Source organism: Equus asinus, chromosome 1 (genome assembly GCF_041296235.1).
Source record: "Equus asinus isolate D_3611 breed Donkey chromosome 1, EquAss-T2T_v2, whole genome shotgun sequence".
Taxonomy (NCBI): Eukaryota; Metazoa; Chordata; class Mammalia; order Perissodactyla; family Equidae; genus Equus; species Equus asinus.
This window is the reverse complement of record NC_091790.1, coordinates 195,964,191-196,027,731: the sequence shown is the minus strand read 5'-3', so window position 1 is coordinate 196,027,731 and position 63,541 is coordinate 195,964,191. Positions and strand designations below refer to the sequence as shown.

Sequence of the window (63,541 nt, the reverse complement as noted above, 5' to 3'; positions counted from 1 at the left end):
CCCGCAGTAATGTTAGAGACCCAGGTTAGGTCCTTTCTATGCATGGAAAGGGACTCCCTCCCTGTCTCCAGGGCATCACTGAGAGTCAATAGCCAATCAGGGAAATTTACACTTTAATACATCCCTTAATTTACCATCTATTAAATACATTCTCTACTTGCAGTCCTAAGCAATAGGCTTTGAATTCTTTGTCTGGAGTTTGAGACGTGTTTGAAAATTATGAAGGTTTCACATATTTGGCATTTTGATTCCTGTAAACAAATAGGAACTAGAGTTGGAAAACCTCGGGCTCAAATCCCAGCTGTACATTTATTAACTCTATGATTCGGGATTGAGATCTTTAACATCCTGAGGTTCAGTTTGTATCACCTGTGATATGGAGATGGTAGCTTTCACGGCTTTGTTGTGACATAAGAACCAGTGCATGGCGGGCCTCGCTGAATAAGGCCTGCCCAGTCAGCACCCCTTATCCACAATTCTGTAATCAAAATGCTTTGACACTAAAAATTCTTTTCTAATTTTGTGTCGGACTAACCAGGCAGTTAAACCTGATCTGAACTTAGCACAATGAGCCTATTTATAGCCTTTATTTATTCCATTTAGTGTGAATATTTATGCATTATGTTGCAGAAATAGTATTGTACTGGTCGCAGGGTGCTGCCCAGACCTTTCTGGGATTGGATTCTGAAACACATCTGGTCTTATCTTATCTTTCTGACAGGAAATTGTCATGGCATTATTTCCACATTACCTTCCATTAAAGCCCACAATGCACACATACAGATAATCTTTAAAGAAAATGTTATTTTCCATTTGGCAAAACTTCTTCTCAGGACTAGGAATGAAAACCCAATTGATGTACTCCTTTATTCACTTAACTAAAATTTACTAAGTCCTTATACTGTGTGAGACATGTTGCTAGGTATCGTGAGGGTTATAAAGATGAAAAGAGAGTCCTACCACTAAGAAAACAGAAATCTAGTGTTGAGGATAAGCTTGGCAGAAGGATAATTATGATGAAAGGCAGAACATGCTAATTTCCGTGGTTCGTAATTCCAGGTAGGATGAGTTCACATCTGGATAGAGGATGCAGCTTCATAAAGAAGGGACACTTGAGACAGTCACTGAAGGGTGGGTAAGAGCTTGCCAGGCAAAGATGGCAGGAGAGGGTATTTCAGGCATAAAGAACAGCAAGGAAAAGGATGTGAAAGCAGGGCAGAATTAACAGATTTGTTGACTAGCGAGTGGTCCAGTTTGGTGGTAACACAAAGGATGTGGTAGGAAGGAGGCGAGAGTAAGGCTAGAGGGATAGATAGGCAAAGCTGTGGAAGGCTGGGATTGCCAAGGCAACTTGGTGTTTGATTCAGCGGACAAGGGAAGGAATAGCTGCTGTTGTTTCAATTTTGTTTTTTTCTGATCGCTAAAATAATACATGTTCAAATGCAAAGAATTTAGAAAACAAAGAAGACATATATATAGGAAAACATTAACATGCCTATAACCTACACCCAGAGATAGCCATTGTTAATACTTTTAAATACATCCTGGTAGTGATTTTCTGTATGAAGATAGCTAGCTAGTTTGATTGATTTTAAGAGTAATGTATAAATTAAATCACATTGCCTCAGATTATTAAAAAAAACAGCTGAAGGACATAATATTTTAGAAAAATAAGTGTAACAGCATATGTGGATAGGCTGGATATAGAGAAATGTAAGAATAAGAAAACCATTAAGAATGCTATTGCAGGGCTGGCCCAGTGGCGCAGCGGTTAAGTGCGCACGTTCCGCTTCTTGGCAGCCCAGGGTTGGCCGGTTCGGATCCCGGGTGCGGACATGGCACTGCTTGGCAAAAGCCATGCTGTGGTAGGCGTCCCACGTATAAAAGTAGAGGAAGATGGGCATGGATCTTAGCTCAGGGCCAATCTTCCTCAGCAAAAAGAGAAGGATTGGCAGTAGTTAGCTCAGGGCTAATCTTCCTAAAGAAAAAAGAAAAGAATGCTATTGCAGTGATCAAGAGGAAATAAATCCTTGAAACTGGGTTGTGGCTGTGGAAAAAGACAGCGGAATTAGACGAAGAAAAATTCTAAGGATAGCAATTCAAGTGGTTTAGAAGAGAGATAGAAAACTCAGAGATATCTTCCAGAGTTCAAGTCTGGATGACTCAGGGTGAGTCATGAACATGATATTGGCTTTGGGGGAATGGAGGATTATGTGTATTTTTACACATATTGAGTATGTGGTGGTGGTCATCAGGCAGTTAGAGAAATGTGCTGGGAACAAAAATGCAGTTCGAGGTGCATTTACATTTTTAAGAATGCTCTGGTTAAGGGAGATAGTGAGATTTCTGAAGGCGAGAATAGAGAGAAAAAAGAAGAATGAGAAGAGAAATGTGAGGACATCCAGATTTAGAAAGACCCAGAGCCAGATGAGAAAATCAGAATTGTCAGTGAACTAAGAGTAGACTGTCCTTGCAGTCAAGGGTGGAAGTGGTTTTAAAAATGTGTTTTCAACACAAATGCATAAAGATACATGCACCCCAATGTTCACCGCAGCATTATTCACAATAGCCAAGACTTGGAAGCAACCTAGGTGCCCAGCAAGGGACGAATGGATAAAGAAGGTGTGGCATATATACACAGTGGAATACTACTCAGAAATAAGGAAGGGTGAAATGCAGCCATTTGTGACAACATGGATAGACCTTGAGGGAATTACGCTAAGTGAAATAAGTCAGAGGGAGAAAGTCAAATACCGTATGATCTCATAAGAAGAAAATAAAAACAATGACAAACAAAGACATAGCAACAGAGATTGGATTGATGGTTACCAGAGAGGAAGGGGGCAGGGAGAGGGGGGAAAGGGGCGACTAGGCACACATATGTGATGATGGATTATAATTAGTTTTCCGGTGGTGAACATGATGTGGTCTACACAGAATTCGAAATATATTATGATGTACATCTGAAAGTTATAATCTAATGTTACTGCAATAAAAACAAACAGTAAAATTAAAATAAAAATGTGTTTCGTAGCTGCAGTGTCACAGAGAGGATGAGGATTGAGCACACAAGATGAAAAGAAGTATTGTATAAGGTACCTGGCCCAGTTCCTGGGACATGGAAAGAGCTCAGCTAATAGCAGGTGTTACTATGATTAAAAGACTCTTAAACTAGGCAGTTAGGAAGTGTTTATGGGACATAGTACAGAGTTGAGGCTTAACAAATGTGTTGAATGAAATAATGAATGAGTAGAAGACAAAAGGGGAAGAGTCTAGGAGTAGTGACAATGTGGGAGTGGCAACTCCTAATCTGTTCATCAGAACCAGTCGTCTCCTTGCCTCTTGGGAACTTCTGCCCTGTAGGAATGTGTCTCCTGGCCATTGAGATTAACCATGCCTAGAGGCTGGTGTGCTTGGGGAGCCAGCGCAGCCATCAGAGAGCAAGATCAAGAGAGAGGTTGATGCCCATTTCCGACTAAGAATTCCTGGTTTCTCACAGGTAGTACAGAGAACTGGTGTCAAGTGCAATGGGTAACTTCAGTGTCATCAGGGAATTTGTGCTCCTGGGATTTTCTCATCTCCATGAATTTCAGATCCTCCTGTTTGCTTTGATCCTATTGATATATGTGCTGACAGTGCTGGGGAACCTGGCCATTATCACCCTCACATGCCTCAACTCCCGTCTCCACTCACCCATGTGCTTTTTCCTCTGCAACTTCTCCCTCATGGAGATGTTGGTCACCTGCACTGTGGTTCCTAGGATGCTGGCAGACCTACTGACCACTCACAAGACCATGTCCCTGGCAGAATGCCTGACCCAGTCTTTCTTTTACTTTTCCCTGGGCTCTACCAACTTCCTGATCCTCACAGTAATGGCCTTTGATCGCTACATGGCCATCTGCCACCCTCTGCACTACCCAACCATCATGAATGGTCCAGTCTGTGTGAAGCTGGTGGTGGTCTGCTGGGTGGTCGGGTTCCTCTCCATCATCTCCCCCACCCTGCAGAAAACCCAGCTCTGGTTCTGTGGCCCTAATGTCATTGACCACTACTTCTGTGACTCTGCCCCACTTCTCAAGCTTTCCTGCTCTGACACTCGCCACATTGAGCACATGGACTTCTTCCTGTCCTTGGTCTTTGTGCTGGCCACCATGCTGCTCATTGTGGTCTCCTACATCCTCATCGTGGCTGCAGTGCTGCACATTCCCTCCTCCTCTGGGCGCCAGAAAGCCTTTTCTACTTGTGCTTCCCACCTCACTGTGGTGGTACTGGGTTATGGCAGTGCCATCTTCATCTACGTGAGGCCAGGCAAAGGCCACTCCACACACTTGAAGAAGTCAGTGGCCCTGTTGACTGCAGTGGTGACCCCATTCCTCAACCCCTTCATCTTCACCTTCCGGAATGAGAAGGTCAAGGAGGTCATTGAGGATATGACCAAAAGGATCCTCCTCAGAGACCCAGCAGCTCACAGATGAGAAGGCCAGAGAGCATCTGTGAAGTGTGAAGGAGGAAACACCTTTTGCTGCAGGTGGACACCCAGGTGCCCATGCTAGAGCTCCTCAGTCTCCTTCTTCTTCGTCTCCCCTGCGCCCTCACCCCATGGAAGTCTCCGCTCACTCACTACAGAGAGCTAATGAGCTCACAGGCAGGTGTCTGTGTGCCTGAGATAGGGAACAGATGGATGATTTTGGGGGAGCTGTGGAGGGAAAACAGTGTGATAATATCAATTAAAAGAGATAACCCAAGTAAAAACCTTAGTGCCGGATCTGGTACATAGTAAGAGCTCAGGAAATGTGGATATTATTTTATTTACATTATTATTTTTTAATTATATAATAATATTTAACTAAATATTATTATAAATATTATAATAAAAGCGTGCTATTAAAATCGTTCCTCTTTAGTCTGGCGCTATGGTTTTGTTTGCATTCCTGTATGCTTCTTTGTGTGCAACAATTTTTTAGCTATGTTCCTTTCCAAGGAACTGGCTTGGATGGGGTTCTGAAAGTGAGAGGTTCTTTGAGAAGGGCAGAGAAGCCTAGTACCCCCCCAAACAGAAGCAACTATTGGCCTCCCATTCTGACCCCCTTCTGGGACTGCTCCTGGAATAGAAAAACTCCTCACACCCAAGCTGCCCACTTCTCCCTTCTGGGCCCCCAAACGTCTTGCCTTTAAACAGAAATAACTCTGGAGGCCACTTTCCCAGCCCTGTTACACAGAAAGTTCATGAGGGCCACATGCCTAGACATGGTTCTTTTCATGCACACAAGAAATAACAGAAAGTTGGATCACTGCTCCTGATCAGGATTATTTTGGGCTGGTTACTTTTAAAAGCTGCAGACAGGAGGGAAACTCTGAAAAGTAGAATTTGCTTGCCCTTTGTTAAGAGACAGTTACATTTGTAAAGGAAATCTCCATCTGTGAGGGTGTCTCCCTCTCTGCACCAGGAAGAAGGAGGAATGACCTTATCTCTACAAACTCTTAATGGGGAAGGCAAGGACTTAAGTCTGCATAATAATCTTGCTCTTGTTTGCTGTACTTGTCTGGTAACCTCATGTAACTGACCGCCACCCCCCCCCCCAACATCCTCCTTTGTCTTTAGCTGATGATGATATTTAAGGTGTTGGCTTCAGCTTAAATTTAGCCCTACCCTCAACCCATGTTTGCAGCTCTTACTGCCCATGGGTCCTGTCCCTATGCCCACAGCTCTTTACTGCCTATGGGTCCTGTACCCATGCTATTCCATACTATTCTCTGAATAAGAGAGCACTACTGCCAGACCTTGAGAGTCCAAGAAATCTTTCTTTCAACACCTTGACTCACTGAGCCCACATCACTCTCAGACTTGCTGCCTTTTCTTCACATGGGCTAGTAGTTCCATTTTCACAGAACCTTAGATACATGTCCTAGGGAGAAGGCCCTCTGAGATTGGATTCATGGAAGCAGCTGGGCCTGGACATTCCTGGGGGTCCCGGATAGTAAAGGAAAGTTGGTAGAAGTCAGATGAGAAGGAGGAAATGAAGTGGGACTTGTGTTATGGGTAATGAGGTGGGAGGGTGCATGAGGGAAGGCATTCCTTGGAAATCTGGGAATAGTTTAGAAAGTCATGGGAAGATAGTGGGAGTAGGAATAGCTTTAGTGTGTGATTTCTTGTACTAGACTGAATCTGGCCTGAGTGGGATTAGCAAGCCAGGACAAGGATTAGATGCAAACTTCCTCCTTTTTCTGAAGCTAGCTCCATTCACACGATTTCTGGAGGAGAGGCCATGGTCCTAATTTGCAGTGTGGATATTGATGCGGGCTCAGTGAGCTGAGGAGTTGAGAGAAAGACTGCTTGGACTCTCAATGTCTGGAAATAGTGCTCTTTTATCCAGAGAATAGCATGGGACAGTACCCATGGGCCGTGAAGAGTTGCAATGGGTTGAGGGTAGGGCTAAATTTATAAGGCATAGGTGTATGAGTTATTTCTTTACAAGACAAAGGAAAGATCATGTAAAAAATTGTTAAAATGGTATCAGTGCAGGTGGGGTTTGGTTATCAGGTGCTCATATAACTTTTGATACGAATCAGGTCAGGAAGGTGTATATTTCCCTGAGGATGATATAGATCGGTATGTAGGCCAGGACACCTTGGCTTCTCTCCCTGTGGCAACCAAGATTCACATCACATATCACAGTATAGGGGCCACCTAGTAAAGTCACAGCAGTGAAAGACAGGTGGTGGCAGGAGGGGAGAGCGTCCAGGGTATGCACCTAGGGGCATGAGTCTCTTATTACCAGGTAGCTTGATCTCCAACTAAGATTTTTTTTTAAAACTACTGCAGGAGATGTTCCTGTTTGTGGGCCTCTTCAAAAAAGTGGGCAGATCCTTTTGATTTTGCAGTAAGAGCCAGCTGGGAAAACATTTGTCTGTCTGAGAACTTTCCTTCCTCTACGCCTCAAGGGACTAATTACTTACCCTCCTTGCAAACTTTATGAAAAACTGAAGAACTAAATGGGAAGCAATTATCTCCTTCTGATATGCAAACACTTTCCTTCAGCTCATCCTGAAATAATCAGCACACAGATCCACTCAGTTTTTCCTCTGGAGAGACTCCCTTCCGCCACTCTCCCATCTCTGCACACATTTGCTTTTAAAACAACTAAAAATAATCAACAGCCTACAGCAGTCTATTGCCTGATTTCACAGTGTTCTCTTAGGAGTGGAATCTCTGTCTGGTCAGTTTGGGGAAGGTATAGCTTGCTCGGGCCTCCACAATAATCAGCCTTCAGCCAGCATCACAAAGATGTGACATTCTCAACAAACTTGCCTGTGGTCCCTTACTACTCAAAGGGTGATCCTTGGAACACCACTGGCATCTCCTGAAAGCTTGTTAGAAATTCAGAATCTCAGACTCCACCCCAGACCTACTGAATCAGAGTCTTTAACAGGAATCACCCTGGGTGATTCACATGCACATTAATATCTGAGGAGCCCTGATCTGGGCAATCTGCTGCTGGAAGTTTCAGTCAGGAAATTGTGTAAGAAAGTGCTTGTCCCAGTTTCAACAATGTGAAGGGAACTAGAAGAGGGAATTTGAGGATGTGTTTGCGATTATTGGAGCCATCCTTTCTTAATCACTTTCATCCCTGGTCCTATTTCTAAGGACAGTAACCAGAATTTAGGCCCCCCAGATTTTCATCCTAGTTTGACTTTAAGCTTTTTGAGTGACTTTGATCAAATGGTGCACTTCAGACTTACTGTTAGAATCCTGTGTGGGCATGACCTAGAGATGTTTTGGTTCCATGCATTTTTCTTGATGTGACAGAGACCCTCGGTGTGCAGAATGTCAAATGAGGCTCCTGCTTAGACATAACCTAGAAAATAATTTTAGCATACTTTTTCTCCTTGCCAGAAGGAAACTGGGGATTCCAATTCTAAGACAGAGTTGCTGTATAAAAGAGTCCCCACGTTTAGAGTCATGATGTCACTAAATTAGAGCCTCATGGAATCGGAAGGGAGTGTGTAGCTCACCCAGATGCACCTCCTCTGAAGGCAGGCACCCCCACTGCAACACACGCCCTTCTCAGGTGAGCGTGGAGGCCCTGCCTGCACCAAGTCTAGGGGATGCAGCACTCACAGCTGGGAGGCAGTCCCCTTCTTTGCTGCAGTGTTCTAAATTTTAAGATGAAATCCTTGTGTCTCTCCTCACTGTGGTCTCTCTAACATTCACCCACCGTGCAATTTTGAGTTACACAGGCAGACTCGCAAATAAGCGAGGGTGGCTACATATTCCCCTACAAAATATTCAGATTTACAAGTGGGATGTTGCCGTTGAACAATTTCTAGACCTCTCACCATCCACATTGCTTCTTCTTGTCCCTGTTGTTATGTGGATCTTGGAACTGGTTGTGCTACTAGTTTAGTCAACTAACTAGATAGAGTGCAGTGGGATAACTTCTTCCCATGGTTTCTTTACCACACTTCTACTACTGTCACCTAAGATGACATTCTGTGTTTTAGTTTATAGTGTTTACTCATGTTCCAGATTCATCTACAAACCTCGTCACTAAAGATAGCTGGGGTTTATTGAATATCTACTGTGTTCTAGGCAGAGGAGATACAAAGGCACATAAGGTATACTGCCTAACTTGGGTAGCTGAGAATTTAGTGTGGTTAGAAACTGTGTGTTAGTTTTCCTAATATGCAAAGCACTGTGAGAATACAGGGAGGAAATAGCTTATTCTCTTTAGTTAAATTGAAGGTCTTTCCAAACACACCATCATTTGAGGTGAGTTTTGAAGTCTGAATATCTTGGCCTGACTTCACAGGCCAAGAAGGTGAAAAGTGAATTCCAGGGAGAGGCAATTGCATGCATAAAATAATGTTGATATCAACATGGCATATTATGTAGGCAGTGAAAGCCTGGGGAGATGCAATTAATGAATGCTCTCTGGAGAGTGGTCATGGATATCTTCACTAGTCAGATCCAAGTCTCTTGGGGGATTTCTAGGTGTCCTCTGAAAGATGTCCCACTCACTGAAATCACGGGTCATATCTGATTCCAAACAAACTTCATAGTGGTTACAGAGGGCATTAGTGTGGAAAACTTTGCATGCTAGGGCAATTATATTGCATTCACAAAGGGTACTATTTACCTTGCATGTTGGAATTTCATTGTCTTAAATTTTGAAAATGACCTAAGTAAGTTTGGCAAGAGCCTAGGAATAGTTCTGTTAAAGGGCAATTCCATGAGGTTTGCTTCCATAGGTCTTGACACATATCTAACTCAAGGGAAGGAGAATGACAAAGATGCTGGGTTGAATGGGGAGCAGGATTTAAGGGAAAATCCAGAGGCAGAATGCTTTGGAGAGACGCTCTGGAGGCCTCTTGAGAGCTGATTGTTAAATTTTCAGGAATTAAACATAGCCATTACTAAAAATTAAATAATGGAAATTTACAACCAAATAGATTATGTTAAAAACAAAGGTAATGAAAACTTAAGACTCCTAATTATTTTGTTACATTTTACTTTTATCTATATCATTGAAGTTGTTTGTGTCACTTGTATCTCTTTGGTGAAAATACCGTATACTGGTGGGCTGCTAAGCATGTCTTCCCATCTCTAAGTTCAGTGATGTCATGCTGATAGTTTGAAGTTGTGTATGATGGGAGTGAAACTCACACCATGAAAACTGTCAAATGCTAGAAGGCAGCAAATGCTGCAACTAGACAGCCAGCAGTTAAATATTTACCAGCAGATCACTAGAGCACTATCACTTTTCTTCAGTATCTGTCAGGCATTGTTGCAAGGACCATATTTACATCAGGAAATTCAAAGCTTAAAGAATTGATGAACTAGATTGATATGAACACGGTGCTATATAGGCAACAATAAAATTTTGCAACTTATCCTTGGAGGGTTTTTCACCTCACCAAACTCTTAAAATCTTATGTACACAGGGCCTTCATGGTACTACTGGTCGCTACAGGACCCAGGCCTGACTTTTATTTGAAAAATGGTTATATTCTTCTATCTTCTGTCATCAAGACTTCCATACCTTAAATTTCTTTCTCCTTAGTCCTCCCAACAGGAAGGAATAAACCTACTTTTCAGATTCTTGCTGAGATTTACATGGGTGGCATTAGATTCTTGTGTTAGCCATTCAGAAACTTGGTATTTCTAATGGTTTATTACCAGAACACGGTATTTCTGGGGCTAGAATACCAGATCAATGGAGGGTGGGTGGATAAGATGGGGCAAACATTTTAGATTCAAGAACTCTCTCAATTGATTCTACCTATATTTAAATTCGTTCTCGTGTTACAAAGCATCTCATTGCACTCCCCTGCAGTTATGCTCCAGTGTAAGCTAGTTCTGTGGAGAGACAAGGCTGTTGCCTTCTGTCAAATAACCTTATATCAAATGACCTTATGTAGACCAACAATCAGATCAAGTGTTTCCATCTCCTGGGAAATATGGTATTTTGACAATGGGAGTGTGGATCCACCATGCACTTAACATTGTGTATGGACCGAATAAAAATATTTCTCATATGTATGTGTTATTTGTTATCTTTCAAATGTTCGTGAGTACTATTGTGATTAGCAAAAGGCAAATCTTTAAAAGTGACACTGAATCGTTAGTTTTTTTCTGACAGTATGTGTTCCTTTCAAGGGAGGATATTAAACATAAAATTACTGTTATGAAGAGGTTCCTAGAATTATTGAAATTACAATTTTATAAACTTGATGGGAACGTAATGGATACACACTAAATAAGGAGCTGGATGAGTCTATATTGAGTGGTTTCAGATCCTGGAGATTCCCACTTTTAATTAATCTAACTTTGATCCAGATGGAAGAATTATTTCCAAAGATAGAGAAATGGAAAGGAAATTTCACGAATCAGATTCTACTTTCAGTTCTGCCATTGCTTTGACCAACTCGTTTTTCCTCACAACCATGGTTCCCTTAACCGTTAGTTCGGTCAGAAACTGCTTGGCTGCAGCCCAAGAACCAACATTTTCCTTTTGGACTCTCAGGTACTCATTAAACATAGGAAAACCCCCTATCAAAATGTGTTAGAATTAATTGTACTTTTTCCTCTCTCCCACAGATGGAGAAACCTTTGAGGTTAGAATCTGTATTTCTTTGACCTTTAACAGCCAGTGCAGAGAAGACTACATTGCTCATGGTGGGTGATCAGTGAATCTTTAATTAATTGAATTACTATGAGGGAAAAACCAAATGTAAAACATATGTAAAAGTGGTTTGTAAAGTGTGAATATATATAGATGTGTGTATATATATACACACACATACCTATACAAAAGTAAGGTATGATCAGTGGAATTATGTTTAATTTCTTCATCATCCTTTCATTTATTCTACAAATATTTACCCTTTGAAGTTGTAAGCAGAAGATAATTAGAGAAAATAAATCAATTTTTGCAATAGCCACAGCAAACACCGACTCATTGCTCTGATGTGTAATTTAGGAGACAAGACTTTTGACCAGAAGCTGAAACTAGGAACCTAAAGACACTCTCTGATTTGGGTGAGGAGCATCTCAACAAGAAAGAAGCGAGCTTTTCAGAAAGTCAGAGAAAGGGGCACTTCAGTAAGGAAGGGGTCAGCCTGGGATGACACTGGAAGTACGAAATGAGAACCGATGGACCACTAGTGAGCCATGTCCCCAAAGCTAGATACTCTGTATTCACCAAATGAGCCTACAATTCCCTGCCTTGTTCACTTCCACATAGTAGGTCTTTAAAAAGCTTGACACTTGCAGTAAATTAGTAGTTTTCATTGACTTAAAGTAAGTGGAGCTAAGAGTACATTTTTGATGAGTGAAGTCACCCCAGCTTACTGGGAAATGTACTTCAGTAAATTAAGGTGTATTTGCAGAAATAGTTTGGCAGAATATTTAAATTGGGGCTGTTTTCAGGATAGGTGAAAGCTGAGAAAGCATGATAATTCTGAGGACAAAGTAACTGGATGGTTTTTTAAATTTAAGATTATAGTTGGGGTAGGGATGTTTAATTCCAAAGGGAACATGGGACCTAATAGACTTTCTGAAATATTACACACACACACACACACACACACACACACACACACACACACACAGGCCAAGGCTGGATTACATCTCTCTCTCTCTTTTTTTTAGGAATATTAAGTTAACTAAGTTAACTACTGCCACTCCTCCTTTTTTTGCTGAGGAAGACAGGCCCTGAGCTAACATCCATGCCCATCTTCCTCTACTTTATATTTGGGGCGCCTACCACAGCATGACTTGCCAAGTGATGCCATGTCCGCACCTGGGATCTGAACTGGCAAACCCCAGGCCGCCAAAGCGGAACATGTGCCCTTAACCACTGCACCACTGGGACGGCCCCATATATCTCTTGATCAGAGAATTCTTCCTTCCTGCTGTTCCTTGAATGGAAAGCCCATCTAGTTCCTTTTATTGAAAGCGCACTTCTGGCTCCCAGGTTCTGGGCTACTTTCAGAGTTCTTGTAGCTGTCAGTGGGTATAGGAGCACTTCCATGGTGGCCTTTCAGAGCTTTGGGCCAGACAGGGTAGCACTGAGGACTTTGTGTGGTTATTCCTCAGAGGTAGAGAGGAAAAAAACCTAAGTAAACTCGACAGTGGTCATCTCACCCAGCCTGATACTCTACCTCCTCAAAGAACCACTTGACTGAGCCTGGTCAGGTCACTCAGGCTCATCATAGGGCCTTGTGGAGGCCTTTCAACCTCTGTATCTGCCCCCATATCACTGCCTTGACTGCATCATTGCGGAGAGTAAAGATAAGGGGACTGAGAACGGGGGTGAAGACTGATGTCACCAAGGCTACAGTCTTGTTGACTTCCACAGAGTGTGCTTTGCCAGGCCTGACATACAGGAAGATAGTGCTGCTGTAGCCAAGGAAGACCAGAGTGAGGTGAGACCCACACGTGGAGAAAGCCTTCTGGCGGCCTCTGGCAGAGGTGATCCGCAGCACAGAGGTCACGATGTAGCCATAGGAGATGAGGGTCACCAGGAAGGAGCTGAGGACAAAGGCTAAGGCCATCAGGAAGTCCCAGAATTCTAGCAGGCTGGTGTCTGAGCAGGACAGCTGCAGCAGAGGTGCATTGTCACAGAAGAAGTGATTAATGGTGTTGCCATGGCAATAATTGAGATGAGCCCGGGAGAGAACAGTGGGCACCATGGCTAGGAAAGGAGCTGCCCAGGCAGCCCCTGCCAGCCGGGCACACACAGCCCAGCTCATCAGAGTGCCATAGCGCAGAGGGTGGCAGATGGCCACAAAGCGGTCAAGGGCCATGTCGGACAGGATGAGGAAGGAGGTGGAACCCAGGGAAAAGTAGAAGTAGAACTGAACCATACAGCCAGTGAAGGAAATGACTTTGTGGGGGACCAGCAGGCCTGAGAGCATCCTGGGCACTGTAGTCACGGTCACCAAGATCTCCAACAGGGAAAAGTTGCCCAGGAAGAAGTACATGGGAGTATGTAGGTGGCTGTCGGCTATGATCATGACTATGATGACAGTGTTTCCCATGAAGGCGAGAAGATAAAGCAGGAGGAAGGGCCCATACAGCAGAACCTGCAGCTCACCGAAAGAGGAGAAGCCCAAGAGGACAAATTCAGAAGGGTGGCTCAGATTTGCCATGATCCAGGGGCTAGGTGTCTATACATGGAAAGGCAACAAGAGACAGAGTTGGAGAGGCAGAGATAGTGACACAGAGCTAGAGGGAGAGAGAGAACCAGTGGCCATGAAACCAAGATAGAGACAGAGAAAGAGAACAGGGAGAGAAAGACAAATAGGTGGTCAGTGATAAACAGAAGGACAGAGAGAGAGATACAGAGTGATAACAACATGGGGATATGAGAATCATAGAGAAACAGAGTTAGGGAGTCATAGAAGTAAAAGCATAGAAAGCCATTGATAAGGAGAGAGAAAAACAGAGAGGAGCAGATTAAGGGAGACAACACAGCCATAGACATTAATATTTAGGGAGAGGGCAAGAAACAAAAGAGAAATGGAGAGGCAAGAGAAGGAGACCAAATCTGTGAGAGGGAGAAACAGAGAAAGATAGGGAGGGGAGGGAACATGGAAAGAAAGGGTGAGAATTAGAGTAAGTCACCCAGAAGCCCTCGAGTGTTGGTGCTGGGGGGTCTATGTCGTGACCCAGAGGCTGTGCACCAAAATCCCTTTTAAAGGGTCTGTTCAGGTCTTTCTGGGCTGTCCCTCTGTTGAGAACCCTCCCTCTTTCACATTTCTCCAGTTCTGATCATAAAACTAACGGAAAGTCATAGCTTTGAGTCAATAAATGAGCTTCCTTTAGGGAGGCCCTCTGGTATGTGTTTGCAAAGACAGAGAGCAGAAAGGACACAGAAGGTCATGGAGATAAGCCTGAGAACCAGGTGGCTGCCCTGCCAGCTACTAGAGGGCACTAGTGGTCTACCTAATGGCCCTGCTCTGCCTCCACAGGCCTCCCCTGCACCTCCCCGACTCTCCTCGCTCGCACCGAAGCCTGGGCCTGAGCTATGGACCTAGGTTTGAATTCTGGTCTGACAATTGCTTATGGAACACACATGTACTCCTCCCTTAACTTAGCATTTCTGAACCTCAGTTTACTCAGCTCTAAAATGAAGATAACAAGAGAACCAGCTTCAAGGGCTGTTACAAAGATTAAAGAGTAAAAAATTTAGTATAGGGAGCAGCACAAAATCTTGTGCTCAACAAACAGCTGTGGTCATTGTCGTCACTGTTTTTATATGGCCACCACCGACCTCAAAGTTTTTTGGCCCATCACCTCTCCACCTTCTTTAGGGCCAACATGTTTGTGAAGGGTGTGTGTGTGTGTGTGTGTGTGTGTGTGAATCTTTCTACTCTTTATGCTTTTCCTTAGGATTTAAGGTCACTAAAAGGATACTTTAAAAAACTTCCCATTTTTGTTAAAAAAAATAAAAATTATAATACAAACTATCAGGAAAGAGCAAAGGTGCATATAGATATACTCTGCTCCTCTCTGGCCCTATAAAAGCTTCATCTGAAGCTGTGTTTTGGCCGTCAGCAAAGGCATTCCAATTGAAGGAAGAGGGTTTGTCCCTCCATCTACTTTGTACCCATCCTACTGAAAAACCTTAACAGTAGGGCTAAACCTACACCCAGTGCTGAGAAATTCAACCTCATTCCTTATGCCTGTGCTTCACAAAGGCCTGACCCATGTACAAACCTAAGCCACTCACCTTAGCCTCTTAGCACAGTGCCTTCTCGAGCTGTTCACATTAAGAAATTCATATCTAGAGATTCCTGCCTATTGGGTCCACTCTGTGACATGAATGAAAAGAGATAGGTGGTCCATTGCCCCTGGTTGTATGTTCCAGCAGTGGAGGACAGGGGCTTCGGCACAGCTAAAATAGGGTGGCACTGCTTAGTGGCTTCACAAACTACAACATCTCCAATCCTTATGCCAATTTCCTAATTAAAGGCTCACCTTGTGTCACCACAAAGCGTGGCAACATTGATGTGGGGCCGGAACACGGGAAAGAAGTCCTTCTGGAGACCAGAGGGGAAAGGTGCTGTTTGTGTCTCTTCTCTCCCAAAGATGAGCATTCGTGGTTCTCTCTATTCGCCCTGTCTCCAAGCCCTTGGTTTCTTGAAGTGGTTTAGAGCTGAGCTTCTACTGGATGGAAAACTTAACTCCTGCAGAGCGTTCTCTCTGGGAATAATGGGAAAGCAAGGAGCCTTCTGGGGATTATGAGGCACCGGCGTTACTCCCTAGAATAACATGTCTTATGGTCTGAGGAAGTAACATTTGAGAAAAAGATCTGAATGAAGAAAAAGGTAGAGACTAGATACACCTAAGCAGCTGATTATTTCCATGTCATTTCCTGCCTCCTGGCCCTTTCTTTCTTCCTACAATTGTTGAAGAAAAATGAGATAATTGAAAAAGCACAAAAGAACTTCTCAGCTGGACTAAGGTTGTGCCAGTATGGGTCCACTGCAGAAAACGGGGGATAGAAACAGTAAGCTTCAGAGGAGATATATTCCTCTCAGAGACAAAGCCCCTGAGAGATGCATCTTGGGAGCTGTCCAGACTGAAGGGCTTTTCTCTGACTCCCGTGAGAAGATACACACCTTGGGGATGAAGGTGAAGGCAATATAGCAGAAGATCCAGGTCCCCAGTAAATTCTGAGTCACAGTCCTTCATCTCAGAGTTCAGACTTTATGGATGCCACTCAATTAGCCCCACCCATAGATAGAAATAGTTACAAAAAAGCTTTCCAATGAGGATAGTGTAAATGGGTCCTAATTTTAAGAACCACAAGGGCTGGAAGGGGTTGGCCAAGCAATCTTTCCGTAGGACCTGAATCTGAAGCTTTTCTGTTTTCAAGACAGAACCATTGATAGTAAAGAAGATTTTAGGTCATTCTGGACAGAAATGGGGAATAATGGTAGAAAGGAGCATATTGCTACTAGGGACCGCAGGCAGGCAGACAGGATGGCTGATCAAAGCAGAGTTGGAGACAGAACATCTTGAGAATTGAGAGGCAACCTGTAGGCTGGGGTCATGTGGGCCTTCATGACTGGATTAGTTTTCTATCACTTTTGTAGCAAATTACCACAAATTTGGTGGCTTTAAGAATACAAATGTATCATCTTACAAACTCTGTAGGTCAGAAATATGACACAAGCCTAACTGGACTAAAATCAAGGTGTCATCAGGGCTGTGCTCCCTATGGAGGATCCCTGCTTTTTCTAGCTTCTGGAGGCTTCCTACATTCCTTGATTCACGGTTCCTTTCCTCCGTCTTCTCAGCCAGCAACACTGCATCTCTCTGACCATTCTTCCACACATCATATCTCCCTCTGACTCTGACCTCAGATGGGAAAGGTTTCCCCTTTTACAGGTCTTTAGGATTAGATTCAGCCACCTAGATCATCCAGGATGATCCACTGTTCAGTCATATCTAGAGATATGACTCCAACTGGGAGTGGCGTGAGAGTTAATGGTTGGGAGGGGCATGGAAGGAGAGAATGAAAATGTTTGGTGGTAGGGACAGAAGTACCTGTGGGCAAATTTTAGGGAATTGCTTAACTCACCTCCCATTTATGCTGTTGGTGATGGAAGGAGGCAAGGAAAGATTAAATGAGCAACTCTGGGTGCCAGATTATTTTTTTTTAAATACTGCAGGACTCCTCTGTTTTCATAATGCCTTCTGGCTCCCAAAGCTCCATATTATTCTCTGATCCCCTGTACCCTCTTGTTTCCCTGACCAATTCAATTGTCTCTTAATACAGCCCTATAGATTTTCAAAGCTATCAGAGGCTAAAGAATGGGACGTTACCTCCTCAACTCTGACTTACCAAGAAGTATGAGGACTGGCTGGCTGCCTGCTAATACTTAGGAATATGTAGCTGCTGGATTTCCAAATTGCAAGAAGACATTCTGTGACAACACCTGCAGGCTGTAGGATGGAAATGGGCAAGAAATGGTACTTTCCTGAGGGTTGATGTGGGTCACCTGGAGAACCAAAGAGTCTAACAAGAGGGGACTTGCCTGGTGATGGATCGGGGTGGGGCTTAGTACAGTTGTGTGGTTTGTTGATTGTAAAAAGATGCTGACTGAGGGAATGCATGGGGGCTGAAAGCCTGCTGTGACTCCCTAGCCCAACTGTGGGCTCTAATTAGGAGCTGCATCCACTTAATGGAAGGGCAAATATTTTATGCAGAAGTATATACTTTATTTGTCAAGCCTTACTCTTCCCAACTACATCAGCTCAGAGGGGAGCATTTTCCTAATTCACCAAAGGCCTCTTGCTGCAGGAGATCATAGCAGCATTCTTGCTAGGCTTTGAGCCTAGGAAAAATAAATCCCAAATGGGTGACTGGGAGATATGTGATCTGCTGACTCTCATAATTATTATACCAGATTGCTTGTGCTTTGGAATCTCAGGCCAGAGGGGAATATGTTATGGGGCATGAAGGCAAGGGGCTTAGGAACGCTGGGCCCTTGCAGGAACGGACTGCTGCCTGCATACCTTGCTGATTGTTCTTAAGATACTCCCAAGGGAATGACCTGGGATAGGGCTGGTGTGCTTCGGGGGGATGAAGACTAGAACCTTTGGACTTTGGCTTGCGTGTCCCTGTAGGCATGAGTTCCTGCTATTGTGCATACTTGTGATTCCTTACCCGCAAATAAATATGTGGTGATCCGAGGGACCTCACCTCAGTCCTTGAGGCTGATGGTCCCCTGTCCCATTGAATAATATAGATTGTGTCCTGTCTCATAATTCCGTCCACCCCTTCGGTTGGCTGCCTACCTGGTCTTGGCAGCAGCCTCTGATGTGGAAGGTGCTGCCCTAGGCTGGTGAGGGAGAGCTGAGAGATCAGAGGAAGAGGCTGAGTGGAATCTTGGCCTGGGTTCCTTCTATGCACTTTCTTCACATTCCCTATCCAGTCCTCCACGTCTCCTGCACATTCTCCGTTCCACTTTGGCTCTGTTTTATCTTCTTGCTGATCACTTCCTTTTATGTTTCTACATTATAACTCCTCCTCCCCCAATTATTGTGGGGGCATTATTATGCTCATTTTTAAGATAAGAATATAGAATCCCGCAGAGCTTAAGGAACTTCCACATGTCTCTAGGTCATCACATGTTGAGGACCAAGAATAAAATTTGACACAGGCCTAGATGGTTTCTGATTTCATGGACTTCACAGACTAGGATTTTCCTCTATATCACACCAAGAATAGTAATGAAATGACTGTTTTCAAATATCTTATTCTGTAGCTTGGCAATGATAGAAACTACCTAAGTAAAATCAAATGATTTGACAAGCTAAACCTAAAATTCATGAAAGAGAAAAAGTCCAAATTAAAAAAAAAAACACCTATAATGTACAATTTTTATTTACTCTTATTAGCTGTCCTTCCTGGAGCTGGCTCTCTCAGTGGGAATACTATATAATTTTGCTTAATTGAACTCAGGAGTGGCCAGGTGGCTTACTTGGGCAGTGAGAGGTGGGTGCAGGAAACATGAATCACTTCTTAGCAGAAGCCTTAAGAGCCAGCATTTGATTCACCAAACTCTCTTTGCCTCTTACATGATCATAAAAGAATATATTAAAATGGAGCTTCTATTGGTCAGGGCACCTGAGGGAAAATAATGAGCAAGGTCTACTTCCTGGCCAAGGATGGGCTGGTAGCATGAGTGAGAAATAAACCCAGCTGTTATAAGTGATTGAAATATATAGCTGTGAGGAAGTTGCAAGAGAGGCTTCAATCCCACAGGGAACCGATCCCAAAGGGAGCTCTGGAGCTAGGATGGCTCTTGAGAGGTGTCCTGAATTGTGCCCCTAAGTAAAACACAGGGGCTGGGCATTTGCACTTCTGCATCACAGGCTATTGGGTACAGGCTGCCTTAGGGGGAGGACTTTAATCTTGGAGAGTCATTTCTCTTTGACTGAGAGCGGTTTCTGGGGATAGCCTCAGCTGTGGGCTGGGGATTGCATACCTGGGTCCTGAAGGGAGGGTCTGGGCAAGGCACACAGCTTCTATTACAAGGGTGTTTGCAGTACACCTGGCAGGGAACCTGAACAGGTCTAAAGAGGTTGGGGAAAGCCTCTACAAGACAGTGGTCATCAACTGATATCTGGCATTAACTAGGTGAAGCTGGGTGAGAAATGGAAGGAGCACTCTAAGAGATGGAGCAGCATGTGCTAAAGCCTCTGAAAGAACTTGAAGAATGTCAGCATTTCTGGACAGCATGGGGTGAAGGATGAGTAACACAAGATGACATTAGAGAAGAGCATTTGTAGAAATCATGAAGGGCCTTACAGGACTTGGGGCTTTGACCAAAGGGCAGTGAGAAGGTTTTACTCAGGCAGAAAGAAGAAGGTAGAAAGAGGGAAGTAAGGGCAGACATGAAGGTGTTAGGAGGCTTTGGTGCAAACAGGTAAGGATTATCCCTTCTCGTTCCCTCTTGTGTGGATAGGGCCTCAACCCTTGGGGCAATAACCGTGTCTATTCGACTAGGTCATCAAAATGACTTTTTCTTTCTCTGGGCCTTCGTGACTTCTCTTCTTGCTTGTGTCTCCATGTGCTTATGGGGGAAAGTCAGATATAGGCATGAAATGGCCTTCAGCTTTGGCCAAGTTGGAGTTTGGACATTCACTGGTTTTACCCACCTGTAAAATTCAGTAGTCTAGGCTAAGTTTAGCTCCTGGGTCCGATGTGGCCTATAACTGCATCTGATGTTACTTGGAAAAGGTGAGTGTGACAAAAGGTTAGCTTTGCAGGTTTCCATGACAAAAACTCTTGAGAGGAGAGCCTCAATGGGAGGCTGAGAGGCTCAGTGCACCTTTAACAAAGTTCTAAGACCAGCTCCATTTCTGCTCCTTGCTCCTTCACTTTGGGCCAAATAGAGATAAGAGAAAAAATTAGACATCATGTACATCATTTCAGATATTTCAGATGAGAAAACCAAAGCCTGAGAGATGAATGATCACACTGATTACAACACAGCTAGTAGGTATGAAAAGGACTTAGCATTCAAGTTTCTGCTTCCAATTTCAATGGTTTATTCATGATCTTAAACTATCTTGAGCTCCTTTCACTTTCACCAAAGATGTATGCTTTAATATTGTGTTCTCAATGTTTTAAGATCCACTTGTAGTAGACATCTGTGTTCCTTTTTACAGAGAAAAGTTTCTATTCCCTTAAGAGGTGTTTGCAGAATGTTGCTCAAGAGCCTTTTGATAGTACTTGGCCAAAGAGAAATCTGTTTGTGAAAGGCCTTGGAGTCACTTGTCACACTGTGACATCCATAGGGTTACTTAAACCCTCTCCTTCTCGTATGTTGTTTTTAGCTCCCCCAACCCAACAGCCACATCATACTTACCTACTTATTCTAATAGCCGTCTGATTTACCCCAGTGTCATCTTTAGCCTTCACTTGACCTTGTCTCATTCCTCTCCCCATCAAGTCACCAATGGTCAGCTATATCCTTGTTATATATTTTGAATTTATCTTTAAAAATATTTTCAACTTTATTAAAATTAGTTTTTATAAAATAAATGCATCATTTTAAGTATAAGTTTCAATGAGTTTTAGCAAATTGAAACACTCATCTAATCACCACCACAACCAAATCATAAAACATGTTCATCACCCAAGCGGTTTCTTTGTACCCCTTTCAAGTCAACGTCCACCCCAACCCCAGCCTCAGGCTGCTTTCCATTACTATAGAATAGATTTATCATTTCTTTTCTTTTTTTTTTTTTTTTTTTTTTTATTTTTTCCTTTTTCTCCCCAAAGCCCCCCAGTACATAGTTGTATATTCTTCGTTGTGGGTCCTTCCAGTTGTGGCATGTGGGACGCCGCCTCAGCGTGGTCTGATGAGCAGTGCCATGTCCGCGCCCAGGATTCGAACCAACGAAACACTGGGCCGCCTGCAGCGGAGCGCGCGAACTTAACCACTCGGCCACAGGGCCAGCCCCATTTCTTTTCTTTTTTTAAAGATTTTATTTTTTTCCTTTTTATCCCCAAAGCCCCCCAGTACATAGTTGTATACTCTTCATTGTGGGTCCTTCTAGTTGTGGCATGTGGGATGCTGCCTCAGCGTGGTTTGATGAGCAGTGCCATGTCCGCGCCCAGGATTCGAACCAACGAAACACTGGGCCACTTGCAGAGGAGCATGTGAACTTAACCACTCAGCCACCGGGCCAGCCCCTAGATTTATCGTTTCTTGAGTTTCTAATATAATAATAAAGTATTGACTTTCTTTCTGGATTCTTTTGCATAACATAACGTTGTAGAGACTTATCCATGATGATGCATCTATCAACAGTTCATTTCTTTTTATTGCTGAGTAACATTTTGCTGTATGGATGTACCACTACTTATTTATCCATTCACTTATTAATTGTCATTTAGGTCGTTTGTCATTTAGTATGAATAAAACTGTTATCAACATTCAAACAATTCTGGTGAATATATGCTTTCATTTACCTTGAGAAAATATCTAAGGTGGAATTGCAGGTCTGTAGGGTAAGTGTATACTTAACTGTTGTTGTTTATGCCATTGTTCATTCCCACCAGCAATGTATGTGAATTCCAGATGCTCCACTTCTTCACTGGCACTTTGTGTGGTTAAAATCAATCAAAGATATTTGTGTCTGTGTCTGAATTCTCTATTCTATTTTATTGGTCTAGTGTCCATGGATCTACATGACAGTATGTCAATAACACACTGTCTTGATTCCCATAGCTTTGTAGCAAGTCTTTAAATAAGGTATTGTAGGCACCCCAGCTTTATTGTTTTCAAAATTATTTTAATTATTCTTGGTCCTTCACATTTGCATATAAATCTTAAAATCAGCTTTTCAATGTTAAAAAAATGCCTCCTGAGATTTTGATTGAAATTGTATTGAATCTATAGACTAATTTGGAGAGAACTGGCATTTAACAAAATTGAGTGTTCTGATTCCTGAAAATAGAATAGTTCTTCATCTATTTAGATATTCTTTAATTTGTCTCATCAATGTTTTGTAGTTTTACGTGTATAGGTCTCGCACATGGTTTGTTCAATATATCTCTTTTTTGTCATGTTTTGAGACCTTATTGTAAATTACATTTTTATTTCGATTTCCAATGTTCATTGCTAGTGTGTAGCAATACAATAGATTTTTGTATATTGATCTTTTCCTGTGACCTTGATAATCATTCATTAGTTCTAGTAGCTTTTTTCTGGACTTCTTATGGTTTCCTACATATAAGATTATGTCATCTATGAATAAATCATTTTATTTCTTTATTTTATAATAATATACATTTAATTTCATTTTCTTGGTTTATTGCACTGGCTGGACTTTCAGTACAATGTTGAATAGAATGACAAGAACAGATATCCTTGCCTTGTTCCCTATCTTAGAGTGAAATATTTGCATCTCTCATCATTAAGTTTCATGTTAGCACTAAATTTTTTATTAGATGCTATTTATCAGTTTGAGGCAGAGCCTTTTCATTTCTAGTTTGCTCAGTTTTTAAACACTGAATGTTGATTTTTGCCAATGTCTTTTCTGCTCCTATTAAAATGATCATGTGGTTTTTCTCTTTAATTCTGTTAACATGGTGAATTATATTAACTAATCTCCTAATGTTCACCTAAACTTGTATTTCTGAAACAAAATCACCACTTTGTTACAGTGTGTTTTTCTCTTTAGATATTGCTGGATTTGATTTTTCTAATATTTTGCTAGGGATTTTTGCATCACTATCCATGAGTGATATTGGTTTCTAGATATGTTTTCTTGTGATGTCTTGGTATCAAGATAATTCTGGCCTTGTAAGATGAATCAGGCTCTGTTCTCTTCTCCTCAATTTTCCAGAAGATTTTGCATAGATTTAGTAATATTTCTTCCTTAAATATTTGATAAACTATAATGGTAAAGTTAACTGGACCTATAGTTTTCTGTGTGGAAAGAATTTTAATTATGAACTCAATTTATTTAACATACTTAGAAATATTCATTTGTTCAATTTCTTTTTCAGTCAGTTTTGGGGATTTTTATCTTTCAAAAGATTTTCCATTTCATCAGGTTTTTCAATTGATTTCTCTTTTAAGATATCTTATTTTTGGTCTCTTCTAATTTAAAATCAAAATAAAATTTTGGTTACACTGTTGGCTGGCAGTGGATCAGGAAGTCAACTCTCATTTCATACACCCAGGGGCTGCGTAATTATTTTTCAGTCAATGACAGACCACATATAGGATGATGATCCCATAATATTATAATGGAGTTGAAAAGTCCCTATCATCTAGTGAAGTCATCACCGTCATAGCACAAAGAATTGCTCAAGTGTTTGTGGCGATGCTGGTATAAACAAACTTCCCGTGCTGCCAGCTGTGTAAAAGTATAGCACATACAATATGTACAGTACGTAATTGTGATAATGATAAGAAATGACTGCAGATTGTTAGATATGTAAGTCATTATATATGAACTTTATGGTAATCACAAACCGGAAACCCGTAGTAAATATGCTAAAAAATTAAGAGAAAGAAACACAAACATAATACTAAAGAAAACCACAGGGGAAGAGAGCAAGAGAAGAAGAAAGGAACAGAGAAGAACTACTAAAACACCCAGAAAAAAAGTACCAAAATGGCAATAAATATCATCTTATCAATAGCTACTTTGAATGTTAATGGACTAAATGTTCCAATCAAAAGGCATAGGTGGCTAATTGAATCAAAAAATATGACCCATATATATGCTGCATACAAGAGACAACATTTCAAACCTAAAGACACTTACAAACTGAAAGTGAAGGGGTGGAAAAAGATACTCCATGAAAATGACAATGAAAAGAAAGCTGAAGTAGCAATGCTTATATCAGACAAAATAGACTTTAAAACAACAACTGTAACAAACAAAGAAGGACAATTCATAATGATAAAGGGAACAATCCAACAAGTAAATATCTATGCACCCAACATAGGCGCACCTAAATATATAAATCACTTATTAACAAACACAAAAGGAGAAATAGACAGCAACACAATAATAGTAGAGGACATTAAAACTCCACTTAGACTAATGGATAGACCAACCAAACGGAAGATCAATAACAAAATATTGGCATTAAATGACACATTAAAGCAGATGGACTTATTAGATATACACAGAACATTCTATCCAAAACCCATAGAACACACATTCTTTTCAAATGCACATGGAACATTCTCCACGATAGATCCCATATTAGGCCACAAAACAAGTTTCAATAAATTTAAGGAGATTGAAATAATACGAAGCATCTTTTCTGACCACAACAGTGTGAAACTGGAAATCAACTATAGGAAGAAAATCAGAAAAGGCACAAATATGTGGAGATTAAACAAAATGCTGCTGAATGATGGGGTCAATGAAGAAATCAAAAAATACCTAGATGAATGAAAATGAAAATATGACAGGCCAAAATTTATGTGCTACAGCAAATATGGTTCTAAGAGGGAAGTTTATAGCAATACAGGCCTACCTCAACAAACAAGAAAAATCACAAATAAACAACACAACAGTGCACCTAAAGGAACTGGAGAAAGAACAAACAAAGCCCAATATCAGTAAAGATGAAGAAATAATAAAAATTAGAGCAGAAATAAATGAAACAGAGACTAAAAAACAGCAGAAAAAAATCAATGAAACCGAGCGCTGGTTCTTTGAAAAGATAAACAAAATTGGTAAACCTTTAGCTAGATTTACTAAGAAAAAAATTGAGAGGGTTCAAATAAATAAAATCAGAAATGAAAAAGGAGAAATTACATTGGACACCTCAATAATACAAGAGATTCTAAGAGAATACTATGAAAAGTTATATGCCAACAAATTGGATAATCTAGAAGAAATGAATAAATTCTCACAATCATACATCTTTCCAAAACTGAATCAATAAGAAATAGAGAATTTGAATAGACCAATCACCAGTAAGGGGATCAAAACAGTAATCAAAAACTTCCCCCAAAATAAAAGTCCAGGACCAGACAGCTTCCCAGGTGAATTCTACCGAACAATCAAAGAAGACTTCATATCTATCCTTCTCAAAGTCATCCAAAAAATTGAAGAGCAGGGACAGCTTCCTAACTCATTCTACAAAGCCAACATTTCTCTGATACTGAAACCAAATAAGGACAATGCAAAAAAGGAAAATTACAGGCCAATATTATTGATAAACATCAACACAAAAATCCTCAACAAAATACCAGCAAATTGAATACAACAGTACATTAAAAAGATCATACACCATGATCGAGGGGAATTCATTCCAGGGATGCAAGGATGGTTCAATATCTGCAAATCAATCAATGTGACTCACCACATTAACAAAGTGAAGAATAAAAATCACATGATCATCTCAATAGAGGCGAAGAAAGCATTTGACAAGATACAGCATCCATTTATGATAAAAACTCTGAATAAAATGGGCATAGAAAAAAGTACCTCTACATAATAAAGGCCATATATGATAAACCCAAAGCCAATATTATGCTCAGTGGAGGAAAACTGAAAGCTATTCGTCTAAGAAGAGGAATCAGACAAGGATGCCTACGTTTGACACTCTTGTTCAAGATAGTATTGGAAGTCCTAGATAGAGCAATAAGGCTAGAAAAATAAATAAAAGTGATCCAAATTGGAAAGGAGGAAGTGAAAGAAGTGAACTGTCACTATTTGTATATAAAAAACCCTAAAGAATCCACCAAAAACTTTTAAAAATAACGAATACGGTAAAGTTGCAGGGCACAAAATCAACATTCAAAAATCAGCTGCATTTCTATACACTAACAACAAAGTAGCAGAAAGAGAAATTAAGAATAGAACCCCATTTGCAATTGCAACAAAAAGGATAAAATACCTGAGTAAATTTAAGCAAAGAAGTGAAAGAACTTTACACTGCAAACTATAAAACATTGTTGAAAAAAATTGAAGAAGACACAAAAAAATGGAAAGGTATTCCGTGCTCTTGGACTGGAAGAATAAACATGATTAAAACATCCATACTTCTTCAAGTAACCTATAGATTCATTGCAATCCCTATCAAAGTCCCAATGATATTTTTCATAGAAATAGCACAAAGAATCCTAAAATTTATATGGAACAACAAAAGACCCAAATAGCCAAAGCTTTGAGGAGAAAAAAAGAACAAAGATGGAGGTATCACACTCCTTGAATTCAAAATATACTACAAAGCTATAGTAATCAAAACAGCATGGTACTGGCACAAAAAGAGACACACAGATCAATGGGACAGATTCAAGAGCCCAGAAATAAACCCACACATCTATGGACAGTTAATTTCCAACAAGGGAGCCAAGAACATGCAATGGAGAAACTAAAGTCTCTTCAATAAGGGATGTTGGGAAAACTGGACAGCCACATGCAAAAGAATGAAAATAGACCATTTTCTTACACTATGCACAAAAGTTCACTCAAAATGGATTAAAGACTTGAATGCAAGACCTGAAATCATAAAACTTGTAGAAGAAAACATAAGCAGTATTCTCTTCAACATCGGTCTTAGCAGCATATTTTCAAGTACCGTGTCTGACCAGGCAAGGGAAACAATAGAAAAAATAAACAAATGGGACTACAACAAACTAAAAACCTTCTGCACAGCCAGGAATCCATCAACAAAATGAAAAGACAGCCTAAAAATAGGCAGAAGATATTTGCAAACCATACGTCTGATAATCAATTCATATCCAAAATATATAAAGAACCCATACAACTCAACGACAAAAAAAACTAACAACCCAGTTAACAAATGGGCAAAGGATCTGAACAGACATTTTTCTAAATAAGATATACAGATGGCCAACAGGCACATGAAAAGATCACTAATCTGTTTGGGAAATGCAAATCAAAAGTACAATGAGATATCACCTCATGCCCCGTCAGAATGATTATAATTAACAAGACAAGAAATAACAAGTGTTGGAGAGGATGTGGAGAAAAGGGAACTCTCATACACTGCTGGTGAGAGTGCAAACTGGTGCAGCCACTATGGAAAGCAGCACAGAGATTCCTCAAAAAATTAAGAATAGATCTACCATATGATCCAGCTATTCCACTGCTAGGTATTTATCCAAGAACATGAAAACATGAATGCATAAAGATACATGCACCCCTATGTTCATTGCAGCATTATTCACAATAGCCAAGACTTGGAAGCAACCTAGGTGCCCAGCAAGGGACGAATAAAGAAGATGTGGTATATATACATAATGGATCACTACTCAGCCATAAAAAATGATGAAATCTTGCCATTTGTGACAAAATGGGTGGACCTTGAGGGTATTCTGCTAAGTGAATTAAGTCAGAGGGACAAAGTCAAATATCACAGGATCTCACTCATAAATAGAAGATAAAAACAATGACAAACTTATAGAGACAGACGCTGGATTGGTGGTTATCAGAGGGACAGGAGGGAGGGAGGAGGGTGCAGGGTGATTAGGCACAGGTGTGCGGTCACGGATGCATGGTCGGTCTCTGGGTGCTGAACATGATGTGCTCTACACAGAAATCGAAATATGATCATGTCCACCTGAAATTTGTTAATGTTACAAGCCAATGTTACCTCAATAAAAATATAAATAAAAACAAAATAAAATTAAAAAATTAGAAGCTATAAATTTGAATGTGCTCATCCGCAGTAAAAGAAATTTTTAGTCCTTTAAGAGATAATTAACTCTAGCCTTATTTTTATTATCAGTAACCGTTTTGAGTTATAAAGGTAATAAAGTTTCATTATAGGTAATTTAAAATATATGGAAATTTGAAAGGAGCAAAGTAAAGGCACCAATAATGCCAACACCAAGAGTAAATCACTGTCAATGTTTTCTTAGTTTCCCCTGATTATTTTTACAACAGTAATAATTCATTGTCTCATTTAATTCTCACAATAACTTTATAGTCAGGTACTATAGCTATTATGTCAATTTTACAGAAGACAAACAGAAGCTTAGGTAATTAAGTAGTTTGTAGAATCTCATGTCAATATAACCAATAGCTAAATGGTGTAGCCAATATTCAAACCTAGTCCATTTGACTCAGACTCTGTACTCTCAGACGCTAATTAGTTTCCATGTTTTACAAAATTGGAACAATGATAGTATACTATTTTATATTATGCTTTTTAAAAGCATTAATATCTTATGATGAAGTTTTTGTGTAAATAAATCATTCAAAACATGATTTTTACAAGATCTATAATATTCTATCATGACGTATTTAATCATTTCCTTTGATTTCAACTTTTTATTATTGTAAGTAAATCTTTGCATATGATTTTTTGAGCAGAAAAAAAGAAAATTAGCGATGGTTATTGCTTGCCAGCCAGGCATGTCCCATTCTATAATCTTGAAAAACCAGAATGAAGTAGTGAAAGTTGTTAAAGGATCTGCCTCATTGAAGGCAATGAGACAAAAATTTGAAAAGGGCCCATATCAAACATGGAGAAACTTCTAATGACCTGGATTGAAGCCCAGGCATGGAAGTGTATCCCTCTCAACAACGTGGTGATCACAGACAAAGCAAAAACTTTGTTTGTGATGGTGAAAGACAATACTGGACCCGACTGTGATGCTGAATTTACTGCTAGCTCTGGGTGGTTTAAACAATTCAAGAATCGTTATTCATTACATAATGTGAAAGGGAGCGGTGGGTCAGTGAGTGTTGATGCAAAGGCAGCTGAAGAATTTTTGAAAACTCTAGATTAGCTGAATGTGGAGGAAAATTACCTGCCAGGGTAAATATTCAATATTGATAAAACCTCTCTATTCAGGAAAAGGATACCAGGGATAAAGCGGAAAAGGAATAATCTGCTTAGAATTTGAGACGTCTTCTGGAAAGCTAGACTTGGAGCCTGTGGAGAAGGCAGCCTTGGGATTGAAAAGCTACTGATTTGTGAGATTTCAGGTTTTTCAAATTAAACAAAAACTTTAAAAAGTTTTGAAAGTTAATTGACCCAAAAAAGAGTAACTAAAAGTTTGTTCTCGTCTCCCCAGGCTGATTGCTTAGGGAAACTCTGAACCTGGGCTAATTAAGAACAGGTACCTCAGTGATTGAGTCCCCTTGGGAAAAAGGGAAGCAGGATGGAAGGAGAGAGAGAGAGAGAGACCCTTAGTACCCACAACACTGTTATTTCTACACTGTTTCCTAAGCATCCCCCTGAGAACAGTTTCCTTCTTCACCGTGAGTGGAGACAGGTGCAAGTAGCTCTGGCCGGTGTACAGATAGGAGTTATCCTTGGCTGAGCCCTGGAGAGCATTAGAAGTGGCAGCGAAGCCTCTCCATAAGGTGAGTGTCTTCTCAGCATTCTCTTCTACAAAGGACAGAGTAGGAGAGGATCAGGATGGGAAGGTTTGGGCTTCGTGCCTTCTAGAACAAGGACCCTTAGAGCCTGAAGAGTGTGCTATGGGAGCAGCAGAGCAGATGGGCTCAGCTCCAAATGCCACACACACAGCAGAGAGCAAATAGAGTTCTTCTCTGACCCAATGCTAGGGATAGACCCAGCTCCCTGGCATCGGTCAAGAGCCTCTCTCTCATTTTCTTCATCTATTGCTGTTTATGCAGAATTTGTGGAAAGTAGGCCACTGAACTCTCCCAACACTTCTGTCCTTGCAGCCTGTTTGCCCATCGGGAAAAGAGCCATGGAGATTGAGAAGTTTGCACCAGAAAGAAAAAGGAGGAAGGGAAAATGGTACCATGAAGCAGAAAGGGAAACCAAGAAGAGTAAGATTGAGGGCAATATGGCCTAACTAGCCTGGCTAGGACCAAGTACTATGTTATCACATAGCATGCATCCACACATCTATCATTTAACAAAAATTTCCAGCTCTAATTTTTGGGCTCAAGAATATTATAGATCTGGGTATATATACACACACACACACGCAAACACACACACACACACACATACACAGAAAAAATATATGTACAATCCATATCTTTGCCCTCATGAATTTTCTGTTTTAATGACATAGATGAACAATGAATAAACAGAACTAAATTTCCTTTCCCTCTTCCTTGCTTTCTTTTTCCTATCTCATAATTAGTGAACTCACATACTATATATTTTACTTATTAGTCTTCTGTACTGTTCATGGGGATGTTTGTTTCATGTTAAGTGAAGGAGTGAAATAAACAATCATCTATCAGGCAATATAATAGTATCAGGCAATATAAGTTTTGGGAAGAAAACTAAAGTCCAAGAATGATCATGTCTTTCTTGTTTTGGGTTGGGTGATTGGAAAGAGTCCTCTGAGGAGATGAAATTTGAGTAACAGGATAGAGGAAGTGACGGGAAGAGACCCAGGCATTTAATGTAGCTGACAGCCTTGGACCCGACCTTGTCAGTTCCAGGTGCCATCTTTCCTTCCTCCCAAGACTTTGACAGAAAATGGAGTCAGAGAAGAATGAATCTGCTCTGGGAAATTGTCTCAAGCTCCAGGGTTCCCCATTGGATATCTTGCTGCTTTAAATATGGAGGTTTTAAAACCTGCATAAAACAGGGATTTTGGTGTTGACTCCCTGACTAATTTCTGCTGGTGCCATTGTGGGACTATATAGTCCCAGTATGAGTGAGGGCTGGGGTTCAAAGTTCCATGCTTTGAACATCATCTGGAATATCATGATGTCATCTGGTACAGTGAACCTAAGAATAAGTGGGACAATGCTAGGACTGGAGAGGCTGATGGACCCAGCTTCAAAACTGGCCATTTCAAGAGATCTTAGCCTCTGTCCCCTGTGAGAAGTCACATCCAGTGGGGAACAAAAGACAAGGAAGCTTTTCTTCACACTGATAGATAAGAAGGTGTTATCACTCATCCCCAGCAGCTAGCCTTGAGCTATATTTCAGCTGAGAACATTTATGTGTGACTTTGTGCATAGCACGTACTAGGGGCATCTCACTAGATCATCAGGTTGAAAATATTTCCTCATCCTAATCTGTCTTCCTTCTCTCTTGAGAGCAGGACCATGCAGAGAAGTCTTACCTCTCTTTTCATCTCTAGGTTTCACAAGGAGCAGAAAGAAGCACTAAATGATGGGCAATCGCTCTAGTGCCACTGAATTCTGCCTCCTAGGCTTCCCTGGGTCCCAAGAGCTACATCACCTCCTTTTTGCTATATTCTTTTTCTTCTACTCAGTGACATTAATGGGAAACACCATCATCATCGTTATTGTCTGTGTTGATAAACGTCTGAAGTCCCCCATGTATTTCTTCCTTGGTCACCTCTCTGCCTTGGAGATCCTGGTGACATCCATTATCGTCCCCGTGATGCTTTGGGGGTTGCTGCTCCCTGGGATGCAGACACTATCTCTGACTGAATGTGTTGCCCAGCTCTTCCTGTACCTTGCTGTGGGGACCACAGAGTTTGCACTACTGGGAGCGATGGCTGTGGACCGTTATGTGGCAGTCTGCAACCCTCTGAGGTACAACATCATTATGAACAGCCGCACCTGCATCTGGGTGGTAATTGTGTCATGGGTGTTTGGGTTTCTTTCTGAAATTTGGCCAGTCTATGCCACATTCCAGTTTACCTTCTGTAAATCAAATCTGTTAGACCATTATTACTGTGACCGAGGACAACTTCTCAAACTGTCCTGTGATGACAGTCTTTTCACAGAGTTTGTTCTGTGTTGAATGGCTGTGGTCATTATCATTGGTTCTCTGGCCCCGACGGTTGTCTCCTACACCTACGTCATCTCCTTCATCCTCAAGATCCCCTCAGCCTCTGGCCGGAGGAAAGCCTTCTCTACATGTGCCTCCCACTGCACCTTTGTCGTGATCGGCTACGGCAGCTGCCTGTTCCTCTATGTGAAACCCAAGCAAACGCAGGCAGCTGAGTATAACAAGATAGCTTCCCTGCTGATTTCTGTGTTGACCCCTTTCCTGAACCCTTTTATCTTCACTCTCCGGAATGACAAAGTCAAAGAGGCCCTTCGGGATAGTATGAAACGTTGCTGTCAACTACTCAAGGAATAACTCTTCTCACAGTCAGTTTTAGGTCGTATGTACCTCATTGTTGGTCATTCAGCAACCTAGAAAACCCTAACTCCTCTCTTACTATGATCATCAATTGTGTGTCCCGCTTCTGACCAGGCCATGGAAGTAGACAAGGCAGGTAAAAAGTGAAACCCATTCTCTGCCCTCTAGAACTTCATAGCCTCAGTTTCTGCTTGCTCCTACTGTTGAAATCAAAGAAGCATATCCTTGTGATGCCAGAGAAACTAGAAGAACCAAATACATTTTTGTAAAACCTCTCTTAGCTCAATTTGCTTGTAATCCATTTCTGAAAATGCATTCTGTGGAGGAGGAAGGAAGTAAGGAGGGTGGTGAGGTGAGATAGATGGCATAATCAGAGTACAAAGGAGAGATGCTCAGTTTGTGTCTTCATCAACTGTTGCTAGATCTTTTCCTATATTTTTGTGCAATTTCTTCACAAGATGGACATATGCATTTTAAATATCTTATGGTTCTCTTTTTCTCTAATTGCCTATCATGTCATCCTGGCCCCATTTCTACTGCAAATGAAATTTAGTGTATATATACATTTCACCACAGAATGAACCTAGAGTCATGATATAGGATTGGAATGCTTCTCACTTGGCAAATCTTTGTCATATAAAGCAGTTTAAATTTTTGAGAATAAGAATGACAAAAGATTTTTGCTTAACTTTAGAGTATTGCTGAAACCTCCTCTCTTTGTTGCATATATTGGATAGAGACAAATAAGAACTAGAAAGAGCACGCCATGTGTTACAAGAGCTTAAAGCAACAATTTCTGTTCAGATTGCTCCCAGACCCAGACTTCAGGCCTCATAGTGCCTGTTCCATCTTTGTCTTCCAAATCCAAGTGTCTCAGCACTTTTCCATAGATATTCTCCCTGGGCAGGTATGAAAATGAGAGGTTACCCTCCTGACTTCAAGTCCTCAGCAATTCCAGGCCATTGCTGTATGACAATGGCATTGTAGGAATTTCACAATGTTGGAGAAAGGGCTTGAAGGAAGGAGTTTTTTTAAATGATAACACTCTGCACATCCTGCCAGCCCTGAAGTGAGTTGGGAAATTGAGCTGCCCAGCACTGGGTTGATGGGATTACTTAGAGTTCAAAGGGTACTGTGCAAGGATGCCTTTCTGCCTGGTGAGGACAAGCAAGACCACCATGTATGACTGAGTTGTTGGCACTGCACATGGGCAGGAGCTGAGGTGATGAGTAGGGCCTTAAATCAAGCCCATGCTCTGCCAGCCAATCAATGAGAACTGATGGGGCTGCATTGTCTGGAGAGAGTTGAAGGCTGACACAAATCTATCTCTGTTTTCCAGGCTCATGACATGAGGTCTGTTCTCATTCAATGAATACCATTTTTCTAATTCACTAACCCAGAGAGGATGCCTTTTCAACAATGGCTTTGTATGGCCTAAATTGTTCTTGGGCCAGTGGAGGCAAATTAGGAGGATGGAGAAGAGTCCCTCATTGCCCTCCTCTACAGTTTCTTTAGTTCTTCTACCTGTCGTCATACAGACCTCTTGCTCTCTGTCTTGCTCATGCTTGTTCACCCACCAACATTCTTGTTCTTCTCTTACAAATTGGTAAGTTCTGGGGCCGGCCTGGTGGTGCAACAGTTAAGTTCGCAGGTTCCTCTTTGGCTGCCCGGGGTTCATCAGTTCGGGTCCCGGGTGCGGACATGGCACTGTTCATCAAGCCATGCTGTGGCGGGTGTCCCACATATAAAGTAGAGGAAGACGGGCACAGATGTCATCTCAGGGTCAGTCTTCCTCAGCAAAAAGAGGAGGATTGACAGCAGATGTTAGTTCAGAGCTAATCTTCAAAAGAACAAAATTGGTAAGTTTGCAAAAGGGAGATGTAAATGGCGTTTAAAACTGTGAGAAGAACTCAAGCTTATTCACAGTTAAAGAACAGAAAATTTAACAAGACTGACTTTGAATAATAGCTGTTCTTCAGATAACGTGCTGAAAATATAGCAGTGAACGTAGTGGACATGTTCTCCTCCCTGATAGAGCATATTTGATGAAGACTATTATTAGCATCTATAATAAAAACTTGTCTAGATATACATTCACTTTCACAAACAAGCACACACACATGTAGTTACAATTAGTGAGTTATTTCAAGAAAGAAACCGTGAGGTTGTCTTCAGTCTAGGACCAATTCCTGTAAAGGTGTGAGGGAGATGTTTGGGCCAGTGGGAAGCTGAGCTGTGAGGAAGTTGCACCAGAGGCTTCAATCCCACGAGGAATCCATCCCACAGGGAGCTCTGGAGCTAAGATGACTCTTGAGAGGTGTCTTGAATTTTGTCCCTAATTAAAACATAGGGTCTGAGCATTTGCTCCCCTACATCAAAGGGCCATTTGGTACAAACTGCCTCAGGGGAAGGCCTTTAACTGGGGAGGCAGTTCTCTTTGTCTGAGGGTAGTTTCTGCGTATAGCCTCAGATGCGCACTGGAGGAGTGAGTATCTGAGTCTGGGAGGAGGGTCTGAGCAATGCATATAGCGTCTACTACAGGGTTGTTTGGAGAGCACCTGGCAGGGGACCTGAACATGTCTGAGGAGGTGGGGGAAAGTCTCTATAAGAAAGTGATCATTAAGTGATATCTGCTGTTAGCTAGGAGAAGTTAGGTGGGAAGTGGAAGGAGCACTCTAAGAGATGGAGCAGCATGCACTAAAGACTCTGAAAGAACTGGAATAAAGTCAGCATTTCTGGACAGCATGGGGTGAAGGATGAGGAACACAAGATGACATTAGAGCCTTATAGGACTAGGGGCTATGACCAAAGTGCAGTGAGAAGGTTTTAATCAGCGGAGAGACCTGATCCAATCTGTGTCTTAAAAGATGACTCAGGCTGCTATTGGGAGGACAGAGTAGAAAGAGGACAGACATGAAGGTGAGTTAGGAGGGTTTGGTGGCAGGCAGGTAAGGATTATCTCTCATTACCTCTTCTGTGCATAGGGCCTAGTCCCTTAGGGTTATTACCTTGCATAGTCTACTAGGTCATCAAAATGGAGTTTTCTGTCTCTGGGCCTTGATAATTTCTCCTCTTTCCTGTATCCCTATGTGCTTATGTGGGAAAGTCAGATATAGACATGGAATGGCCTTGAGCTTTGGCCAAGTTGGAGTTTGGACATTCACCAGTTTTTCCCTCCTGTAAAATTCAGTAGTCTAAGCTGAGTTTAGGCACTGGGTCTGGAGTAGCCTATAACATTGTATGTTTATATGAAATGTATATGTATAATGTTTGTCAGTTGAATCTGACAAAAAGGTTAGCTTTGCAGAAGGGTTCCATGAGAAACGGTCATGAGTGGAGAGCCTCAGTGGGAAGCTGAGAGGCTCAGTACACCTTTAAGAAAACTCTAGGACCAGCTCCGTTTCTGCTCCTTGCTCCTTCACTTGGGGCAATGTAGAGATGAAAGAAAAAATTAGACATCGTATATGTCAGTGTCCTGGTACTCCAGATAAGAAAACCAAACCAGAGAGATGAACACTCACAGTGAATGTAACATAGCTAATGGGCATGAAAAGGAATTAGCATTCAGGTTCCTGCTGGCAATGACAATGGTTCCTCCTTGATCCTACACTATCTTGAGCTCCTTTCACTTTCACCAAAGATGTACACTTTAAAATTGTGCTCTCAATGTTATAAGTTCTACTGGTAGGAGATATCCATGTTCCTTTTTACAAAGAAAAGTTCCTATTCCCTTAAGATGTGTTTGCAGAAAGTCACTCAGAATATTTTGATAGAACTTGGCAAAAGATACATCTGTTTGGGGGAAGGTCTGAGAGCAACTTGTCACACTGTGACATCTCTTATGGTTACTTAAGGCCTGTCCTTCTCCTGTGTTGTTTTTAGCTCCCCCATCCCCACACCCACCCCACAGCCACATCCTATTCACTCACTTATTCTAATAGCCTTCTAAGTCAACCCAGTGTCATCTTTAGCCTTCACTTGACCTTACCTCATTCCTCTCCCCATCAAGCCCCTTATGGTTAGCTATATCCTCTTTTATATTTTGAATTTCTTTTTAAAAATATTTTCAACTTTATTAAAATTAATTTTTATACAATAAATGCAGCATTTTAAGTGTGAGTTTCAATGAGTTTTAAGAAATTTGACCACTCATCTAATCACCACCACAACAAAATTCTGAAGCATGTTCATCACCCAGGAGGTATCTTTGTGCCTCTTTCTAGTCACTGTCCTCCCCAACAGGAGCCTCAGGCTGATTTCTGTTACAATAGAGTAGATTTTCTATTTCTTGAGTTTATTAATGGAGTAATAAAATATTGAATTTATATCTGGATACTTTTGTTTAACATAGCCTTATAGAGACTTATCCATGATGGCGGATCTATCAATAGTTCATTCTTTTATTATTACATAGTAGTATGCTGCTGTATGGATGTAACACCATTTCTTTAACCATTCACTTATTGATTGCCATTTAGATTGTTCGCCATTAAGTGTGAATAAAACTATCAACACTTTTAAACACATCTGGTGGATATATGTTTTCACTTACCTTGAGAAAATATCTAGGGTGAAATCACAGGTTTGTATTGTAAGTGTATGTCTAACTGGTGTTATTCATATCATTGTACATTCCCACCAGCAATGTCTGAGAATTCCAGATGCTCCACTTCGTCACCAACACTTTATGTAGTTAAAATCAATAGAAGATAAATGTTTGCATCTGTGTCTGAATTCTCTATTATTTTACTGGTCTATATGTCCATTTATTTACATGATACTGTGTCAGTAACACACTGTCCTGATTCCTGTAGCTTTGTAGCAAGTGTTTAAATAAGATATTGTGAGTCCCTCAGGTTTATTCTTCTTCCTCAAAATTAATTCGGCTTTTCTGGGTCCTTCATATTTGCATATAAATCTTAGAGTCAGCTTTTCAATGTTATAAAAAATCTACTGGGATTTTGGTTGAAATTATATCGAATCTATGGCCTAATTTGGAGAGAATTGGCTTTCTAACAAAACTGAGTCTTCCAATTGTGGAAATAGAATTATTCATCTATTTAGTCTTCTTTAATTTCTCTCAGCAATGTTTTATAGTTTTAAGTCTTATACTTAGCTTGTTCAATATAAACCTTAGTTATTCATGTTTGGGGTATTAATTTAAATGATATTTTTATTTCTAATTCCTATGTCCATTTTAAGTGTATAGTAATAAACTAAGTTTTTGTATATTGAGGTTTTATCCTGTGACTTAGATAATCATTTATTAGTTCTAGCAGTTTCTTTCTGGACTTCTTAGGATTTTCTATTTAGAGAATTATGTCATTAGAGAATAAATTATTTTATTTCTTTATTTTCTAACTGTATACTTCAAATTTCATTTTCTTGCCTTATTGCAATGGCTAGGACTTCCAGTGTAATGCTGAATAGAAGTGGTGAGAACAGATATCCTTGATTTGTTCCCTACATAACAGGGAAAGTATTGAGTGTGCCATCATTAAGTTTCACATTAGCAGTAGGTTTTTTGTTAGATGCCATTTATAAGTTTGAGGAAGATCTGTTTTGCTCCTAGTTTGCTCAGGTTTTAATCAATGACTGTTGGTTTTTGCCAAATGCTTTTTCCACTCTTATTGAAATGATCATGTGGTTTTTCTCTTGAATTCTATTAATGTGGTGAGTTATGTTAACTAATCTCCTAATGTTTAGTCTACCTTTTACTTCTGAAATAAAATCACCACTGTGTTATGGCATATCATTCTCTTTAGATATTGCTGAATTTTATTTTCTAATATTTTCTTAAGGTTTTTTGTTTCAATGTACATGAGTGATACTGGTTTTATATTTATTTCTTGTGATGACTTTGGTTTCAAGATAATTTGGCCTTAAAAGATAAACTTGGCAGTGTTCTCTTCTCCTCAATTTTCTAGAAGATTTTGCATGGGAGTCATATTATTTCCTACTTAAATATTTGATAAGCTTTAACAGTAAAGCCAACGTGACTGATAGTTTTCTGTGTCAGAAGACGTTTAATTGTGAATTCAATTTATTTAACATCCTTAGAAGTGTTCATTTGTACAATCTCTTTTTCAGTCAGTTTTGGTAATTTTTGTCTTTGAAAAGATTTTCCATTTCGTTAGGTTTTTCAATTGATTTCTCTTTTAAGATATGTTATTTTTGTTCCCTTCAATTTAAAATTAAAATGCAAATTTGATTATGCTGTTGGTTGGTAGTAGATTAGAACGTCAGCAACTCTCACTTCATATGCTCATTGACTGCATAATAATTTTTCAGTCAATCCGCATGTACAACAATGGTCTCATCAGGTTATAAAGGAGCTGAAAAATTCCTATTGTCTAATGACATCACCATCGTAGTGTTATGTATTACTCATGTGATAGTGGTGATGCTGGTGTAAACAGATCTACTGAGCTGCCCGTCACATAAATGTATAGCACGTACCTTATGAGCAGTACATAATATAGATAATGCTAATAAATTACTATTTTACTTGTTTATGTATTTACTACACTACAATACCTTTTATTGTTATTTTAGAGTGTACTTTTTATACTTGTAAAAATATATATACTGTAAAGCAGTATGCCACGTAGGCCTGCAGAATTCTCATGCATCTCATGTTTACCGTGTCACTCAATGCATCATTTCCTCTTGTGCTTGATTTAATCTTGTGTTGTTTTGTTTTTAATGGCCCCTAAGTCTATAAAATTGGCTCCTAATGTTACCAGTAAGAGGCCATGTTGAGTGATTGACCTGGAAAGAGAATTAAAAATGATTAAGGACTACAAAGATAGAAAATCAGTGATGGTTACCGCTCGCCAGCCAGGCATGTCCTATTCCTCCATAGCTATGATCTTGAAGAACCAGAACAAAGTGATGAAAGCTGTTAGAGGATCTGCTTCACTGAAGGCACTAAGACTAAAAAATCCAAGAAGGGACTATCAAACATGGAGAAACAAGCAATGACCTAGATTGAAAGCCGGACACAGAATTGTATCCCTCTCGGCACCATGATGATCACAGACAAAGCAAAAAGTTTGCTTGTGGTGTTGAGGAAAATACTGGACCAGACTATGATGTTGGATTTACTGCTAGCTCTGGGTGGATTAAATGATTCAAGAAGAGTTGTTCATGACACAACATGAAAGTCAGTGACGAGTCTGTCAGTGCTGATGTGATGGCAGCTGAAGAAGTTTTGGAAACTTTAGATAAGCTGAAGGTTGAGGAAAATTAGTTTCCAGAGCAAATATTCAGTATGGACGAAACCTCCATATTCTAGAAGTGGATGAAAGACATTTCATCCAAAAGGAGGTCAAGTCAATGCCATGTTTCAAAGCTTTTAAGGACAGGATAACAGTCTTGCTTGGGGCTAATGTTGCAGGCTATGAGTTGAACCTTTTTATGATCTGGCCCAGTGAGAACCCCAGGGCCTTCAACCATATCAATAAGCACATACTGTCAGTGTACTACAGGAGCAAGAGGTCATGAGTGACTCAGCTCCTCTTCCAAGGTGTCCTCCTGAATGACTATGCCAGCAAAATGGAGAAGTAGTGTTTGCAGGATAACATCCCTTTCAAGATTGTGCTTATCATTGATAATGCTCCTGGACATCTCCCTTTTATTGGTGATCTTCATCCCAATATTGAAGCAGTATTTCTCCATGCAAATACAACCTCTTTGATCCAACCAGTGGACCAAGGAGTTATATCAGATGGCAAGACCTACTACCTGAGAAGGACCTTTGCCCAGGCTACTGTTGCAACTGAGAAAGACACTGATGCAATTTTGGAAGGATTACAGCATCTATGACTGCATCCTTCATCAAGAACCTTTCTTGGGCTTGAGGTGATGTCACAAAGGAGTGTATGAATGACTTCTGGATGAAGACACTCAAGAAGATCATCCATGACTTCAAAGGATTTGCCAAGGATGAGAAGGCTACAAAAAATCAACAAGACTAGGATTGAGATGGTAAACAACTTTAACCAGGGTTTGGATAAGGATGACATTGAAGAGCTCCCAGAGGTGTTTCCTGAGGAAATTACTAATGAGGAGTTTTTGGAACTAGAACAGGAATTCATAGCTGAAGAATAGGCAAGAGAAAAGGAAACTGCAGGAGAAGAAAAAGAAGAACCCCAAAGAAAATTCACAGTGACAAGTTTAGCAGAAGCTTTTACAATGCCCACAAAACTCCTTAAAAAGTTTGAAAAAGTGGATCCCAACACTGAAAGGTTTTCATGAATAGAGAGGCATGTTCATGGTGCATTATCTGCTTACAAGCAAATATATGATGAAAAAAAAGAAACCACGATGGACATATTTCTGAAGAGAGTGATACCTCAAGAAGAGCATCAGGCAGGTCATTCAGGAGGTATTCCAGAAGAAGGCATTGTTATCATAGAAGGTGACAGCTTCATGCATGTTATCACCCCTGAACACTTTCCAGTAGCACAAGATCTGGAATTTGAAGACAGTGATATGGATGATCCTGATCCTATGTAGGCCGAGGCTAATGTATATATTTGTGTCTTAGTCTCTAACAAAAAAGTTTATAAAAGAAAAATTTAACAATAGGAAAGAGCTTATAGAATAAGGATATTAAAAAAAGAATATTTTTGTATAACTGTACACTGTGTTTTAAGCTAAGTGTTATTAAAAGTGAGTCAAGAAAGCTTAAAAAAATTAAAAAGTCTATGAAATAAACAAGTGACAGCAAGCTAAGGTTAATTAATGAATGAATAAAGAAAAATATTTTTGTATAAAATTAATGAAGGCTTATACAGTATAAGTGTATACTGTACACTGATTCAGGGCTTACAGAGTCTGCAGTAGTGTACAATAAATTCCCAGGCCTTCACAGCCACCCACAACTCACCCACTGACTTACACAGAGCAACTTCCAGTCCTTCAAGCTCCATTCACAGTAAGTGCCCTATATAGGTTTATCATTTATTATATTTTATATCATATTTTTAACGTACCATTTCTATGTTTCCATAGGTTGAGATACACAGATCTTTACCATATGTCACAATTGTCTATAGGATTCAGTACGGTAACATACTGTATAGGTTTGTAGCCTGGGAGCAATAGACTATACCATATAGCCTAGGCATGTACTAGACTATACCATCTATGCTTGTGTGAGTACACTCTATGATGTTCACACAATGACGATACTGCCTACTGATGCATTTCTCAGAATGTATCCTCATCATTAAGTGACACATGACTATACAGTCATAGTGGTTACGCAAATCAATCCAAAATCTTTGGGGTATAATTTGATGCCAATAAAAAGCAATAGCTTCGATATATCTACCTTCTCAGCAAGAAATTCCAACTCTGGGGATTTATTACAGAAATAGAAATGTGCAATGACATAAATATCTAAGAATATTCATAGCATCATTTTTCATAATACAAAAATGGAAACAAAACCAAACTGATCGATAGAGGGGAAAACTAATAAAGAACGAGCACCTTATAATGTATTACTATGCAACTATATGTGTTGATATGGGAAGGTGTCTTCTTTTGTCTTTATTTTTTTGAGGAAGATTAGCCCTGAACTAACTGCTACCAATCTTCCTCTTTTTGCGGAGGAAGACTGGCCCTGAGCTAAGATCCATGCCTGTCTTCCTCTACTTTATATGTGGGACGCCTATCACAGCGTGGCTCACCACGCGGTGACATGTCCACACCCAGGATCCAAACCGGCAAATCCCGGGCCACTGAAGCAGAACGTCCACACTTAACCACTGAGCCACTAGGCCAGCCCCGGAAGGTATCTTATATACATTGTCAAATGAGAGAGAAAAGGTTCTAAAATGAATTTTCACAGTATTATCTTTAAACTGCTATGCAGATATCTGCTTAGAAAGTATCTCTGAGATTATATGGCAATCTGGTTGGGTTTGGGCAATTTGAGGAACTGGAAGGGAGATTATTCCCATTTTATACCCTGCTCCACCATTTGATGTTCTGAGATTTAACGGGTATACATAAAGTGAAATCTAAAATCCAGATGAATGTTTTGTAAGTCTCACATTTCCTGTCTCACTCCAGCACCAAGCAGATTTCCAATTTACATTTTGTCAGTTGTTCCAGGTTGTAAATATAACTGCCTACATTAGGCTGTCCTTATGCTCTCCCCACTTTGAAGTGCCCAGCTGGTAATCAGAGACATGCCGTACATAAATGGCTAGAAGAATCTTGCTTGAATGCATACAGATGCACATGTGTTCAGAAAAGTGGAAACCTGAGACAATACTAGAGGGTGGAGTCGCATGTAGTGTTCTGGAGGGTCCACAGATTAGGAGCAAGAGCCTCTGTAAGATGAGTGAAGGAGAAATCAGGCTTTGTAGGGGATTTTTGGTGAAGTTAAGGCTTTGACTGAGACCAACAGAAGGCGTTTTTGGACATTGGTGCATGTTTTATAGGTCTATTGTGGTGTCTCTTATTGGGTGGTGGGGGCTGATTTTGGCTCTGAATAGACAAGAGAATCCTGTTCAGAACCTTGGATAAATGGAAAAAGGAATGATCTTCTTAGAATTTGAGACATCTGGAACGGTAGACTTGGGGCCTTTGGAGAAGGCAGCTTTGGTATTGAGAAGCCTATGATTGGTGAGATTTTAGGTTTTTCAGATTATAAAAAAACTTTAAAAGGTTTTTGAAACTTAATTGATCAAAAATGAGCATAACCAAAAGTTTGTTCTGGTCTCCCCAGACTGATTGTTTAGGGAAACCCTGAAGCTGTGCTAATTAAGAAGAGGTACCTCAGTGACTGAACCCCCTTGAGAAAAAAGGAAGCAAGATGGAAGGAGAGAGAGAGAGACCCTCAGCACCCACAATGCTGTTATTTCTAGACTGTTTCCTGAGCATCCCCCTGAGAACAGTTTCACCATGAGTGGAGACAGTAGTAAGTTGCTCTGGCCCGTGTACAGATAGGAGTTATCCTTGGCTGAGCCCTGGAGAGCATTAGAAGTGGCAGTGAAGCTTCTCCATAAGGTGAGTGTCTTCTCAGGGTTCTCCTCTACAAAGGAAAGAGTAGGAGAGGATCAGGATGGGAAGGTCTGGGCTTGGTGCCTTCTAGAACAAGGACACTTAGAGCCTGAACAGTGTGCTATGGGAGTAACAGGGCAGTGGGGTTCATCTCCAAATACCGCCTGCACAGCAGAGAGCAGATAGAGTTCTTCTCTGACCCAATGCTAGGGATAAGCCTGGCTCCCTGGCATCAGTCAAGAGCCTCTCATTTTCTTCATCTGGTGCTGCTTGTGCAGAATTTGTGGGAAAGTAGGCCACTGAACTCTCCAACACTTCTGTCCTTGCAGCCTGTTTGCCCATCAGGAAAAAAGCTATGGAGATTGAGAAGGTTGCTTCAAGAAGAGAAGGGAGGAAGGGAAAATGGTACCATGAAGCAGGAAGGGAAACCAAGAAGAGTAAGATTGAGGGGATATGGCCTAACTAGCCTGGCCAGGACCAAGTACCACTTAATCACATATTACACATCCACACATCTATCATTTAAGAAAAATTTTCAGCTCTACTTATTGGGCTCAAGTATATTTTATATATATAATATATATAGATGCATATATATACACTATATATTCATCTATAATACATATATATAGAAAACTTATCCTTTCCCTCATGGAGTTTGTATTCTAGTGTCATAAGTGAACAATGAATAAATAGAATTAAATTTCCTTTCCCTCTTCCTTGCTTTCTTTTTAGGATGGCATGCTTAATGAACTCACAAGCTATATATTTTACTTATGTATCTTGTGTATGTTCTGTTCACAGTGAAATTTGTTTCACGTTAAATGAAAGCTTGAATTAAGCAATTAAACCTATAACAGAGTATCAGGTAATATAAGTGCTCCAGAGAAAACTAAAGTCCATGAATGATCATGTCTTTCCTGTTTTGGGTTGGGTGATTAGAAAGAGTCCTCTGATGAGATGACATTTGCGTAACAGGATAGATGATTTCAGGGCAGAAATCCAGGCATCCTAAGCAGCTGATGGCCTCAGACCTGTCCTTGTCACTGCCAGCTGCCATCTTTCCTTCCTCCCAAGACTTTGAAAGAAAATGGAGTCAGAAAAGAATGAATCTCTGGGAAATTGTCCCAAGCTCCAGAGTTCCCCTTTGGAGATCTTGCTGCTGTGTAATAAAGAGATTTTAAAACATGGAGAAGGCAGGGATGTTGGTGTTATATCCCCTGCCTCTTTTCTGCTGGCCCCAAGGTGGGTCTATATAGTCCCAGTGTGACTGAGGGCTGGGGTTCAAAGTTCCATGCTTTGAACATCATCTGGAATACCATGATGTCATCTGGTACAGTGAACCTAAGAAGAAGTAGGACAATCCCAGGACTGGAGAGGCTGATGGACTCAGCTTCAAAACTGGCCACTTCAAAAGAGCTCTGTTCCCTTTGAGAAGTCATACCAGTGGGGAACAAAAGACAAGGAAGCTTTTATTCACACCACTAGAGAAGAAGGTGTCATCATCCATTCCCAGCAGCTAGCCTTGAGCTACATTTGAGGTGAGAACATTTAGGTGTGACTTTATGCACAGCATGGTAGTAGGGACATCTGACCTGATCATCACATTGAAAATATTTCCTTATCCTAATTTGTCCTCCTTCTCTCTCTCAAGAGCAGGACCATGCAGAGAAGTCTTACCTCTCTTTTCATCTCTAGGTTTCACAAGGAGCAGAAAGAAGCACTAAATGATGGGCAATCGCTCTAGTGCCACTGAATTCTGCCTCCTAGGCTTCCCTGGGTCCCAAGAGCTACATCACCTCCTTTTTGCTATATTCTTTTTCTTCTACTCAGTGACATTAATGGGAAACACCATCATCATCGTTATTGTCTGTGTTGATAAACGTCTGAAGTCCCCCATGTATTTCTTCCTTGGTCACCTCTCTGCCTTGGAGATCCTGGTGACATCCATTATCGTCCCCGTGATGCTTTGGGGGTTGCTGCTCCCTGGGATGCAGACACTATCTCTGACTGAATGTGTTGCCCAGCTCTTCCTGTACCTTGCTGTGGGGACCACAGAGTTTGCACTACTGGGAGCGATGGCTGTGGACCGTTATGTGGCAGTCTGCAACCCTCTGAGGTACAACATCATTATGAACAGCCGCACCTGCATCTGGGTGGTAATTGTGTCATGGGTGTTTGGGTTTCTTTCTGAAATTTGGCCAGTCTATGCCACATTCCAGTTTACCTTCTGTAAATCAAATCTGTTAGACCATTATTACTGTGACCGAGGACAACTTCTCAAACTGTCCTGTGATGACACTCTTTTCACAGAGTTTGTTCTGTGTTGAATGGCTGTGGTCATTATCATTGGTTCTCTGGCCCCGACGGTTGTCTCCTACACCTACGTCATCTCCACCATCCTCAAGATCCCCTCAGCCTCTGGCCGGAGGAAAGCCTTCTCTACATGTGCCTCCCACTGCACCTTTGTCGTGATCGGCTACGGCAGCTGCCTGTTCCTCTATGTGAAACCCAAGCAAACGCAGGCAGCTGAGTATAACAAGATAGCTTCCCTGCTGATTTCTGTGTTGACCCCTTTCCTGAACCCTTTTATCTTCACTCTCCGGAATGACAAAGTCAAAGGGGCCCTTTGGGATAGTATGAAAGGCTGCTGTCAACTCCTCAAGGAATAACTCCTCTCTTAGTTTAGGTGTTATGGTCTTCTGTATGGATTATTTAGTAACCTAAAAGACTCTAACTCATCTCTTACCGTTATCATTGATACAAAAATCAAATTGTCTGTACTGTTCCTGATCTGGCCTTGGAAGTAGACAAGGAGGGTAAAAATGACACCTACGCTCTGCCCACTAGAACCTCATAGCTTTGGTTTCTTCTTGCTTCCACTGTTGAATTCAAAGAAGCATAACCTTGTGATGTGGGAGAAACTAGAAAGAGAAACATATATTTTTGCAAAAGTTCTATTTGCTCAATTAATTTGTTTGTAGTGCTTTTATGAAAATGCGTTCCATGGGGGAGGAAGGAAGTGGAGAAGGAGGTGAGATGAGGTAGATGGCATAATCAGAGTACAAAGCCAAGATGCTCATTTTGTTTCTTCATCAACTGTTTCTACGCCTTTTCCTATGTTTTTGTGAAATTTCTTGACAAGATGACCATATCAATTTTAAATATTCTATGGTTCTCTTTTTCTCTGGTTATCTATCATGTCTTCCTGTCCCCATTGCAAGTGCAAAGGTAGCATAGTGTATATACATTTTGCTACAGATTCAATCTAGAATGATGATATGGGATTGGAATGCTTTTAACTTGGCAAATATTTGTGATATAAGGAAGATGAAAATGGGAATAAGAATGGGCAAAAAGTTTTTGCTAAACTTCAGGGTATTGCTGAAACCTACTCTCTTTGTGGCACATATGGGATAGAGACAAATAAGAATTGAATGACTAAACCTAGAATGAGCGCCGTGTATGTTACAGCTGCTTAAAGCAACAATTTCTGTCAGATTGCTCCCTGACACAGACTTCAGGCCTCATAATGCGTGTCATGTCTTTGTCTCCCAAACCAAGCATCTGAGCACCTTTCCATGGGTCTTCTCTGTGGGCAGATATAAAAAACACGAGGCTACGCTTTTAATTCTCAGTCCTCAGCAATTCTAGGGCATGGCTCTTTAGCAATGAGATTGTAGGAGTTTCATAATATTGGAGAAAGGGCTTCGAAGGAAGGAATTTAAATGGTAACTTTCATCACATTCTGGCAGCCCTGAAGTTGGTGGGGAAAATGAGCTGCCCAGCAGAGGGTTGACAGAGTTACTTAGGGTTCAAAGGGTACTGTGTGAAGATGCCTTCCTGCCTGGTGAGGAGAGGGCAAGACTACCACATAGGATTTAGTTGTTGGCACTGCATATGGATGGGAGATGTGGTTGTGTGTGAGGCCTTAAATCAAGCCATGCCCTGCCAGCCAATCAATGAGACCTGATAGGACTGCATTGTCTGGAGAGAGTTGAAGGCTGGCACAAATCTACCTCTGTTTTCCAGGCTCATGATATGAGGTCTGTTCTCACTAGATAAATACCATTTTTCTAATTCACTAACCCAGAGAGGATGCCTTTTTCTAATTTGCACAGAGGCTTTCTGTGGCCTAAATTGTTTCTGGGCTGGTGGAGTAAACTTAGGGGGACAGAGAAGATAGCCTCACTGCCCTCCACTACCGTTTCTTTAGTTCTACCTGTTGTCACCCAGGCCTCTTGCTCTCTGCCTTATTCGCCCTTGTTCACTCACCAACATTCCTGTTCTTTTCTTATAAACTGATAAGTTCACTAAAGAGAAATATAAATGGTTTTTAAAACTATGAGAACTCAATCTCATTCAAAGTTAACAGAAAATTTAACAAGACTGATTTTCAATAACAGCTATTTTTCAGACAATGAGCTGGAAATATAGCAGTGGACATAGTGGATATGGTCTCCTCCCGGATAGAGTATATTTGATGAAAACTGATCTTACTTTATGTAATAAAAAAAGTCTATGCATTCTTTCGCATTCTCAAAACACATGTAATTACAAATAATGAATCTTTTCAAGAAAGAAACCATGAAGTTGTCTTAAGTCTGGGAGCGATCTTTGGACCACCTCCTGTAAAGGTGTGAGGGAGAAGATGTTTGGGCCGGTGGGAAGCTGAGTTGTGAGGAAGCTGCACCAGAGGCTTCAGTCCCACAGGGAATCCATCTCACAGGGAGCTCTGAAGCTAGATGACTCTTGAGAGGTGTCCTGAATTGTGCCCCTAAGTAAAGCACAGGGGCTAGGTACTTGCTCTCCTGCATCAACAGACTGTTGAGTACAGACTGCGTCAGGGGAAGGTCTTTAACTAGAGAGGCATTTCTCTTTGTCTGAGGGTAATTTCTGAGGATAGTCTCACCTATGGGCTGGAGGAGTGTATGTCTGAATCCTGGGAGAGTCTGAGCAATGCAGATAGCATCTACTACAAGGGTTTTTGGTGAGCACCTGGCAGGGAACCTGAACGTGTCTGAGGAGGATGGGGAAAGTCTCTACAAGACAGTGATCATTAACTGATACACGGCATTAACTAGGAGAAGCTAGGCGGGATGTAGAAGGAGCACTCTAAGAGATGGAGCAGCATGCACTGAAGCCTCTGAAAGAACTGGAATAACATCAGTGGTCCTGGACAGCGTGGGGTGAAGGATGGGTAACACAAGATGACATTAGAGAAAAGCATTTCTAGAAATCATGTGGGGCTTTACAGGACTTTGGGCTATGACCAAAGTGCAGTGAGAAGGTTTTAATCAGGGGAGAGACCTGATCTAATCTGGGTCTTAAACGATGACTCAGGCTGCTATAGGGAGGACAGAGTAGAAAGAGGGCAGACGCGAAGGTGAGTTAGGAGGGTTTGGTTGCAGGCAGGTAAGGATTATCTCTCATTACCTCTTCTGCACATAGGATCTTGACCCTTAGGGTTATTACCCTGAATAGTCTACTAGGTCATCAAAATGGATTTTTCTTTCTCTGGGCCTTGACGACTTCTCCTCTTTCCAGTATCCCCAAGTACTTATGTGGGAAAGTCAGATATAGATATGGAATGGCCCTGAGGTTTGGCCAAGTTGGAGTTTGGGCATTCACCAGTTTTACCCTCCCCTAAAATCCTGTAGTGTAGGCTAAGTTTAGGCACTGCATCTGGAGTGGCCTATAATGTTACCTGGAAAGAGTTGAACCTGACAAAAAGGCTAGCTTTGCAGAAGGGTTCCATGAGGAATGGTCATGAGTTGAGAGCCTCAGTGGGAGGCTGAGAGGCTCAGTGTACCTTTAAAAAGACTTTGGGACTGGCTCCATTTCTATTCCTCACTCCCTCTCTTTGTGCCAAGTAGAGACGCAAAAAAATAACACCTTAGATTTTATTTATGTCAATGTCCTGATATTTCAGATGAGAAAACCAAAACCAGAGGGATGAACACTCACAGTGAATGTAACATAGTTAATGAGTATGAAGGAGAATTAGCATTCAGATTCCTGCTTGCAATGTCAATGGTTTATCCATGATCTTACACTATCTTGAGATCCTTTCACTTTCACCAAAGATGTACACTTTGATATTGTGCTCTCAATGTTTTGAGATCTACTGGTAGGAGATATCTATGTTCCTTTTTACAATAAAATTTTCTATTCCCTTAAGAGGTGTTTGCGGAATGTTATTCAAGAACATTTTGATAGAACTTGGCTAGGGATACATATATTTGGGGAAAGGTCTGAGAGTTACTTGTCACACTGTGATATCTGTTAGGGTTAATTAAGCCCCCTCCTTCTCTTGTGTTGTTTTCAGCTCCTCGCATCCCCACACTCACCCCACAGCCACATCCTACTTACTCAACTTATTCTAATAGCCTTCATATTCACCGGATGTCATCTTGAGCCTTCACCTGTCCCTACTTCATTCCTCTTCCTATCAAGTCCCCAACGGTCACTTATATCCTGTTTTTTATATCTTGAATTTCTTTTTAAAAATATTTTCAACTTTATCAAAATTAATTTTTATACAATAAATGCAGCATGTTAAGTGTAAGTTTCAATGACTTTTACCAGATTTAACCACTCATCTAATCACCACCACAACCAAATTCTGAAATATGTTCATCACCCAAGGTTTCTTTGTGTCCACCCCAACCTCAGTCTCACGTTGATTTCCATTACTATGGAGTAGATTTTCATTTTCATTTCTTGAGTTTATTAATGGGATAGTAAATTATTGAATTCATATCTGGATTCTTTTGTTTAACATAGCCTTGTAGAGACTTATCCACGACGGTGCATCTATCAATATTTCATTCCTTTTTATTGCTGAGTAGTATTCTGCTGTATGGATGTCACACCATTTATTTATCCATTCACTTGTTGATTGTCATTTGCCCTGTTGGCTGTTTAATGTGAATGAAACTGCTATCAACATTCAAAAGCACATCTGGTGGATATATGTTTTCATTTACCTTGAGAAAATATCTAAGGTGAAATTGCAGGTTTGTATGGTAAATGTATGTTTAACTGCTGTTATTTATATCATTGAACATTCCCACCAGCAATGTATGAGAATTCCAGATGCTCCACTTCTTCACCAACACTTCATGTTGTTCAAATCAATCGAAGATAAATGTTTGGGTCTGTGTCTGAATTCTCTATTATTTTACTGGTCTATATGTCTATTGATCTACATGATACTGTGTCAAAAATTCACTGTCCTGATTCCTGTAGCTTTGTAGCAAGTGTTTAAATAAGATATTGTGAGTCCCTCAGGTTTATTTTTCTTCCTCAAAATTAATTTGGCTTTTCTAGGTCCTTCACATTTGCATATAAATCTTAGAGTCAGCTTTTCAATGTTATAGAACAGCCTCCTGGGATTTTGATTGCAATTGTATTGCATCTTTAGCCTAATTTGTAGAGAATTGGCATCCTAAAAAAATGGAGTCTTCTGATTCATGAAAATAGAATATTCATTTATTTATATCTTTAATTTCTCTCAGCAATGTTTTATAGTTTTAAGGTTTGTGCTTAGTTTGTTCAACATAACCCATATTTTTTTATGTTTGGGGTCTTAATTTAAATTATATTTGTATTTCTAATTCCCATGTCCATTTTAAGTGTATAGTAATAAAATGAGTTTTTTTATATTGAGCTTTTATCCCTGTAACCTCAATAATTATTTATTAGTTCTAGCAGCTTTCTTTCTGGAATTCTTTTCTATGTAGAGAATTATGTCCTTAGAGAATAAATAATTTTATGTCTATTTTCTAAGTGTTTCCTTCTAATTTCATTTTCTTACCTTATTGCAATGACTAGAACTCCCAGTACAATGTTGAATAGAAGTGATGAGAACAGATATCCTTGATTTGTTCTCTATGTTAGAGGGAAATCATTGAATCTATCATCATTAAGTTTCATGTTAGCGCTAGGTTTTTTGTTAGATGCTATTTATCAATTTGAAACAGATCCCTTTTGTTCCTGGTTTGCTCAGTTTTTAATCAATGAATGCTGGTTTTTACCAAATGATTTTCCACTCTTAGTGAAATGATCATTCATTTTTTTCTCTTTAATTCTGTTAACATGGTCAATTATATTGAATAATTTCCTAATATTAATCCAAGCTTCTATTTCTGAAATAAAATCACCACCTTTATATGGTATATCATTCTCTTTAGCTACTTCTGGATTTAATTTCCTAGTATTGTGTTGAGGATTTTTGCATCAATGTTCATGAGTGACATTGGTTTTTAGATTTATTTTCTTGTGATGTCTTTGGTACTGAGATAATTCTGGCTTTAAAAGGTTAATTGGGCAGTGCTCCCTTCTCTTCAATTTTCCAGAAGATTTTGTGTAGGAGTGGTATTATTTCTTAGTTAAACATTTTATAAACTTTATCAGTAAAGCCAACTGGACTTGTAGTTTTCTGTGTGAAAAGATTTTTAATTACGAATTCAATATCTTTAACATACTTAGAAATATTTATTTCTTCAATTTCTTTTTCAGTCAGTTTTGGTAATTTTTACCTTTTGAAACATTTTCCATCTCTTCAGGCTTTTCAATTGATTTCTCTCTAAGATACCTTATTTTTGTTCTCTTCAATTTAAAATTAAAATTAAATTGTGATTATACTGTTGCTTGGTAGTGGATCAGGAAGTCAATAACTCTCATTTTATACACTCAAGGGCTGCATAATAATTTTTCAGTCAATAACAGACCACGTAAACAATGATGGTCCAATAAGATTATAAAGGAGCTGAAAAATTCCTATCATCTAGTGACGTTGTTGCCATTGTGCTATGGATTATTCACGTGTTAGTGGTGATGCTGATGTAAACAAATCTACTGAGCTGACTGTAATATAAACGTCTGGCACATACAATTATGTGTAGTACATAATGCTGATAATTATAACAAATTACTATTTTACTGGCTTATGTATTTACATACTATAACGCTTTATATTGTTATTTTAGAGTGTACATTTTATACTTGCAAAAAATTACTGTAAAACAGCACACCATATAGCCCAGCAGAAGCCTCACACATCTCATGTTTACTGTATCTCTTGATTGCATCATTGTCTCCTGTGCTTGATTTAATCTTGTATTGTTTTGTTCATTATGGCCCCTAAGTGTACAAAGTCCACTGTTATTATTGCCAGTAAGAGACCATGTCGGATGATTTACCTGGAAATGGAATTAAAAATTATTACAGACTATGACATAGGAGATCAGTGAATGATTACCAGTTGCCAGCCAGGCATATGCTGTTCCTCCATAGCTATGATCTTGAAGAACCAGAACAAAGTGAGAGTCGCTTGATTGAAGGCAGTGAGATTTACAAAAATCCAAGAAGGGCCTATCAGAAATGGAGAAACTTGAAACTTCTAATGATCTGTATTGAAAACCAGACACAGAAGTGTATCCCTCTAGGCACCTTGATGACTACAGCTATAACAAAAAGTTTGCTTGTGATGTTGAAAGAAAATACTGGCCTAGTCTATGATGTTGAATTTACTACTAGCTGTGGATGGATTAAATGATTCAAGAATGGTTGGTCATTATACAATGTGAAAGTCAGTGGCAAGTCTGTGAGTGCTGATGTGCAGGTAGCTGAAGAATTTTTGGAAAGTCTAGGTAAGCTGAATGTTGAGGAAAATTACTTGCCAGAGAAAATATTCAATATGGATGAAACCTCCCTATTCTGGAAATGGATGAAAAACTTTCATCCAAAAGGAGGCCAAGTCATTGCCAGATTTCAAAGCTTTTAAGGACAGGATAGCAGTCTTGCTTGGAGGCAGTGTTGGGGGCTACAAACTGAAGCTTTTTATGATATGGCCCAGTGAGAACCCCAAGGCCTTCAAGCATATCAATAATCACATACCATCAGTGTACTACAGGAGCAAGAGTTCATGGATGACTCAGCTCCTCTTCCAAGGTGCCCTCCTGAAAGGCTATGCCAGCAAAATGGAGAAGTAGTGTTTGAAGAATAGCATATGTTTAAAGATTCAAGTGCTTTTTGTTGATAACGCTCCTGGACATCTCTCTTTTATGGTGATCTTCAAGCCAATATCAAACATGCAAACACCACCTCTTTGATCCAACCAATGGATTGAGGAGTTATAGCAGCTTTTAAGGCGTACTACTGGAGGAGGAACTTTGCTTAAGTAATTGCTGCAACTGAGGGAGACACTGACGCTATTTTGGAAGGATTACATTATCTCTGATTGCATCAAGAGCCTTGCTTGGGCTTGGGGTGATGTCACGAAGGAGGATATGAGCAGCCTCTGGATGAAGACACTCAAGAGGTTCATCCATGACTTCGAAGGATTTGCCAAAGATGAGGAGGTTGTAAACATCAGCAAGACTGGGGTTGAGATAGCAAACAACTTTAACATAAAGGTAGATAAGGGTGACATTTAAGAGCTCCTAGATGTGTCTCTTGAGGAATTTACTAATGAGGAGTTTGGGGAACTGGAACAGGAATTCATAACTGAAGACAAGAAAAGAGAAAAAGAAACTGCAGAAGAAAAAGAAGAACCCTTAAGAAAATTCATAGTGACTAGTTTAGCAAAAGCTTTTACAGACCTCAACAAGCCCCTCAGAAAGTTTGAAAAAGTGGATCCCAACGCTGAAAGGCTTTCATGAATAAAGAGGAATATTCATTGTGCATGATCTGCTTACAAGCAAATCAATGATCAATAAAGGAAACCACCATGGACGTTTTTCTGAAAAGAATGATACCTCAAGGAGAGCCTCAGGCAGGTCATTCAGGAGGTATTCCAGAAGAAGGCATTGTTGTTACAGAATATGACAGCTCCATGCATGCTAGCAGCCCTGAAGACTTTCCAGTAGCACAAGATGTGGAAATTGAAGACAGTGATATGGATGATCTTGACACTGTGTAAGCCTAGGCTAATGTATATGTTTGTGTCTTAGTCTCTAAGAAAAAGCTTATAACAAACAATTAACAACAGAAAATAGCTTATAGAATAAGCATATAAAGAAAAAGAATATTGTTGTATGGCTATACATTGTATTTGTGTTTTAAGCTAAGTTTCATTATAAGGAGTCAAAAAAGTTTAAAAAAATTAAAGAGTCTATGATGGAAACAAATTACAGCAAGCTAAGGTTAATTTATTAACGAAGAAAGAAAAGTGTTTTTGTGTAAAATTAATGTAGCCTTATACAGTATAACTGTACACTGCACACTGATTCAGGGCTTACAGAGTCTGCAGTAGTGTACAATAATGTCCCAGGCCTTCACAGTCACTCACCACTCACTCACTGACCTACCCAGAGCAACTTCCAGTCCTGCAAGCTCCATTCATGGTAAGTGCTCTATACAGGCTTATCATTCTTTATCTTTTGTACAGTATTCTTACTGTACCATTTCTATGTTTAGATAGGTTTAGACACACGAATACTTACCATTGTGTCACAATTGCCTTTAGGATTCAGTATAGTAACATGCTGTATAGGTTTGTAGTCTAGGAGCAATAGACTATACAATATGACCTAGGCGTGTAACAGCCTATACCACCTAGGTTTGTGTGAGTATGCTCTATGATGTTCATACAATGATCAAACTGCCTACTGATGCATTTCACAGAATTTACCTCCATCATTAAGTGACACATGACTATACAGTCATAGTACCTATGCGAATGAATCCAAAATCTTTGGAGTATAATTTGATGCCAATAAAAAGCACTAGCATCAATACGTCTACCTTAAAAGCAGAAAATTCCAACTCTAGGAATTTATAACAGAAATAGAAATGACATGAATATCTAAGAATATTCATAGCATCATTTTTCATAGTAAGAGGGAAAAAAACACCAAAATTGATCAATAGAGGGGAAAACTAATAAGAAACGAGTACCTTATAATGTATTACTATGCAACTATATGTGTTGATAAAGGAAGGTATCTTACATATATTGTCAAATGAGAGAGAAAGAGGGTAAAATGAATTTTCACAGCATTATCGTTAAACCACTATGCAGATATCTGCTTAGAAAGTATCTCTGAGATTATATGGCAATCTGGTTGGGTTTGGGCAATTTGAGGAACTGGAAGGGAGATTATTCCCATTTTATACCCTGCTCCACCATTTGACATTCTGAGATTTAACAGGTATACATAAAATGAAATCTAAAATCCAGATGAATGTTTTGTAAGTCTCACATTTCCTGTCTCACTCCAGCACCAAGCAGATTTCCAATTTACATTTTGTCAGTTGTTCCAGGTTGTAAATATAACTGCCTACATTAGGCTGTCCTTATGTTCTCCCCACTTTGAAGTGCCCAGCTGGTAATCAGAGACATGCCATACATAAAAGGCCAAAAGAATCTTGCTTGAATGCATACAGATGCACATGTGTTCAGAAGAGAGGAAACCTGAGACAATACCAGAGAGTGGAGTCGCATGTAGGTGTTGAACTTTTCCATCGTGTTCTGGAGAGTCCACAGATTAGGAGCAAGAGCCCCTGTAAAATGAGTGAAGGAGAAATCAGGCTTTATAGGGGATTTTTCATGAAGTTTAAGGCTTTGACTGAGACCAACAGCAGGCTTTTTTAGATACTGGCGCACATTTTAGAGGTAAATGTGGTATTTCTTACTGGGTGGTGGGGGCTGATTTTGGCTCTGAATAGACAAGAGAATCCTGTTCAGAACCTGGAATAAAGGGGAAAAGGCATGATGTGCTTAGAATTTGAGACATCTTCTGGAAAGCTAGGCTTAGGGCCTTTGGAGAAGGCAGCCTTGGTATTGAGAAGTCTCTGATTGGTGAGATTTCAGGTTTTTCCGATTAAACAAAAACCTTAAAAAGTTATGAAACTTAACTTGTCAAAATGGGATCAACTAAAAGTTTTTCTGCTCTCCCCAGGCTGATTGTTTAGGGAAACACTGAAGCTGGGCTAATTAAGAACAGGTACCTCAGTGACTGAGCCCCCTTGGGAAAGATGGAGGCAGGATGGAAGGAGAGAGAGACAGAGACCCTCAGCTCCCACAGCACTGTCACTTCTGGAATTTTTCATAAGCATCTCCCTGAGATCAGTTTCCTTCTTCACCATGAATGGAGACAGCAGCAAGTTGCTCCAGCCCCTGGGCAGATGGAGTTATCCTTGGCTGAGCTCTGGAGAGCATTAGAGATGGCAGTGAAGCTTCTCCATAAGGTGAGTGTCTTCTCAGGGTTCTCCTCTACAAAGGAAAGAGAAAGAGAGGATCAGGATGGGAAGTTCTGGGCTTGGTGCCTTCTAGAACAAGGACACTTAGAGCCTGAAGAGTTTGCCATGGGAGCAGCAGAGCAGATGGGCTCATCCCCAAATGCCACACGCACAGCAGAGAGCAGGTAGAGTTCTTCTCTGAGCAGGTATAGTTCTTCTCTGACCCAACGCTAGGGATAGGCTCAACCAGGATCTTTTCTCTCATTTTCTTCATCTAGTGCTGCTTATGCAGAATTTATGAGAAAGCAGACCACTGAACTCTCCCAACATTTCTGTCCTTGAAACCAGTTGGTCCATCAGGAAAAGAGCCACATAGATATTGAGAAAGTTGCATCAGGAAGAGAAAGGAGGAAAGGAAAACGGTACCATGAGGCAGGAGGGGAAGATAAGAAGAGTAAGATTGAGGGGAAATGGCCTAACTATCTTGTCCAGGACCCAGTACTACTTAATCACATATTATACACCCACACCTCTATCATTTAACAAAAGTTTCCAGCTCTACTTATTGGGCTCAAGAATATTATAGATATCAAGATATATATATATATACACATATATATATACATGCACAAAACATATGTATACAAACCATATCCTTGCCCTCATGGATTTTGCATTCTATAACATAGATGAACAATGAATAAATAGAATTAAATTTCCTTTTCCTCTTCCTTGCTTTCTTTTTCTTACGGCATGATTAATGAACTCACATACTATATATTTTACTTATTAGTCTTCTGTATGTTCTGTTCACGAGGATATTTGTTTCATGTTAAGTGAAGGAGTGAAATAAACAAACACATAACATAGTATCAGGAATACAAGTGCTACAAAGAAAACTAAAGTCCAAGAATTATCATGTCTTTCCTGTTTTGGGTTGGGCGATTGGAAAGAGTCCTTTGAGGAGATGACATTTGAGTTGGGATAGATGAAGTGAGGGGCAGAGATCCGGGAATCCTATGCAGCTTACAGCCTTGGATCTGTCAGTGCCAGGTGACATCTTCCTTCCTCCTAAGATTTTTAAAGAAAATGGAGTCAGAGAAGAATGAATCTGCTCTGGGAAATTGTCCCAAGCTCCAGAGTTTCCATTTGGAGATCTTTCTGCTCTGTAGTGTGGAGGTTTCAAAAACTGGAGAAAGCAAGGATGTTGGTATTGGACCCCCTGCCTCTTTTCTGCTGGTCCCAAGGTGGGGTCTATATATTTCCAGTATGGGTGAGGGCTGCTGTTCAAAGTTCCATGCTTTGAACATCATCTGGAATACAATGATGTCTTCTGGTACAGTGAACCTAAGAAGAAGTAGGACAGGCCTTGGAGAGGCTGATAATTCAGCTTCAAAACTGGCCACTTCAAGAGATCTTAGCCTCTGTCCCCTGTGAGAAGGCACATCCAGTGGGGAAAAAAAGACAAGGAAGGTTTTCCTTACAGCGATAGAGAAGAAGATATCATCACCCATTCCCAACAGCTAGCCTTGAGCTACATTTGAGGTGAGAACATTTAGGTGTGACTTTGTGCACAGCACGGTACTAGGGGCATCTCACCTGATCATCAAGTTGAAAATATTTTCTCATCCTAATCTGTCTTCCTTCTCTCTCGAGAGCAGAACCATGTGGAGCAGTGTTACCTCTCTTCTCGTCTCCAGGTTCCACAAGGAGCAGAAAGAAGCACTAAATGATGGGCAATCGCTCTAGTGCCACTGAATTCTGCCTTCTAGGCTTCCCTGGGTCCCAAGAGCTACATCGTATTCTTTTTGCTATATTCTTTTTCTTCTACACAGTGACATTAATGGGAAACACAGTCATCATCATGATTGTCTGTGTTGATAAACGCCTGCATTCCCCCATGTGTTTATTCCTTGGTCACCTCTCTGCCTTGGAGATCCTGGTGACATCCATTATCATCCCTGTGATGCTTTGGGAGTTGCTGCTCCCTAGGATGCAGACACTATCTCTGACTGCATGTGTTGCCCAGCTCTTCCTGTACCTTGCTGTGGGGTCCACAGAGTTTGTACTACTGGGAGTGATGGCTGTGGACCATTAACTGGCAGTCTGTAACCCTCTGAGGTACAACATCATTATGAACAGCCACACCTGCATCTGCGTGGTAATTGTGTCATGGGTGTTTTGGTTTCTTTCTGAAATTTGGCCAGTCTATGCCACATTCCAGTTTACCTTCTGTAAATCAAATCTGTTAGACCATTATTACTGTGACCGAGGACAACTTCTCAAACTGTCCTGTGAGGACAGTCTTTTCACAGAGTTTGTTCTGTGTTGAATGGCTGTGGTCATTATCATTGGTTCTCTGGCCCCGACGGTTGTCTCCTACACCTACGTCATCTCCACCATCCTCAAGATCCCCTCAGCCTCTGGCCGGAGGAAAGCCTTCTCTACATGTGCCTCCCACTGCACCTTTGTCGTGATCGGCTACGGCAGCTGCCTGTTCCTTTATGTCAAACCCAGCAAACTCAGCAAGCTGAGTATAACAAGAGAGTTTCACTACTGCTTTCTGTCTTAGCCCCCTTCCTGAACCCTTTTATCTTCACTCTCTGGAATGACAAAGTCAAAGAGGCCCTTTGGGATAGTTTGAAACACTGCGGTCAACTCATCAAGGAATAACTCTTCTCTCAGTTTTAGATGTTATGATCTTCATTATGGATTATTTAGTAACCTAAAAGACTCTAACTCATCTTTTACCATTATCATTGATACAAAAATTAAATTTTCTGTACTGTTCCTGATCAGGCCTTGGAAGTAGACAAGGCAGGGAGAAATGAAACCCATTCTCTGCCCATTAGAACCTTATAGCTTTAGTTTCTGCTTACTTCCGCTGTTGAATTCAAAGAAGCATAACCTTGTAATGCAGGAGAAACTGGAAGAAGGAACATATATATTTTTCTATTAACTCAATTAATTTGTTTGTAATCTATTTCAGAAAATGCATTCCATGGAGGAGGAAGGAAATGGAGAAGGAGGTGAGATGAGGTAGGGGGCATAATCATGGTACAAGGGACAGATGCTCATTTTATTTTTTCATCAACTGTTTCCCCCTCTTTTCCTATATATTTGTGCAATTTCTTGACAAGATAGACATATGCATTTTAAATACCCAAGGATTCTCCTTTTCTCTGGTTGTCTGTCTTGTCACCCTGTTCCCATTGCGAGTGCAAAGGTAATGTAGCGTCTGTACATTTTGCCACAGAAGCAACCTAGAGTGATGATATAGGAATTAGAATGCTTCTCATTCAGCAAACATTTGTGATATAAAGAACATGGAAATATTTGGGAATAAAAATGCGCAAACAGTCCCTTTTGATAAAGTTCAGTGTGCTGCTGAAACCTCTTCTCTTGGTTGTGTGTATGGGATAAATACAAATAAGAATTGAATGACTAAATCGAGAGAGAGCATCCAGTGTGTTCCAGCTGCTTACAGCAACAATTTCTGTTGAGATTCCTCCCAGACCCAGACTTCAGGTCTCATAACACCTGTTAAGCCTTTGTCTCCCAAAAACAAGTGTCTCAGTACCTTTCCATAGATCTCTTCTGTGGGCAGAGTTAAAAAACAAGAGGCTACCCTCTTAACTCCAAGTCCTCAGTAATTCCAGGGCATGGATGTTTGACAATGGAATTGTAAGAATTTCATAGTGTTGCAGAAAGGGCTTTGAAGGAAGGAATTTACTTAAATGATAACACTCAGCACATCCTGGCAGCCCTGAAGTGAGTTGGGAAATTGAGCTGCCCAGCACTGGGTTGATGGGATTACTTACCGTTCAAAGGGTGTTGTGTGAGGATGCCTTCCTTCCTGGCGAGGAGAGGCAAGACCACCACGTGTGGTTGAGTTGTTGGCACTGAATATGGGCAGGAGCTGAGGTGATGAGTAGGGCCTTAAATCAAGCCCATGCTCTGCCAGCCAATCAATGAGAACTGATGGGGCTGCATTGGCTGGAGAGAGCTGAAGGCTGACACAAATCTATCTCTGTTTTCCAGGCTCATGACATGAGGTCTGTTCTCACTCGGTGGATACCATTTTTGTAATTCACTAACCCAGAGAGGATGCCTTTTCAACAAAGGCTTTGTATGGCCTAAGTTGTTCTTGGGCCGGTGGAGGCAAATTAGGAGGATGGAGAAGAGTCCCTCATTGCCCTCCACTACAGTTTCTTTAGTTCTTCTACCTGTCACCACCCAGGCCTCTTGCTCTCCGTCTTGCTCACCCTTGTTAACCCACCAACATTCATGTTCTTCTCTTATAAATTGGTAAGTTCACAAAAGGTAAATATAAATGGCTTTTAAAAATAGGAGAAGAACTCAACCCTATTCAAAGTTAAAGAACAGAAGATTTAACAGGACTATTTTTTGAATAGCAGCTATTTTTCACACAATGGGCTGAAAATATAGCAGTGAACATAATGGACAGGGTTCCTTCCCTGATAGAGTATATTTGATGAAGACTGCTATTACCATATGTAATAAAACCCTGTCTACAATAGCGAATCATTTCAAAAAAGAAACCGTGAGATTTTCTTAAGTCTAGGAGTGATCTTTGGAACAGTTCCTGTAAGTTGTGAGGGAGAAGTTGTTTGGGCAGAGGGTGAAGCTGAGCTGTACGGAAGTTGCAACAGAGGCTTCAATCCAACAGGCAACTGATCCCAAAGGGAGCTCTAAGCTAGGATGGCTCTTGAGGGGTGTCCTGAATTGTGCCCCTGATTAAAACACAGGAGCTAGGCATTTACCCTTCTGCATCATCAGGCCATTGAGTATGGGCTGCCTTAGGGGGAGGACTCTAATCTTGAGGAGGTATTTCTCTTTGACTAAGGGCAATTTCTGGAGATAGCTGTGGGCTGGAGGAGTGGGCACCTGGGTCCTGAAGGGGGATCTGGACAAGGCACACAGCTTCTACTACAAGGGTATTTGCAGTACACCTGACAAGGAAACTGAACATGTCTGAGGAGGTTGGGGAAAGCCTCTACAAGACAGTGATCTTCAACTGATATCTGGCATTAACTAGGTCAAGCTGGGTGGGAAATGGGAGGAGCACTCTAAGAGATGGAGAAGCATGTGCTAAAGCCCCTTAAAGAACTTGACTTATTAGTCAATTAGTCATTAGCATTTCTGGACAGCACAGGGTGAAGAACCAGAAACACAAGATGACATTAGAGAAAAGCATTTGTAGAAATCATGAAGGGCCTTACAGGACTTGGGGCTTTGATAAAGGGCAGTGAGAAGGTTTTAATCAGAGGAGAGACCTCATCCAATCTGTGTCTTAAAAGATGACTCAGTGTGCTACAGGGAGAATTGAGTAGAAAGAGGGAAGCAAGGAGTGACGTCAGCATCATGGCAGAGTGAGGTCTCTCAGAAATCTTCCCCCTCCAATATACAATGAAAAAAATAGATACTCCAAGAGAGGACATCCAAACTCAACACAAAAAAACATCAGAGAGAGCCACGCAGATGGAAGGTGGAGAGGCTGGAGTCCCTCTAGGAGGAGCTGGAATAGGGTAAGAGAAATATTCACTCCCTCCCCTAAAGACTGAGATCAGGACCGTGGGAGGCCTTGGAGAGAGAAGGATCAGTGGAGGAGACAGTTGTCCACAGGAACTTCAAGGAATCCTAGGGCCCCTGCAGCCTAGAGGGAAGCTGTCTACCAGAGTGAAAGCTTTCATGGGGGGAGAGGAGTGACCTCATCAAGTCAACACCCCAGGAGAGCAGAGGGAGAAAGCCCCAAGAATACACAGGAGAAAACGCCTCTTCCCCCACCTGCTCAGCGTGGCTCCAGCCCCTAGGATTTCTGCTGAAGGCGGAAGGCTCAGAAAATGGAGCTCTTGATCCCCTCCCAGTGGCGATAGGTGGTAACTGCAACCTAATAATGCCAGGATGCAAAAAGGACAGACCCTCTAGCAACATCAAACACTGTATTAGATCTCCAGACCAGAAAGAAAATGACAAGTATCCAGAAATCAGTCCTGAGGATGCAGAAATATGTAATCTAAATGACAAAGAATTCAAAACAGCTATCATCAAAAAAATCAATGAGTTAAAAGAGAATGTAGAGAAACAATTCAATGAGTTCAGGAACTACTTCACAAAAGAGATTGAAACTATAAAGAAGAATCAAGCAGAAATATTAGAGATGAAAGACACAATGGAAGAAATAAAACAAAATATGGATTCCCTGAACACTTGAGCAGACACTATAGAGGAGCATATCAACATAATAGAAGATAGACATGTTGAAATGCTCCAGACAGAGGAAGAGAGAACTAAGACTAAAAAGAAATGAAGAAAGTCACCGAGAAATATCTGACTCAATTAGGAAATGCAACATAAGAATTATAGATATTAAAGAAGGAGAAGAGAAGGAGAATGGAGTAGAAAGCTTGTTCAAAGAAATGATATCAGAGAATTTCCCAAACCTAGGGAAGGAAATCCATGTGGAAGAGGCTAGCAGATCTCCTAAATATGTCAATGTGAAAAGACCTACTGTAAGGCATATAGTAGTAAAACTGTCAAAACTGAATCATAAAGAAAGAGTACAAAGGGCAGGAAGGCAGAAGAAAATAACCTATGGAGGAATCCGCATCAGGCTTTCAGCAGATTTCTCTGCAGAAAACTTACAGGCTAGGAGAGGCTGGAATGACATATTCAAATCATTGAAGGACAAAAACTTTCAGCCAAGAATACTCTATTCAGTGAAAATATCCTACAGATATAATGGAGAAATAAAAACTTTCCCAGACAAA

General features: G+C 40.6%; 4 protein-coding genes and 1 pseudogene across 4 annotated transcripts; 4 read left to right on the top strand and 1 right to left on the bottom strand.

The window, feature by feature from the left end:
* The first annotated feature begins 3,527 nt into the window (after positions 1 to 3,527).
* LOC106833905 (olfactory receptor 6V1-like) lies at positions 3,528 to 4,475 on the top strand. The gene has a single exon (XM_014845254.2). The coding sequence runs from the start codon at positions 3,528 to 3,530 to the stop codon at positions 4,473 to 4,475; it is 948 nt and encodes a 315-aa protein (XP_014700740.2).
* Positions 4,476 to 12,711: 8,236 nt separating this feature from the next.
* On the bottom strand, positions 12,712 to 13,653 carry LOC106833893 (olfactory receptor 6V1-like). Its single transcript, XM_014845244.3, has one exon. It carries the CDS (start codon positions 13,651 to 13,653, stop codon positions 12,712 to 12,714), a length of 942 nt encoding a protein of 313 aa, XP_014700730.3.
* Positions 13,654 to 31,592: 17,939 nt separating this feature from the next.
* LOC106833904 (olfactory receptor 9A4-like) lies at positions 31,593 to 32,537 on the top strand. Its single transcript, XM_070507097.1, is given in 1 exon segment — positions 31,593 to 32,537. A coding segment is annotated over 1 exon segment (945 nt).
* A 12,752-nt stretch (positions 32,538 to 45,289) lies between these two features.
* Positions 45,290 to 46,234, top strand: LOC139045044 (olfactory receptor 9A4-like). The gene is given in 1 exon segment (XM_070507029.1): positions 45,290 to 46,234. A coding segment is annotated over 1 exon segment (945 nt).
* A 12,245-nt stretch (positions 46,235 to 58,479) lies between these two features.
* On the top strand, positions 58,480 to 59,423 carry LOC106833902 (olfactory receptor 9A4-like; annotated as a pseudogene).
* The last annotated feature ends 4,118 nt before the right edge of the window (positions 59,424 to 63,541 follow it).

Bases quoted from the DNA above. Each gene is read 5' to 3' on its own strand.
- LOC106833905 (XM_014845254.2), top strand. From the start codon at position 3,528: ATGGGTAACTTCAGTGTCATCAGGGAATTTGTGCTCCTGGGATTTTCT.
- LOC106833893 (XM_014845244.3), bottom strand. From the start codon at position 13,653: ATGGCAAATCTGAGCCACCCTTCTGAATTTGTCCTCTTGGGCTTCTCC.